Source organism: Pinus tabuliformis, chromosome 2_1, assembly GCF_031772625.1.
Source record: "Pinus tabuliformis cultivar Carrire ecotype Pingquan chromosome 2_1, CPIR1, whole genome shotgun sequence".
In the NCBI taxonomy this organism is placed as follows: Eukaryota; Viridiplantae; Streptophyta; class Pinopsida; order Pinales; family Pinaceae; genus Pinus; species Pinus tabuliformis.
Window position 1 is genome coordinate 661,011,030 of NC_142299.1, and position 65,000 is coordinate 661,076,029.

At 39.9% G+C, this 65,000-nt stretch overlaps 1 protein-coding gene across 1 annotated transcript; it reads right to left on the reverse strand.

Annotated features, from left to right (window-relative positions):
• Positions 1-4,956: 4,956 nt before the first annotated feature.
• On the reverse strand, positions 4,957-45,487 carry LOC149202322 (succinate dehydrogenase assembly factor 2, mitochondrial-like). Its single transcript, XM_089403153.1, has 5 exons — positions 45,203-45,487; positions 44,987-45,103; positions 44,714-44,840; positions 5,592-5,660; positions 4,957-5,486 (listed from the first exon to the last, which is right to left on the reverse strand). The coding sequence occupies exons 1-5, from the start codon at positions 45,316-45,318 to the stop codon at positions 5,343-5,345; spliced, it is 573 nt and encodes a 190-aa protein (XP_089259279.1). The 5' UTR covers positions 45,319-45,487; the 3' UTR covers positions 4,957-5,342.
• Between the last annotated feature and the right edge of the window lie 19,513 nt (positions 45,488-65,000).

Consider the following 65,000-nt stretch of genomic DNA (forward strand, 5'->3'; position numbering starts at 1 on the left):
AAAAAAAAATAGTTTTTTTTTTTTTTTCCCTCTAAAACTTGATGATGTAATCTAATATTATTTTATTATTTCCACCATTATTTTATAATATTCCTTAGGAGGCCCATTTTAGACCTCAAAATTTATCTAATGTAAAGAGTTTGACAGAGTTTTCCCCTTCTTAAGGGTTTTTTCCCTGGCTGAGTGCCTACATCTTGTGTTCTTTTCTTGTGTCTAAGATCTTCATTTGTTTGGCACTTATCGTGATGATGAAGAAAACATAATAATAACAAAAGGAAGTAATATAACATCACAAGAACTTGTCATTGTAAGAAAAATCAAGCTAAAAGAAGACCTAATCTAGCTGCCCTATATTTCTCAACAGAGAGGAGCAGCAGAGCTCACAGATGAGCAGATTACAAACATTCTCACAAGGCCTTTGTCCAGAGTGAAGTTTGTATACTTTTGAGACAAAGCTCACAGATGAGCAGATTACAAACATTCTCACAAGGCCTTTGTCCAGAGTGAAGTTTGTATACTTTTGAGACAAGCTTGGTGTGATGCAGAATGTCTCCCTCATTGATAGGGAGCGTTGATGTCTTTGCAGGATTAGGCCCGACCATGTCTTAAAGCCATAAAAGACTTTGGTTGGGTATAAAGGACTTTGACCAAGGGAGATGGACATAGTCACATGAGAAGCTAGAAGGATTTGGCTGGGTCATAAAAGACTTTGACCAGAGGTGAATGGCCGAGGGCAATTACATGATTGGACAAATCTTCTCTTGAGAAACCAGAAGGAACTGGCTAGATCATAAAGGACTTTAACCAAAGGAGAGATGTAATTCACTTAAAAATCCATAAAGGACTTTGGTTGGGTGGATGGTCCAAGGGCATATTCTCTCCTGAGCCAGAGGGACTTGGCTACCAGAAAGACTTGGTTAAGTCATAAAGGATTTTGACCAAAGGAGATTAATGCATTTACCTAAGGAGCCATAAAGGACATTGGCTAGAGGTAAAAAGCCCTGGATACTCACATTTCCCACTCTAGGATGGAGTTATCTATAGACACGTCAACTTAACAAGCTCACGAACTTTTCTTGTGAAGGAGAAATTTCAACTAAGGGGAAATCTATTGTGACCAAGGAGAATACCTCCCTCACTAAAAGGGAGTGTTGATTTTTGTGTAGCATCAAAAGGTATTCCTGCATGCCAAGAGGCCTCCTAAGTTGGCCTCGGAAAATTATGAAAATAAAAAATTCTAATTCTAATTTTTTGGCTTCATGTAGGCTCCAAAAATGTCAAGTCGGCCCCGCCATGAAAGGGTGTGACTCTTGGTCAAATTCACACCATTTCACTAATATATATACAAATGAGAGTTCCTCATTTCAACCACTCACAACACAACAACATATCCTCTCAAGGAGCCGTAGAAAGGAGGATGAATTGCAAATTTGATCGAATTTGAGTTTGGCCAAGTTTCACTGTTGACTGGGGTTGACTACAGTACCAATTTGACCACAGATCTTGGTCGCAAGCTGAAGTTGACCGGAGGTTCGAGCTTGACCACAAGCCAAAATTTTGATTGTTGACCAACATTGACTTCTCTGTTATTGAGTGGGTTGACCAACTGACTTATTGGTATTTGACCAAGTTTGACTGGTATCTTGGACTTAAATTTTGGCACAGATTTCTAGACAATTTAAGTAATTGTGAACCTTGTTGAACAATTTCTCCTAGAAGAAAAGTTGTTAAGTTTTCTCCCAAGTTTGGGTTTCCCAAGGAAAAATTGTTGTCTTTATTGTGCATGGTTGTCTCTTTATGATCTTATTGTTTTTGCTATATTATTGTTGAGATTTTCTATGTATAATTGTTCAATGATATCAGTAGCATAAAGATAACTTAAGTGAAGATCATTAGGAAGTAATTATATGATCAAAAATTTGGTTTCTATTGTTCATCATTGTAGAAAATTCAACAACTTGTTGCCTCATACTTTGATCCATAGATGATCTGTAAACAAGTGACTTATAGCCCACTCGCTTCGCCAACATGGATCCTTTGTGGAAGTCTCTTCTAAGCTCTATTCTTAGGTTTATATAAGAGCTTTGCCTTCTAGAGGCTTCTAAGCCTCTATTCATGTATTTTGTATAAGAATTTTTGCACTTCTAGTGGTTGCAAAGCTTGTTCTCTATGCAACTTCTGCACCAAATTGGTTGGCTAGCTCCTTTACTTAACCTACCCACAAATAGTTAGATGGTTATGCAATGGAAAATAAACCTTAGTTTTCCATATGCTAATCAATGTTAGGTCTCTAACCCCCTTTGAAGTAGAGTAATATGTTAACAAGATTTCTCTCCAAGGATTTTGAGCACACTGCATTTGTTGAGTGAAGCCATTGACCTACCACACTATTCTCCAACGAGCATCTTCAAACCTTACCAACTAAAAACTTGTAAGGTTATCACAAACCTTGCAAGTAAAATCTGCCAAGCATAGAAGCCTATAAATCTTGACTTCTTTGCTTCTCTCTACTATGATTATTCACTTCATCCTTTTTTTGTCATTAATTGCCATTGATGTAAAAACATGTAGAAATTATTTTGTATTCTACTTTGTTCTCATAACTTAAAAGGTTTTCAAGGTCCTTTCTAAATGATTTGATGAGTAAGCTTAAAGCTCAATTCTTCAACCTTATTCTCCAGCTGAAATATAACACCAGGATTATCTCATGATATCCTTATGACTAGTGAAGACTAAACAAGATGGCACACAATCATTGAAACAGTTAGTACCAAATAGACTAGGTAACATGTAAAGTGTACAGTGACCTCTACATCATAAGCTACAAGAGTTTCACCATCGAATGATGACAATTTGTGGTGGTGCACACCTTGATCAAAGTTCAAATCTTGATGATAAGATGGAGATATGTTACACCATGGAACAATCTTCACGAAGTGATAAATAAAATAAAGAGATTCTGCTCAATCTCCTCGAAATCAATTTTTGTCCTCTCTTCAACTCTATAGGAAAGCATCTACACTTCTCTCCAACGACAGAAATATAATTCAGAGATATGTCATATGTCATGACAATTGCATAAAATGAAAGACGTCAACTAGGTTATCCATTCCTTGGAGCACCATCAAGTTCGTGATCATTGCTGCCTTCACTCAGATGTCACTCACGACCTATACAAAGACTAAGTGGGTCTCCTATTACTTCTAACCAAATTCCTGGGCATTTGAAGTAATGGCAAAGCTTAAACTATATATTGTTAGCAATTGTAATGGAAGGGATATTACTATGTATGATAGTAAGAAAAATAAAATAGAACACTTAACGTTGTGTCAAGCACCCAATAACTAGCAAGAAGGGAATCAATCACTCTTGCTATCGAGATGCATATAGACTATATAGTCTCAGACTTCTCTCCAGGGCAGTGTATGTCCCTCCTATAGATGGTTTAGCAGCATGCAGCCTCGAGAAACTAGAATTTGCAAAGTGGAAGTTGGTCTGGGGATGCCAATGATTTTCTTTGAGCAACGAATGGCCATTCCAACAATCTTAAGAAGCAAAATTTCTAAATTCAAGAGCCCGAATTAGGAATTCTAACCAGGATTGGCAACCATGGCCAACATCTCTATCACTGCAGCCTTAGATATGCTCTACCTCAATAAAATTTACTGCCTGAGGTACGTGGCTATTGTGGCCATAGAACAGATTAGGGGAAATAAATTTCAGATAGTGATCACCATTCTATTATCTGGAATCAGTTAAAAATACACCACAAATGAAGCAAACACACAGCAATTAACACACTATGAGACAAAATAGTTTACCCTGGAAACTCAGTCTTCATTCAATGGGAAAACCTGAATTCAATGGTTGCTCAGTCTTCATTTCAGCCATTTTTTTATTACAATGTTGTTCTTGCTCTTATTGCTTCCTCTCCTGCCCAAGAGACCCCCAGAGAATGTAATTCTATGAGTAAATAGAGAGAGCTGAGGTGTTCAAAAGGCCAACAGGCTGACCTTTTGTTTTCCATTCCTCAACATATTCTCTCCTATATTTTTTTTCTTTTTCTTTAATTCTCATTTTTTTCTTTTGACTTACTCATTTTTTTACATCTGCATTGATTTTCATAGTTTTATAAACTTCATAAACTTGCTGAAATAACCTGAGTATTGAGTCTTACAACCATTCTTGTTTTAGATCCATTTCGCATCACACCTCCCCATTGAGAGTCTTTTTAGTCTCCAAACACTCTAGGAAACCAATTGGATCAATGTGCCTTCAGTTTGCTTCTCTACAACATGGTTGACTCTGGCTCCTGGCTCTGGCTATTGACTTTGGTCCTGGCTATAGCTCTAGCTTTAGTAACTTGACCCTATTAAAAATGCCTTCCATTAGCTACATACAATTCCAGATGCACAGCAACAGCATAAGAAACTAGTTTTTCATGACTAGGTTACTGTGTTCTTTTAGATGTACATGAGTGGATTTCTGCCATTCTACACTCTTAGTTCTCTGATTAATTAAGATACTTCTAACGAAATCCAATCTTCTCCTGCCAAAAAGAATTATTCGCAGAATACCCACCTTTTGAAAAGTCAAAAAATGGCAACTCCACATTCAATATAGTCTCCTCCATTATACATGGATGGCTTTACTTCAAACTCCTTTTCTTATACAATACAAAAGGGATCTAAGTACCAGTTATTTATAAAGCAACTAAAAACGACAGACTTGTATTGTTTATGATTCTCTTTAACCACCATTTGATAGATAGAATTTATGGACACAGTAAGGAATATTAAATTCAAAAACTTGCTCCATGTGCTATCATAGAAGTACAAATGAAATTTGAAATACATAGAGAGAGAGATATTTTAATTGTGAAAAGACATTAACCAATTTAACTACCCGTAAAGAAGCAAAAATAGCTTACAAAAAGCAAAGGGGACAATCCATAGCTTATTGTAACAGTATTTCATTAATCTTAAGAAATTTTCCGATATTCAGCAGCAAAGCCACGAAATGGCTGATCCACATTGTTCAGATTTTATTCAAATCATTTCTATTACAAAGATGGTTTAACACCATGGTAAAAGCACACATTATTTTGAACCCTTGCACACATTTCACCTAGCTCTTCCTGCTTGTGAATAATTTTTACAACCCTCTTAAGCTAAGATATTTCATTCCAGCAGTAAACAGACAGGCGGATTCAATTCCATTGAACTTTGGTCGTAGAATAATATGGGGTGTAGAATTCCATTCTACCTAACCCATGTTAAAGTACAGATAATAGAAACAAAATAGAGATCCAAAGACATTTTTACATTAAATCTTCAAATCATTCATTGATTTCCAGCTATTGGACCTCCAAGTCCTCTCTTATCATCCCATCCCCTGACCCATGGCTGTCCAGGTGCAGCTCTTGTCTCGGGAGAAGCATAAGCATTCAGTTTTTTCAAAACTTTTTCATGCAAAGCAGAGAATACCTGACCAATAATGCTGCAATTAATAATGTTTTAACAAAATAATGTGTGTGAGCCATAAAGTCTCCTAAACATGATGGTAAATCCCATTTCTAACAAAATGCATACCGGATTTTTAATCACAGCCTCAGGTGCAGGTTCCTGAGCAGTAAGCCACTTCCACAAGTCTGGATTTTCCTGCAGGTAGATAAGAAAGTAGACATCGTTAAAGAGATGCAAATCCTCCTTAGAAAACCAGAACAATTTGGTTCTCTATTAAGTTGTATTTCATAAAGCAGCAAATTGGTTGTGATATACGATACATCCTGCGACGCACCATACACAATCGTCTCAATATAATCAAAATAATATCACTATTATACTATAAAACTTTAATTATACCTTGAATAGGCAATACGGGATACATAACAGACAATAGGATTCTAGAGAGAAATTAGAAGAGGTTGTAATAGTTTTTCACTAAGAAGGAAACAAAAACACTGTTTTCATATTTTCTATTTAACAAGTGAGAACAGCAGTGCAAGCAGTACATATTCAGATATTACATGGTTAAAACTTGAATGTAAGGCCAAAGTTTTTATGAAGGTTACTGCTGAAACTAAAAACTCGATGTTGCATGCATCAACCTTATCTTTTATATGGTTTGTATTGTACATAGATGGAATGGATTATTAGTTACACAAGGTGTTGTCCATTTCATCCATAAGCATATCAGTAAGTTAACCTAACTAGGTCTAAGTTAAGGTTAGCATTCTTGACCAAGTCAGGATTAGGGTTGTAATATCAATCATACCCTTGAAATTCTAAGCACATGTCAATATTCTGAGAGAAAAATTGCTCCCATTCAAAATTTGTTTGAATTAATCTTATCTTTCACAGATGGTGGAAATTACTGTGTAAAACTGGCCTTTTGGATGGAAAAAATCCCCAGGTACACTAACTTGTAATAGCAAGAAAATTACAATCACTAACCTAATGAATGTTAAGAAATAGCTAGGGAAGGAACCTCTACACATGTTCAATGTATCCGTGCGAAAAGTGTTGAATTTTGTAGCTGTGGTCGGTCTTCATAATTATTATTTTATCCCTTGAACTATATAATGAAAATGTAAGACAGGTTCTCCAGGTCGTTTTGTTGTTAGCCCTCAAAATAATTAATGTGAGACATGTTTTTCATGTTGGCTTCAAAAGAGAAATTTTGAATTTTGAAATTTAAGTTATTTTCCTCCAAAACTTAAAGTCGGCCCTCCAAGAAGTCAGGTCGGCCTGCCCCTTCGGTCACACCCATTCGACCTCCTAGACAAGTATAAATAGAGGCTTCGACCTCCTCCAAAATGCAATTCGATGATCATCTGCACAAGGGCAATTCAGACCATCTGAACAAAGAAGAAAGGTTGAATCTGAGCAAAAGAAGGACGAATCTGTAATATCCCAAATGGGGATATTTGACTAATTTTGCAGAAATTTAACCCAACCAGAATTTCTCCATAAAATTATCATTCACTTAACAGAAGATTGCCGTGTAAAATATAACTAATAGAATGCATGCAATTCAATAATACAATGATCAGAAATAATCTCTGCTTTTATTAAATAGAAAACTGGGGTTTACACGCTGATACAACAAAATCGCTGAGATGGAAAACAGACCTTAAGAATCTGTCCATTGTTGTGTTGGCCCTCCAAAACTGAACTGAAATGTCACTGCTAAGCTCTCCTGTGAATTCTAGATGAATTCACCAAGGGGAGATGGGTAGTTGCCCAATCTCACTGAATCACCCGAGGGTTTCTGTAATGGGGCTACCAATGGAGTAGAGAATTGGGTTCTCAATCCTCTCATACAAGAAGAAATATCAAATCCAAGATGTCTCCTAATGGCCTCCTCCTCTTCTTTTTATAAATCTGATGGACCTCTCTAGAACCTCCTATTTTATTATTATTTTAATCATGGAGCACTTTTCCCTCTTTTTATTTCAATTAAAATATTCTTTTTAATGTGGGAAAAGGGTAAATTGGCCACCATGCCTCCTCAGGTCACTGAAAATCACTTCTAACCATCCCATCCTATAGATCTTCTCGTTCCGGTTCCAACGAGCTATTACACTAAGGTGTTCCGTCAAGTATTCCTCTCAAAACGCCACCTTAAGCGTAATTAATTGAGTTAGGCCCAAAAATAACCCTATTTTTCGACAATTGTCGAAATGCAACGGAACGAAAGGCAAGTTGTGCAGATGATGGAACACGCCAAGTGAATGCCATCGGATCCCATAGAAACTCCTCAAAACCCCATGAAACATCACCAAAATCCCTTGGGCTCGCTGATGACGTAAACCTGCACCTGTGACATGTCTGCCTCCAACCCTGAAAGTCCATCCTAACCATGCCATATAGAATACCAAAAAAAGGAACATCACAAATCCTCCCGCCCTAAGATTGTTTGCCCTCAAGCAATCCAAACTTGTGGACCAGTCTGGTGGCCCAATGTAACTGAGACCCAATGCCCAGATCCCATACAAACCATTGGGTGATGGTATGCCTTTGTGTCAACCCACCATGAATGGACCCCTCAATGTCTGGATCCCAGACCAATCTCTGACTGAACCTGTCATCAACCAATCCTCCTGGATCCCAATGCCACCAAGAACAAGTATCAATGCTCCATGGCTCCTGCTGTGCTATAACTCCAACCATGAGTGTTGCTCCATCCACTACATACCAACTCATCACCTCTCTCCAATCCAACCCTTGGCATAAACCAAGGTCAATCTCACCATGTTGATGTTGTGCTAAAACACTGATGAGTGGCCAGCCTTTATCCTGTTGCCAACTGGAGCATGTAATATCCCTCACATCTAAGGGCTCCTGCAGTACAATGCTCCTGACTAAAAGTGATACTCCATCAATAGGGTACCAACTCATGATCTCTCACCAATCCATCCTGTGGGAGGGATCAGATGCATAGGCACATGTATCTGGGATGAGTCTCCTATGTTGCACAGTGCCCAACTCACGCAACTCTGTCTATTCAATCAACAATATCCATCAAGAAAACCCTACCTCTCTCACTGTAATGGGTATAAGAGGCCAAACTATGCTACATGCCCTGTATATGTACTCCTAGAGAGGGTTATTGCCTGGAAATATTGTAGCTTTGCTAGCTTCCACTGCATCTACCTGCACCTCATCAATGGGTAGACCCAAAGATGGATGCACCACTATCTCCAAAAGAGCCTCCCTCATCTGAACGAAAACTCCATGCTCCACCGGTCCACTCATCACTTGCAAAATTGTCCTGTCAGGTCCCAATGCCTCCTGATGACCAATATCTGCAAATACTACCTCCCTGGTGGTTGCCTGCACATTTGCGTGCTCCCCACCAATGGTTGGCCCCAAGGGTGTTTGCTCATCGTCCCTCAGCAGCTCAACATGAGCCACTAGCTAACCCTCCAAAAATGGCCCATCCCGCACATTGTGTGTATCATCTGACTCATGCTCCTCTATGTGCTCTCAATGCTGAAACATCAATCGCTCATCTTCTCCTTGATCTCCTTCCCTCATGGGAACAATCGGTTGCTCATCATACTCCTCTACCACACATGGATGCATATCTGGGCTACTGTCATCAACTCCACATGATTGCTCGTGCTCCTCAGAGGCATCCCCATAAGAACCCATGGACTCAACTAAAAAGGAAGAATCCTCAACCGGAAAGTCAGAAGGAACCTCCTCCTAATCTACCTTTGCCATCTCCTCCGTGTCAATCTTGCATGAGTGGTCAGGTCCCCAAGGTTCCTTGCAGGTGAAGCAAAGACCCTTCCTCCTTAACTCATTCTTGCTACATGGTCCACCAATCCTGAGTAGCTCCTCCCTGGTCAACTGTCTTCGAAACAGTTTAATATTCTGCTCAACCAATCTTTCGGCTGGCTCATAAGCAGCAGGCAAGACCACCTGTTCCTTTCTCCAAATGGCCAACAACTTAGACTGTAACTTCTTGCAGATGGCATCACAGTCTCCCATAATTGAAGACAAGATGGACTGCATGTGTGCTTTGACTATGTCTGGATGATTGTCCCTTAATGCTAAAAAAGTATTGGAACATTTGAAAAATCAAGTCATCACACTCTAGATCAAACATGATGTCATAGGTTCAAAGTTTGGCCATATCTTCCAAAACCCGGAGCTTTTTCCCAAAGGTAAGACCCACAGTGTTATCCAAGTCCTAAAAGGTCTCTACTAGCAATCTGAAAACTCTCCTCGTAACATCTTTGTTGTAAGGAGGTATAGGTGCAGTCAACCTCATAATGTTACTAAGACAGGATGCAACTGGAAGTCTGACCCCTTCACAAAGTTCCTCCAAGAATTTTTGTTGGATGAGAGCAATCATAACTGGTTTTAGAGCACAAATTACTTTCTTCCCTTCTAATTGGTTCACTTCGGAAAGGAGTGCATCCAGTTCATCTAGTTTGCAAAGGACTTTCCATGTGACCCTCATGTGTTTTAAATCTGTTCCGAGTGCAAGGATTTTGCATCCAATCTCCAGCGCTTTTTGTAGATCCTCTGGTTGTTCTTTTTGAAGAATGGCATAGACGCCTCTTGATAAAGGTTTGTTGTTTTTCTTGGGTTTTCGGTCCAATGACGCAAGGTGGTTCAAGGAACTAATTTTTGTGTTTTTCAATGTTCTCAATTCATTCATGAATGTTGTGAGCCTCTCCATGGTTTAGTTTAATGAAGACAAGAACCTTTGTGATAATGAGGCCACTGTTTACTATGTTTGTTGTATTTCTCAGTGAAGTGTTTTAGCAAACAGTTTCATGACAAACTGTTGCAGGTATATACTGGATAGTTTTGTTTTTTCACACAATAGGTCTCAATAGATTAATGTCTCCAAATGTGATTCACAACCTCATACAAATTGAGCATAAAATGCACCTCTTCTATGCAACATCAATTCACAATTATGGAGCATAGATTTCTTTTACATTTAGCACATTACGAATAGAAATAGCAGTGATAAACTCATAAATAAATACACTGTAACCTGGAATGGGAGAGCGAGCTGGTTAGTCCACTATGCACGCTCAGACTTCAGATTTTGGCAGTATTAAGGCTCCAACATATACATATTTGCTTCAACAATCGTTTCAGGTGTTCTATGCTCCATGCAACTCAAAAATTAATGCCTCAGAGACTAATATCTCTAAGTTGGTGTCCACTGCTACAGTATTGAACTTTGGAAATGAAGGTGGCCTCTGATTTCTCTACTAACCTCTGAAGCTATATTGTAATGTACCCAACCAATTTGAAATTCAAAGACGGGACTTGAATTTACTGATCTTGGAGCTGCTTCAGGCACAATGGGTATGGTTCTGGATAAAACCTTAGATCTGGAACATAATAACCAACGACTCCTTTTATCTGTGATGGTCACCAACAAGCACATATTGCTCGGCCCTCTTCGTAAATTAATGTTGTAAACTTCAATTAATTTGATTTTCTAAATTGATGAGCAACAATGGTGCAGCCCAATGAGATATTTAATCTGGAACAAAATTATTAGTCCCAGCTATTTGATTCTCCTGTATGATGTAATACTTTAGACTTTGGGGTTCACTACTGATATATACCCTCATTTGACACTTCTCATCCTGCTTCAGGAATAGACTCTATAGCCCAAGATTGGAGTCCTTTGATCTGTTTGACTGAATGATGCTCAGGAATGGATCAGTTAATTGATACGCCCAGCAATGATATTGGTTTCAGACTGCCAAATATGCCCAGAATTCCCAGATGGATTTGATCAGCTCACTCGGGATCGATCTGGTAATTAACATGCTTAGATAGAACACGAAATTTTTGTGTCCGGTAAACAGAGAACCACGCCCAGGTATGAGGTGTGATTGTCTGCCACCTGAAGATTCCCAGAATAACTGGAGAATATTTTCAAATTGACTCACAATTCGAACTGAGGTTCTTTGGAAAGAATATGTCTCTTCTTGAGCTTCAGAATTATACTCTGCCTTCAAGCACTAGAATCGGCTTCCAGAGAATATGGTGCTTGATTTTTTATTTTTAAATAGTCTTGGTTCAAAAGAAACCGCCCACGGCTTGTAGGAAATGCATATCTGAATTTTGGGTCAAATAAATTTGCCCATAGCCCGATCTTCGCATGATGCTCTCAGGTTTGAATGATGCCCTCAGTCAGTTAAGGAAAACAGACTCGCCTTGGAATCCAATAATTCAGCTCCTAAAATTAAAGCAACGACCTAGCTGAATAACTCGACGGCTTAATAATTGGCTCCTTCCAGAATATATCACTCGGCCCTGGGAAATAATTTTTTGCACATATGCTTTTTACCCAAATCAATAATTCAAACAAATGACATTGCGCTCTGGTAAAATTTGCCACAGCCCACAATAATTTGCCCATGTTAATTTAATTTGGCCATTTAGAATAGTTCCACAGCCCCACTAGACATATGCTCATGGCCTTTCAAAATCGACCTTTTTAAACAAAATAATTCGGCCAAACATTACCTTGGCCAAGTATTAAATATTTGGCCCTTTTTTTATAAAAATGCAGTTTTGGCCCCCCCTTTTTTTTTCTTTGAAATAATTGGCCAAAATATCATTTGCCCTCTTTAACAAAGGATATTTCTTCTACAAAATGGTTGGCACAATGGCCTTTCTCCTAAACCCTTCATTTTCGTGAAGTTGATCTGCAATTAACCTGCAAGCTAGCAAGATGCACAACTTTGATACCACTGTAATATCCCAAATGGGATATTTGACTAATTTTGCAGAAATTTAACCCAACCAAAATTTCTCCATAAAATTATCATTCACTTAACAGAAGATTGCCATGTAAAATATAACAAATAGAATGCATGCAATTCAATAATACAATGAGTAGAAATAATCTCAGCTTTTATTAAATAGAAAACTGGGGTTTACATGCTGATACAACAAAATAGCTGAGATGGAAAACTGGCCTCAAGAATCTGCTCCAATGTTGTGTTGGCCCTCCAAAACTGAACTGAAATGCCACTACTAAGCTCTCCTATGAATTTTGGATGAATTCACCAAAGGGAGATGGGTACTCGCCCAATCTCACTGAATCACCCAGCGTTTCTATCCTAGGGCTACCAATGGAGTAGGGAACCAAGTTCTCAACCCTCTCATACAAGAAGAAATATCAAATCAAAGATGTCCCCTAATGGCCGCCTCCTCCTCCTCTTTTTATAAATCTGATGGACCCCTCTAGAACCTCTTATTTTATTATTATTTTAATCATGGAGCATTTTTCCCTCTTTTTATTTCAATTAAAATATTCTTTTTAATGTGGGAAAAGGGTAAATTAGCCACCATGCCTCCTCAGGTCATTGAAAATCACTTCTAACCATCCTATCTTGTAGATCTTCTCGTTCTAGTTCCAACGAGCTATTACACTAAGGTGTTCCATCAAGTATTCCTCTCAGAACGCCACCTTAAGCGTAATTAATTGAGTTAGGCCCAATAATAACCCTGTTTTTCGAAAGTTGTCGGAATGAAACAGAACAAAAGGTAAGTTGTGCAAAGGATGGAACACGCCAAGCGAATGCCATCAAATCCCATAGAAACTCCTCAAAACCCCATGAAACATCTGGAAAAGCCCTTGGGCCCGCTGATGACATAAACCTGCCCCTGTGACCTGTCTGCATCCAACCCTGAAAGTCCATCATAACCATGCCATAAGGAATACCAGAAAAAGAAACATCACAGAATTTGAGTAAAGAGAAATGACAAACCTAAGGTAGATCAGTGGCAAAGATTTTGCGCTTATCTAAGCAACAGAACATAAATTCAGCCCTATCAGAGCAATCTAAGCCAAGTTAATTGGGCATCATTGTGACTTGATCTAAGGGCAGTTGGCCAGGTTTGAACTAGCTATATTGTTGATCAGTTTGACCTTGTTTATGATTAGATGTATCTCTGTTGAACTTGAATAATTTCTCTAGGGAAAAGGTTGTTGGGTTTTTTCCCCAAGTGGGTTTTCCCAAGGTAAAATTCTTGTGTTCTTGTTTGACTGTCTCTTTATGATCCTACTGCCATTTTGTTTTACTGTTGACATCCTCTGTATAATTGCTTTATGATGAATATGAATGTAAGAAAATATTAACCTAAGAGAAATCATAAGAAATAATTATCAGTTTAGAGGATGCTCAAAAAATCAACAAAAAGTAGTTCAAGATATTTCTATTTTCAAAATGTTAATTTCCACAAAATTTTGCAACTGCTTGGATGAAAAATCTGAAACTAACTTTCTTTTACCAAGACATGGAATTTCTTAACACTTCTAAGCAACGGAATTAAAACATAGAGATAAAAACACAGCCACACAAATCGACATAAGAATTTTTTCTTGGGAAACCCAGCCCGGAAAACCCTCTTCTTTGTTGTAGTATTTTATTGATAGAGTTTGAGCAATTTGATCTCTTACAGGGCAATTTATCACACTGATAACAATCTAGTCCTCACGTTGTACTAGCTGGAATCACCCTGCAAACACACTTGATCCAGCTCCAACTTCCTTGCAACCTATCTAGCCCAATTTTCTTTGCATTAATCTCCACTGACTAGCCCGAATTATTTGTGCACAGACCTCCTATTCTCTAGAGCAGAGGGCCTCCTATTCTTTAGGACACAACCCCTAACTCCTAGCGCAGGTCTGCACAAGAAAGCCTCTTCAAAACTGTGTATTGGCTCCTCCAAAGTACACACTCACAACAAGGATGATCTCACACAAAATTGTGCTCTCTCTCACAATCTAGTGACCTATGTCTTGTCACAGTGTTTCATGAGCACAACAACTTGTGAAACGGTGTGCCTTCGTCCTCCTTTTATTGATTCGATCCATGCTAAATATGGCAAATACAAATTTAGAACAGCAGTTGTGATTGACTTGTTAACTGAGTTTAATTAACTCTCCAACTCGTCCTTGCCTCAATAAAAAACTGAAGCTCCCAACTAGTCGTCTTCTAAATGTGGACTGCCACTCAATCCTGTAGTTAACTGACAAAGGCTCCACGTGATTGATGTTGGAAATACTGAAAGGGGGGTGAATCAGTATTCCTTAGCAATTAGCACTTTTAAATCTTTTCAGAGCATTAATTAATCTTCAATTATTATTAATGTTTATGCAGTAATAACAGTAAATAAAAGAACACATTAGACACAAGAATTTTAGGTGGAAAACCCCCTCCAGGTCAAAAACCACTTAACACTTTTCTAATAAATTCTTTAATCTTCAGCCCCAACTGAAATGAAAGCAACAACTTCCTATAATTCTAGAAAAGCATTCTTCTCCAGCTCCCACTAGAAGGATGCCCCAACGCCCTGGTTTCTTCAGTAATCAACTAAATGGATGCCCCAACACCCTAGCGAGCCACAACTCGCCCTAGCACCACCCTACCACCCTGAAGTGTTCACAGGCCTCAACCTGTAGGCGACTTCATACACATGCCTAGCACCTTCCTGCCACCCTATAATGACTGAAATGAGACAAGAGTGTGGATTCCCGTACCAGGGACAACAATCCACGATACAATATGATTTACAATGGTTTGACCGAACACCCAATCACACTATGACCTGCAACCCAACCATGACATCATCCCAACAGAGACTCCTATACCTCCCAATAATGCCTTTTCGACTCAAGGCAGATTGACTCTTTTACAATAATGACTCTTCCAATGATGACACTTTTACAAATGGCTCTTTTACAACTTTACAATGATGACTCTTGACCTTGACACTTCTTCACACTATACGGATGATTGTCATGTCTTCAAAGGATGTCCCACTGCAATGCTTCCTTTGATTTGATACTTCTGCTCTTGAAGTTGTGCATGAAAAATTTGCCCGGCGAAACCAATCCCAAAACAAAACAAAAACCCTTCAAGTATATACTTACATTGTCTTGCAAAAACATATGTCAGAGATGATACTCATATTTTAAATGTAAACACTAATCATACATACCTTGTTGTAGGAGACTTACCCTTGATTGTTGATGTGTGGTCCTTACTGCAGTGATCCTTGAATGCATGCTTTTTCTTGCCTTCTAGGAGCTCGATATTGAATCTGTTGTATCTATGTAATTTCAAATCTCCAGGGTCTGAAATTTCGTCCTATGGTAGCCCTCTGAGTCCTCTTTCCAACCCCACAGGTCTGATCAAGATTGGATTCTTCAAGAAAGAGTTATGCCCAATCTCCCATGATGACCTGATTATAGACTGGTTCAGTAGAGCGAACTTGTACGAAGTGCCACGTGTCACTGTTGCGACCTTCGACCCTGAAAACGATACTCAACAAACTATAGTCCATCCTCTTTCTGTGACTATTTACGAAATTTGAATCCAATGCTCAGAGAGAAAGTTATGATGATTTTCCCAACGTCACCTGTTTAACATGGAATTCAGGAGCCTGCAAAAACCCTAACTTCCTCATATCATATCTCCGAAAATATAGCGCACCAAGATCTGAAATTCAGTCACAAGGTTCATCAAGATTTTGGCTCAAATGGGTTTTAATTTCAGTTTCTGAAACTTCGCAGAAAAGAAGTTATAGCGAAAATGCCATGATGACCTGTTTGAAGCCACAAAATCCCTACTAGAGGAGGATATGAGGGTCATTATTTATATGAATGTCTTGAGTTGAGAGGGTCCTCAATAAGTGAACGTTGGAGGGATTTTAGGAGCAAAAAAAAAAATTATTAATTATTGACTATTCAATGACCACAACCAATTATGAGTGCCATGCCACAACCCCATAGAGTTTTAGCCCACTAACTGGGGTTACTAACTTCAAACACGAATATCTCTCAAACCGTGAAGAATTACTTAGCGTGCCATATGTCAACGGAAACATCTCGACGAGTAGAATCCATGTAGAAGATCCTTTACTCAGAATAGAGTAAGTTGTCAAGTCAAAATGCCCATGCAAGATTGAGGTAGCCCCTGGTGCTGCTTGGGTTGACATCAATGACAACCATTAATCAACAATTGAAGCTCCATCACTACACATGAACTTTCCATCTCCATGAATTCATCCATGGTTAAAGGAAAGACAAACTCGGTCTTTTTGGCTAAGGCACGAACCAGAGAAAACCTTCTCTCGCTACACTTTTCAACACTCCCTCTTACCGAGGAAGGTGTGTCGCTGGAAGAACCTCGTCCACCTGGATCTCTCTCCAACAGTACCACGTTCTCCGTTGTTGCAGTTGCTCCCTCTAAACTAGAAGACTTCTCTGCTTTCTGCTATAGAATCTGACTTGAAGACCTGTACTCTCCAACCATGCTCTGCAAGTCTATCACTCCAGTGATAGTTATTTGTACCTCTGTAGCTGCTTCCTCTGGCTGAAGGTGATACTAGGAGATCCAACTCTCTTCCGATTCTCCCTAAACAACTCTTCTTCCCACTTGGCTCGAACTCTCACTATACTGGGAGTCACTGACTGAGTGGCTGCCTCCACTTGCCCTAGGCTCTCCTCATCATCCTATTAGTCAGCCCACTTTCCAACTAGCCTAGACTCAAATTGAGATACCGGTCGACACTCCATCTTGAGAGCTCTATCCTGCTCTCGCTCAACCATCACTTCTCTACTCTGAGAGCTTCCGGGTTTGCTGCTCAAGGTTGTGTCTATCTCTACCTGGAACTTGTAGAGATTCTTCACCCTCACACCAATCTATTTCTTACATCCAAAAGTTAAGTGTTGGAGATAAGCCTTACCTCTGTTAAAGATGAATTCATAACCCTTGTCCTCAAGGGCAGCTACCGAAACAAGATTCTACTTAAGGCCTAGAGCATAGAAGACATCTCTAAGACGAAGAGGATTACTTGACTCCCTCTGAAAACTGATAGCACCAACTCCTCTAGCTCGATCTGAAACTGCATGCCCTTCTCCTTCAAGTGGTTGAAATACTTCTTATTCCCAGTAATGTGGAAGGATGCTCCTAAATCAATATACCATACATTATTGTCTGTTGAGCTTGCCATGCAAGTTATCAATGAGAAATCTTTCTCCAACTAGGAAGAAACACATCTACCTTTGTTGTTGCAGGCTTGCAACTACATGATCCTTATTGGACTCCTCCTTTCGATTAGGACACTTAGTGGCATAGTGCTTGTTGTCGCTCATATTTTACAGGCACTGTGACAACGACTCCGGCCGAGGGCTGTCACTCTGATCCCCTACCTCTTCGTTCTAGTTGTCTCCCAGCAACAAGCTATGGGGGATAGTCCCTATGGAAATGTGAAGATGGAGGACAAGTTGGCAACCAACGAATTCGAGAGACACGATTGAATGGCCTACCTACTTGGATCATTTTAGCAAGACTTAAAGATTAGATTTAGATTCGAATGTGAGACCAGTGCCTTGTGGAGTCACCTTCTTGCTTATTACCAATTAGATGTGAAGTAACCGAATGAACAATCGTTGCTTGGATGCTTCACTAACTTATATGCTACGCAAATCCTAAGACCTAGGTGTGATGCAAGAATCTTGATTACTTTTAATTATATGCCTATTCTAAATGTAACTTTCCTCTTAACTACTTTGCAACTCATCTCTAGAGTAGGTTGTGGGATGGAAGCCGACGGGAAGCAACCAAAGGCTTGATTAATGATACCTCCCTCTGTGTTCCAACCACCAAATGTTTTTGGCGCTGCAAAGACTGTGGCTCTGATGACTACAGGTTCACCATGTTAACCACTAAAAAGGGGCTAAATTCCTCAAGCTAAATTGAGAAAGGGTGGCCCTAAATATCTATCAACCAAGCTTATGCTTGGAGGTAACTTATGTAATATTCCTAACAGAAAATTAACAGTGATAAACAAAGCATACAATGGTACATGCAATACACAAACCCACACAAAATTAAATGTCCAAAAATGCACTAGAAAATTACACCAGCTGAGCCATTTTATTATAAATCAGTAGGGGTACATATAAGCATGAAATGAGTGCACCTGAGCTTGCCCAAGGCAAGCTAACCAAGTCCCAGGTGGAGGAGATGAGTGCCCGGATGCTGAAGCTTCAATCCTCTCTAAGTTATGCTCTGGTCCTAGTAAAACTGCACTGCTAGCTATAGTAGAATTGTTGTTTGACCCACTTCTGGTGCTCAAAAAATTTCGAGAAGTTAACCCCGGACTCCTCTCAAATAACCCAAAAAACCCAGAAAGGGTTCGGTCTAGTTCAGACCCCGAAAATTACCCTCAATTCCAACATCATTCTCCAACTGCTGGGCAATTCGACCCAGCTGGAAATTCTGCTATTTCTGCCTCCCAAAAATGTTGAGTATTCCCCTCAAATTTCCCAACCAACTCAGCTCCCAAATCACGAGCCCGACCTCCACAATGAGAAGCCTCCCCCAAGGACTGCACAGGCCCTAGACAAGACACCATTGCATTGCCCAGAGGAAAGAAATTCGCCCTGAAGTGTGGCCTCTCCAAAATCCCAACAAAACCATGCAAAATGGTTGCTAATTCACCTCATTGATGACCCCTCAAAGCCCGGAAAGATAGTTGCAATGTCACTTGCTTTCCCAAGAAAGCGTAGTTCTTTTCTGCGCCCTCACCACTCTAGATAGTCATGAATCTGCCTGGAAAATCTCCTCCGGAATAGCTCCACCACACAACAATGGCTCTCCTAGGATGGCACTCGGAGTCCACCGAAGAAGAGTTGAGATTTCTCCCTGGAAACCTCTTGTGTTGAATAGCACTTGTAGACTTGGCTCAATAGCTCAAGCGTGTTAGGTGAGTGAGTTTGTCTTAGTATCAAAAAGTCCAATGTGTGCTTCCTCTATTTATCCTTGGACTGCCTCCTCCTCGTGTGGGACCCATACATTGAACTCCTCCATCCAAAAATCACAAATTTCTCGAGTGCGTATTTCCCTCTTAGGTGACCCCCACAATCCACTAAGTATGTGATTTGTCTCTTTCTCCTTATGTGAGTGCCTTAACCAAAAATTAAAAGTGGGTTCGCCAACCCACTTCTCCTAAGTTAGAAATAAAAAATTATCAAAATTTTATTCTCACCTAGCAATAGTTGCTAAGCGAGAATATCAGTCCTCACCTCCAAATGTTGCTTGTCCCCAAGCAACTGACATGTCAAATGTTGTAAGATGTGTTCCCCTCCCATGTAGCATCCTCCTCTAGCAAATTCTTCCACCAGGCCAAATACCCTCTGATAATCCTGCTCCTCAACCTTCTCTCCCTTGTCTCCAAAATGGCCTCCGGCTCAAGTACTAAATGCTCCTCATCGTCCAATGGGGGTAGCTCAGTGGTTGTTGTCACATGTTGTTTCAATACCTTCTTGAGGCATGAGACATGAAAAACATTATGAACCTTGTTCCCAGGTGGAAGCTCCATCTCATATGCCACCTCTCCAATCTGCATGAGCACCCTGTAGGGCCCATAAAAACGTGGCTGCAACTTCTCGACCCCCATTTGCTTCAATGTGGATTGTATGTATGGTTGGAGGCACAAAAACACCAAATCTCCCACCTCAAAGTGCCTCTCAACCCTGTGTCTGTCTGCGTACATTTTCTGTTGATTTTGGGCAGTTTGAAGGTTGTCTTTGAGAGACTTAAGTATGTCTTGCCTCTCCTGAATCCAATCCTTGGCCTTTGGGGCCCGACTGTCTCAAAAAACAAGGTCAATGAAAGACAAAAGCATCATAGCTATACAAAGCATGAAAAGGGGACATATCGATGGACTAATAGTAGGTCATGTTGTAGCAATACTCCCCCAAGCGCAACCATCTCATCCAAGCTCGTTGTTGCCCTGTCACGTAGTTCCTCAAATAACCCTCCAGCCACTTGTTGATTATCTCAGTTTGCCCATCCGTGTGAGGATGGTAGCTGGTACTGGGAGTGAGCTCAGTGCCCACCAACCTAAAGAGCTCTTGCCAAAATGGCGCATACAACTGTTGTCCCTATCGTTGACTATGGTCTTGGGAAGACCATGCAAATGAAAAACCTCCCTGAAAAATAGCTCTGCAACTTGCGAAGTAGAGTACCTCAAGGGGATAGCGAAGAAATGGGCATACTTCGTCAATCTGTCCACCAACACGTATATGCAGTCACGGCCCTGCACCATGGGCAGTCCAGTGATGAAGTCCATCGAGATGCTTTCCCATTTCCCCTCCGGAATGGGGAGCAACTGCAGTAGCCCGGAAGTATGGGTAAACTCCCCCTTGCTCCTCTGGCAGACCTCACATTCCTGCACATGCCTCAACACATCCCCCTTGCGTCCCTTCCATGTGAAATGCTCTCTGACTACCCTGTAAGTCTTCAAGAACCCATGATGCCCTGATAGTGGGAAATCATGTGTTGCATGGAGAATCCTCTCGCTCAACAGTGAGTCGGGTACCAAGAATATGCGGCCCTTGTAGTAAATGATATCAGCGATCACCCTGTAACGCTCATCTCCATGGGTACCCTCCAAGATCTCACACGCCCGCTGATCCTTGGAGTATTCTACCAACAATTGTGCCTTCCAATCCTGGCAGATGCTCATGAGTGAAAGTGTCGTTGGCCTCCTGGATAGGGCATCTGCCACCACATTATGCTTGCCCTTGACATACTCTATGTCAAAGTCGTAGGCTTGGACCCTACTAACCCACTTCTGTTGTCTATCATTGAGGCCCCTCTACCCCAGAAAGTGGCGAAGACTGTTGTGATCAGTCTTCACTCTGAACCTATTGCCCACGAAGTATTGTCGGAACTTGGCCAATGCATGCATGATGCCCAACATCTCCTTGTCATAAATCGAGTACAACCTCTCATGCCGACTCTCGAAAGCTATCGGGTGACCTCCCTCTGACAAAACAACGCTAATGCCTTCACCTGATGCATTACACTCCGTGGTGAAAGGTTGTGTAAAATCAAGTAGTGCCAACACTAGACAACTGCTCATCACCTCCTTGAGGTGTTCACACGTTGCGTATGCCATGTCCGTCCATGCAAACGCCCCTTTCTTGGTCAAATCTGTGAGAGGGGCCGCTAACTGTGAGAAGCCCTTAACGAACTTCTTGTAATATGTGTAGATGCCCACAAATCCCCTTAGCTCTGTCACATTCCAGGGAACTGGCCAATCAAGGATGGCTCTAATCTTCTCCTCATGCACCTGCACTCCATCCTCTCCAATAATATGCCCCAAGTAAAGCATCTCCATCAGCCCAAACTCGTACTTGGACAGCTTCGCATAGAACTGTTGCCCTCCAAAATACTAAGCACCTCCTATAGGTGTTGCAGGTGCTCCTCTCATGTGCTGTTGTAGATCAAGATATCATCGAAGAACACCAACACAAATCTACTCAACTACTTGAGGAACACATGGTTCATGCAAGACAGAAAAGTGGCAGGAGCGTTGGTCAGCCCAAAGGGCATAACCAAGAACTCGAAGTGGCCATAGTGATATATGAATGTTGTCTTGGGGATACCTGAACCATCACCCGAATTTGGTGGTACCTTGAATGTAGATCTATCTTAGAGAAGTACTTGGCTCCTCTAAGCTCGTCCATCAGCTCATCTATACAGGGAATGTGGTACCAGTTCTTCAAGGTCTTCTTATTGAGGGCCCTGTAATCAATGCACATCCTCAGCGTACCATCCTTCTTCTTCACTAGGACAACCGATGAAGCAAAGGGGCTAGAACTGGGCGTGATGTGCCCCAATGCTAATAACTCCTGAATGGCCTGCTCAATCTCATCCCGATAGGCCTTGGGATGTCTGTAAGGGGTTGTGATGACTGCCTATACCCCTAGCTCTAGCTCCATGGTATGCTCAAACCCTCTATCGAGTGGTCGTCTTGGTGGGATGTCCCCAAACACTGCAGGGTACCTGTCTAAAACAGCCTCAAATATCTCAATGGGGTGGTTGGGGCTAGCCCCCAGCCTCCAAAATCCTCAACTCCACCACCCCACTCAATGTCACCATGCCTCAAGTCGACCTCCATCATGTGTTCCGAGACTGTCTATGATGGGTATGAGTGCATGCCCCTCAAAACAACCAACTTCCCATCTGGCCCCACGAACTCCATCTCTAGCTTCTGCCAATCAGTAGTCACTCGCCCAAGAGAGTAGAGCCACTAGACACCCATCACCACGTTGGTGTCCAGCAAATCCACCACGAAAAAGTGGTCGGTCATTGAGTAATTCCCCATGGTCACCGTCAAAGAGGGGACATATCGGGTGCACAACATGTTCCTATCCCCCCGCACAAGGACAGAAAACCCCTCAAACTCCTCTATAGTAATGCCCTTCGCACCATCTCCACATCAATGAAGTTGTGGGTAGCCCCACTGTCTACCAAAACTGAGACACACTGCCCCTGCACTATGCCTCGGATCCTCAGGGTCAAAAATTTGGGAACCCCACACAATGAAGCAAGCACTCTCCCAGCAGGTGAGAAGGTGCTCCCCCAAATGGTGGTGGTGGAGATTGTCCCCTTGCCGCATGTGGCTCACTATGACCCCCATCTACCTGTTGCTCTACATCATCCTCTTGGTCACTATTAGAGAAGACCTCAATGTAATGTGCCTTGCTCGCAGTGCATCTGTGACCCGATGCTAAGGCTCTTAGCAGGTGAAGCATAGCTTCCTCCTCCAGAGATCTCTCCTAGTCTCCTCATCCAACTGTCCACGCCCCTGGTTAGCTCTCGGTGGTGGGGCCTTGGTGTCATGGCCCCTGGGAGGAAAGGGAGCTCATGGTGGAATCAGTGCCCTAGTCTTGGGAATTGTGTCCTGCAAATCCCAAGTGCAAGACACAACCTCCTACAGCGTGGTTGGTCTGTGAGATCTCACCAACCCACATAAAGGCTCAAGCAAACCCTCTACAAAAGTGTAGACCCTCCTAGCCTCGGACAAGTCTGACACCATCACAGATACCCTCAAAAACTCTGATATGTAATGCTTGAGGTTGTTGGTCTGTTTGAGCTGTGTGAGCTCTCTAAAGTGTGCCTTTGGGTCCCTCCTGTCAAAACGCTCCACAAACCTCCTTGTGAAATCCTCGTAAGAGTTACACTTGCATGTCCAAGCGTACTCATCCCATGGAACCACCAATCATGGGCTTCTCCCTCCAAGTGTAAAGTGGTCATCTTGATGGCCTCCACCTCTATTGTCCAGCTGAGATGGAAATATGTTTCCAGCTTCTCCACCCAAGCCCTGGCTGTGCACTGTGAAAAATTCTAAATCTAACAAACCAGAAATCCTACTGCAGTAAACTAATTTGCATTACCTACTTGTGTTCTTCATTTTAACAAGTTATTTTCAGAAATATTCAAAAAATATTAATGCAAATACACTACAGCCTACAACACTATACAGATCAAGTACTGAAAAATAAATGAGACAACCACACAAAGGACACACTTATTTTTGGACTAAACGTCCAAGGAAAAACCCAATGCGGGAAAACTAGTGCAGCAAATATGATGGTTTTATCATTAAGCGGATTTCTGAATACAACTAGGGTGCCAAATCTAGCTCACCCAACAGAGAATAAACCTAGCAGAAGTACCTTTATCCGGAGACAAATATTTTGGCAAATCCAACAACAAGATGAACAAACCCCACAGGTGACTGCGCTGTCCCCAGTGCTGTGCAGTGATGGTTGCTCCAAGCTCTGCATTGGAACTGCGTCACCTCCTCTAGGAGCTGCTTCACCCTCCCAGTGAGCCTTTCCGGCTCAGAAATTGATTTGTTGAACTGCTACTCTCTCTGCCTCATAGACACCCCAACATTGCCTCTAAGTGACTGCGTCAACTCCTCTAGCCTCTGCGTCACCCTTTTTGGAGTTGTGTTGTCTCCCCCTGGTGTTGCTCTGCCTCTCTGCTATGTGTGCTCGACCTTGGACTGAAGTCCCTTTGTTGAACTGCCCCTCTCTACACTAGAAACTCACTTCGAAATTCTCAGCAAACCACGCCCCAAAATTTCGAATTAGCTCAAGTGTTGCTCTCTCTGTGTGTGTTCTCCAACTGACACCAAGCCTTCCTTTATACTTTTCCTCTTGAGAAATCATCGTGATCTAATCTCTAATCAATGGCTAAGATTAAATTAGACTTGATCCTCATCTCTTAGAAGCTTCTCACCCATATTTTCATTAATACCCATTAATATTTTAATTTTCCTAAGTTTAGACTTAGGAACCCCATTAAAAATATTAATTATTTTAATAAAATACAATCCGGGTGGAATTTCAACAAACGATTTCTAGGTCTTGGAGATCTCATGTGTTTTAGCCCCTCCACAAAATTTTGAAGCTAGAGCACATCCGATGCTACCCAAAAATCAACACTCCCTCTTAGCGAGGAATGTGCTCTAGCAATACTTCCCAGCGAAAGTATCACAATGATGCACGACATCGGTCCTCTGCATTGTCGATGCTCAGTCTGCTACCCTTCATCCACTGCATTATTGTAATCTGTACTGCTTCCCATGACACTGCCATTGTCACTGTTGCATCCGTACTGCAGCTCCCTCTCATTATGCTGCATCATGCTGCCCATAGCACTGCCACTGCTAACTGCTGCAATGCAACTCAGTTGCTGAGAAGTAAGCAATTAAAAAGCCACCCAAAAGATGACATGTTGGTCAGTCTGGATGCCCCTCGACGTTGAAGCTACCTCTGCTACTAATCTGTGTTGACCCTTTGATGCTACTGCGTTGTTGTTGTATCTGCTTTGTGCCTTCCGCATTGCTACAACACTCCACTGCGCTGCTTCAGACTTTGGCACTCTAGCTCTGCCACTGTTGCTCCATCATCCCTTGCACCAACTGACTCCTGTCATTTTGCTACTGTCATTAAGGGCTCCCATAGCCGTATGTGATCCAAGAGTTTGGGCACCTCAAGGATCCTTCCCTGTATGTAGTCCTCCCGACTACAGCTCAATATCGCCCCACCTCTTCTCTAGAGGTACATGAGCACTCATGGCGCAATCATCATCATCCTCTCCATCAGCTTTCGCTGGAGCAGCCTTTGAGTCAAACTTCTCTTCTTTGCCCTTCTTCCGAGGGCACTGCGTGGCGAAATGACCTATTTCTCCAAATCTGAAGCATCTGACTTTGGATATGTCCTTATTCTTTCTCTTTTGTTGCCCTTGATGTCCCGCTGATGCGAGAACCGCATCCTGCTCTTCCTCCTTGACTCTGATCCCTTTGTTGTTGCTTCCCGCCTTGGTCAACCGTCTTATCTCTTCCTGTCGAAGAGTTGCCCACATCTCCTCCCAACTGGGAAGAGAAACCCTACCCAAGACGCTTTGGACAAAGGTTTCCCAGTCTTCAGTGACTGCATTTAGGACAGTCCTGACCATAAATTCAAGATCTGGTGTAGACCCTACGAAAGTTCGCTGGTCACGGATTCTTTGCAACCTGAGAAGGAAGGGACCAATTTCTTCTCCCTTTTGCATCTGAAACTATCTCAGCTGACTCTCAAGCAACATCTTCCGCTAAACAGAAGTTCCCTCATACAATGTGGTCAAGGCCTCCCACATTTCCCTTGCTATGTCCTTCTCAGCAATATGTGGGATCACGTGATCCTTGACCCCGTCCAAGATCAGGTACTTTGATTTTTCCTGAGCCTCCTGAGAGGATCAGCATCAACTGGAATGGCAACCGTCCTCAAGGCATAATCCTTGATGCATTTTTTATCCAAAACTGCTAAGATCCTGGCCTTCCAGATGACGAAGTTGGATGCTCCATCCAACCTATCCTAATCCCTCAGTACGTTAATGCCATCTCTGCTCAAATGAATGTCGAACTAGTTCTCTTCTCCCTCTTTCATTGTTGCCTTAACAAACCTCGGATCTGGATTTCTTTGGCGATAGAAATCCTCCAAGGAACAAGCTCCCTCTAAATTTCGATTTCCTTCACAGAAATCCTTCTGCCAATCACTGTCGAACCGCCCCTCTCTGATCTCTCTTTGTTGTAGACTTCTTAGCAAGAAATCTTCTGAGGAATTGATTCCCTCTACTTTGCTTCTGCCTTACTAGGTATTGTTCTGCACCAACAGAATCAACACCCCACCAGCAACTCTAGATGAAATCTACACTGCATCTCTAGCCACGACAACCGGAAAAACAAGACTCAATAGTCTCTACGTTGGTCCAGTAACCACTGCACTGCCCTCTGCAGCAACAATGTCACCCAATCAAGCTGACGCAAGCTCTACGTGGGCCTCCCTTGGTGATTGCGTCACCCCTCCTCTGCTCTCTCAGCCAGAAACTGTGTTGTCTCTCAGGACAGTTGTCTTCACACACCGATTTTCCTCTGTCCTTTAGCCAATGGCTTCAATCCTCCTTGATCTGCAATTCCTCTGATACCATGTGAAAATTTATGAATCTAACGAACCAAAAATCCTACCACAATAAACTGATTTGCATTACCTACTTGTGTTCTTCATTTTAACAAGTTATTTTCGTAAATATTCAGAAAATATTAATGAAAATACACTACAGCCCACACCACTATACGAATCAAGTACTGAAAAATAAATGAGACAACCACACAAATGACACATTTATTTTTGGACTAAACGTCCCTAGAAAAACCCAATGCGGGAAAACCGATGCAGCAGATATGAGGGTTTTATCATTAAGCAGATTTCTGAATACATCTAGGGTACCAAACACAACTCACCGAATAGAGAATAAACCTGGAAAAAGTACCTCTATCCAGAGAGATATTTTGGCAAATTCAACAACTGGATGAACAAACCCCACAGGTGACTGCGTTGTCCCCATTGTTGTGCAGCGATGGCTCAGAAATCGATTTTTTGAATTGTTGCTCTCTCTGCCACACAGAAACCCCAGCGCTGCCTCTAAGTTACTACGTCAAATCCTCCAGCCTCTGCGTCACCCTTTCTGGAGCTACATTGTCTCTCCTTGGTGTTGCTCTGCCTCTCTACTATGTATTCTCGGCCTTGGACTGAAGTCCCTCTGCCGAATTGCCCCTCTGCACTAGAAACTCACTCCGAAATTCTCAGCAAACCACACCCTAGAATTTCGAATTAGCTCAAGTGTTTCTCTCTTTGTGTGTGTTCTCCAACTGACCCCAAGCCTTCCTTTATACTTTTCTTGTTGAGAAATCAACGATCATGATCTAATCTCTAATCAACAGCTAAGATTAAATTAGACTTTATCCTCATCTCTTAAAAGCTTTTCACCCATATTTTTATTAATACCCATTAATATTTTAATTTTCCTTAAGTTTAGACTTAGGAACCCCATTAATATTCTTAATTATTTTAATTACAATACAATCCAAGTAGAATTTCACCAAACGATTTATGGGTCTTGGAGATCTAATGTGTTCTAGCCCCTCCACAAAATTTTCGAGCTAGAGCACATCCGATGCTACCCAAAAATCAACATTCACTTGGACAACCCATCAAATGTGGGGAGGTACATCCTCCCTATGGTGCGTTGCAACTCTGTGTTCTGCGCATTGGAACCCCCTTGTACCACTGCCCTTCTCGTTCTGCTTGAGTTGACAGAAACCTGTAAAGGAGAGTGCAACTCGAAAACCATCCCCCATAGACCACCACTCCCGGAAATAGTCTCCCATAGGCATCTCGTCCTACCCAAGTTGCTCACCCAGTCCTGAGGGAAAAAACGTAGGCAAAGTGAGCTTGGTTGGCCCACTGAAAGCATGTGGGTGAGTCACTAGTGAACGGTGGTCGTACTGGTGGGAAGCACCATAAGTTTCCCCAAACAAAAATTCTCGATATATGCCTTTGTCCCAATTTTGTTGCTTGATTTCTTCCAACATCTCCTTCTGCCCTCTGGCCAAGTCATTTAGGGCCTTTAAGAGGCTATCAAACGTTACCTCCTCTTTGCTCTTCGGCTCTCCCATATCTACCTCCTCCACTGCCTGCTTTGGGGTCTCAATGTCAAGGGTGATTTCCAACTCTCTTTCCCTACTTTGGTACCTCTGCCTCAGCTAGGTCACGTTCTGTCTATCCTCCAAGGTCATAGAAATATTCCCACGACTGAGCCAAGATCAGAGCTCTAATACCACTATAATATTCCTAACGGAAAATTAACAATGATAAACAAAGCATACAATGGTACATGCAATACACAAACCCACACAAAATTAAATGTCCAAAAATGCACTAGAAAATTACACCAACGGAGCCATTTTATTATAAATCAACAAGGGTACATATAAGCATCAAATGAGTGCACCTGGGCTTGCCCAAGGCAAGCTAAACAAGTCCCAAGTGGAAGAGATGAGTGCCCAGATGCCGAAGCTTCAATCCCCTCAGAGTTTTGCACTAGCCCTAGTAAAACTACACTCTTGGTTGTAGTAGAACTGTGATTTGACCCACTTTTGGTGCTCAGGAAATTTCAGGAAATTAACCCCAGACTTCTCTTAAATAACCCACCAAAAGCCAGAAAAGGTTTGGTCTAGTTCAAAACCCTAAAATTACCCCCAATTTTAGCGTCCTCCCACTATTGGGGAATTCAACCCACGTGGAAATTCTGCTATTTCTACCTCCCAAAAATGTCGAGTATCCCCTCAAATTTCCCAGCCAACTCAGCTCCCAAATCAACAACCCAACCTCCACAATGAGTAGCCTCCCCAAGGACTGCACAGGCCCTAGACAAGACACCACTGCGCTGCCCAAAAGAAAGAAATCCAGCCTGCAGTGTGGCCTCTCCAAAAGCCCAGCAAAACCTTGCAAAATGGCTACTAATTCACCTTAGTGATGACCCCTCAAAGCCCGAAAAGATAGTTGCAACGTCACTTGCTTTCCCCAAGAAAGCGTAGTTCTTTTCTGCGCCCTCACTACTCCAAATCAAGGTTACTTGGGAGTGGGAGCGAGGAGCGACATTTTCAAAAGCTCCCGGTTCAAGAGCGAATTTTTATATAATATATATTTTTATATATTTTGATGCATATAAGTCAACAAAGCATGTAGAATGATGAATTAGATATAAAAAGCATAAAAACATAGATTCAACCATATAACATCAATCATCTAGAAGTAATAATCTTCATCAACCACGTCCACAAGTTAGTAGCATACAACATATCGAGTCTCATGATTCATCAATCTTAAAGTTTCAAGCTTTCAAAATTCAATACATAACATTTATCATCACTGATCACCAAAATTATATAAAAATTCTAACATGAAATGAAAGGTTACGAAATGAAACAACTTTCAACTTTCACGAAGCATCGTATTCATAATTCATTAACAATGAGTTATTATTGCCAACTTCAAACTTAAATTGTCATATATTGTTTACAAAAAATATCATAATAAATATGAAAGAGTCAACAATTATAAAAACTACTAGAAACTAGAAAAGACAAGTAAATCTATTATCTATTGCTAATGCTTGGGCCTCTTGCCACGAGAAATGTCTAATTTCTGAGCAGGTCGTGGTGGTCTTCTAGGAGTCTCCTCCCACATAGTCGCACAACCAAAACCAGAAGGCACATGCCCTCCACGTGAAATTGTGTATGGAGGCGGCAGCAGCAAAATAACAGTTGTTGGAATTCGAGCATCAAATTTGTCTTTATCTTCCATTGCATGCAAATAACCAAACGAAGCAGTGCAACTGAAGTATCTACTTAATTCAAGAAGCAGATTAGCACATTCCTCCTTGTGAGGGACCAACTTGTCTAATGCTTCCATATATCCTTTAGATACCTCTGGATTTGTATGGGGTTTGATCCTAACCCCACCCCCAGGTGCAAGTTGGCCCAACCAAGATGGAGAGTAGTATTTTGGCATAAGGATATACGCCAAGGCATGTAGTGGAACATTAAGTTTATTCCACCGTGCACACACACAATTGTGAATCACTGTATACAAGTTGGGATCATTTTCATGAACAATACCTTTTATTTGCTCCAACATATTATCCATTTGCTCATACACCTCCCCAATCACTAGTTTATCTGTATCTGCAAAACAAATCATGTTATAAATGGGCTTGGTGAATTGCAAAACTTCCCTCACACATGCCCAAAACAAATTATCAAGAGCGGTCTCCTCCACTTGTTCAAAACCTTACCTGTCAATTGCAATTGGAGCCCTGTCCTTTAATACCTGCCATTGTTGACTTGATACCATGCTAGCCAATGACTCTCTTACCTTCAAAAGGCGCCTGAAGGTGAGGTAATAGCTAGCAAAACTAGTCTTTGCAATCTTCAACAGCTCAAATGTTAAGTGACTGCAGAAAATCCCATGGGTATTGCTATGATTTGTAATAAATTTTATCATTTTTTTGCCTCTTGTACAAATCACCAATCCATTTGTATTGGTGATTTTTGTTCTTAATAATATCATGCATCAAAAGGTTCATTGTATGAACCAAATACCCAGACCAAAATATGTTGAGGTATCTATCCTCGATAATTGCTCTCGTTGCCTTACAATTAGAAGCATTATCAGTGATGACTTGGATGACATTGTATGGCCCAATACGTTCAATAGTTTCAAGTAATGGTTCTGCAATGTTGATGGTGATCTTGAACTTTTCTGAATAATCATATGTTGAAAGGAAGATTGCACCATTAATAGACACAACAAGAACACTTATCAATGGCTTGCCTTTTACATTTGTCCATCCATCAGATACAATGGACACCCCATGCTCATTCCAAGAATTTGTCATTTTACTCAAAGAATGCTATTTTTTCTTTTTCATGATCAAGTCCCACGGTTCTAGCCTTGTCGTACCCAAGGCTCTTGTATCCTTCGGGGGCATCAATAATTGCAGAAACCATTTCATGCCAATAAGGCAAGCGAAGTGTTAGAAAATCATAAAGGCAAAAAGATTTTCTTATATAGATAATTACTTGTGGTTATTGTATCTTTATGTTCTTCTTTTATCTTTTAGTTCATTAAGCAATTACCAAAACAATAGCACAAGAACAACAGATGTAGACGGATAGCCAGGGCAAAACCCCTATCTAGGGGAAAACCCAGTCAACAATTCTTCCTTCAATAGTTTCTCGAGATAATCCAAGACTCTTGACCTAGACAAAGACTTCCTCCACACCAAGTCAGCCCTCAATCCTTCTTGCAGATGATAACCCTTCAATAGCAACTTCGACCTAGCAGCATCAACTTGTAGTAGCAGCTTCGACCCAGCAACTGGTAGCAGCAACAGCTTCGACTAGACAAAGAAAAACTTTGATCTCCCTAGATACTCCTCCTGAGTGAGAGATAGATGGCCCAAAATTTCGATCTTGATGTCTTCTTGCTTCCAAAATTTCGCACTCTTTTACAGCCCCTTTCCAACTCTTCTTCAACTTCGCATTTCCCAGCTTCTAGCTTCAGGATATCGAACTATGAGAGAGAGTGAATTGCTCCAAATGAATTCGAACTGCCTTGTATATATAGCCTTCTAGTGAGGTTGAATTATCCTTCTTGAAGTCGACTAATATTCCTAAGGCCGACTTGGTGTGGAGGTGACAAAATTCATTTTTGACTCAAAAAAAAATTCTTTTTACATGATTCAAAAGCCCAAGAATGGTCTCTTTTAATGGACAATGACTCTAATGACTCGGAATAAATCCTAGAAGTGCTCAACAGCGACTTTGACCTAAAAAAGATGACCCAACCATGAAACTCATGATTTAATAAGTCATAATAATAATAATAAAATCTTCATTTTTTTGATAAATACATTTCATTGTGACTCAAATATATTTATGAAGACTAAACCTAGTTACATATTTCAACACTTCCTCTTAACTAGGGATGTATTCATAAGTACAAGTACAAGGAAGATCTCAAAACACATGAACCATGAAGAATTTAAGCACCGCAATGCCATGGACTAGATTCCTAACCAGGGCAATCTATCCAAGGTTTCTCAACAGTTTAGGCACCGCAATGCCACGGACTACCAAGGTTTCTCAACAGTTTAGGCACCGCAATGCCACGGACTAGATTCCTAGCCAGGACAATCTATCCGAGTGGGACTAAGATGAACTAAAGCTTTCAGCCTCTCTAGGTACCATCAGGCTTACTTGCTAACCATCAACCCAGGGATTTAGGTGTGTATCCAAGGTCAGAGCTCCATGACCAATGCCACCCTCCCTACTTCGGGAACTAGACATCAACACAAAGTGTCGGCCAGATGTCCTCCCAAGCAATGTGTCTCACACACAAAGCCTCAACTTTCCTGATTATTCCAATTGGTAACAAATCCTCCCCGATCAAACAGATCGGTAACAAATCTCTCTCATGTAACCAGCTTGTTATCAAACCTCTGAGAGATTTACATGTACAAACACAACCCCAATCAGTAACAAACTTTCAAAATGTTGTAGCGGCTACAACCACCCTCCAAAATTTTGCCTTAGCTTCGTTTTGGAGCCTCCCTACCAACCATCCTTAGCAACATGTCTTGCACTGCCAAGTACATAGGCTTCAGCTGAGTTTCAGTGGCCTGCCAGCCTGTGCATGTCAACTTGTTTGTCTCCCACCCACAGGCTGTCATTCCGAACTTAGTCATTTTTCTGGTTGAGATGCTCCCCTTGAAAATTGCGCAATTCTGGAGGGGAACCAGCCTTCCCTCCAGAAATTGTGCAATCCTGCAAGGCTCCAGAAATGTGCAATCCAGCCAGGCAGCCTTCCCTTTGGAAACTGCGCAATCCAACCCAACACTGGGCTTCAACTCAGAAATTGCGCAATTCTAACTGACAACCAGGGCTTCAGTCCAGAAATTGCGCAATGCATGAGGGACAGCCAGTCTTGCTCAGCCCAGAAACTACGCAAATCTCATCCTCAGGCTTGCAGACTGTTGCATGTGTTGTCAGGTTGACCAATTCCCTCCAGGACTGAGCAATCTTGATTTGCATGCATGGGTTGCTTTTCCCAAAAAAGCAAAAAAGCAAAAAGCATCCCTAGATTTTAGGGATCTATTCTTAGCAGCTAGAGGTTACATGCAAAGATCGTTTTAGAAACCTCCCGCCAAGTGTCGCTTTTTCCTAGATTTGTGGCATGCGTGTCATAACCTCGATCTTATCAAAACTCATTTGTCGGACGCTGCAGAGCTCATTCCTCACATCGATCTTGCAGCTATGACATCCCACATCGCATCTAGGAGTCTTCGGCACATTCAGCTCAGCTTTTTCAGGGTAAGTCTGCTTCTCATGTCTTGTGTTGCGTTTCTGTTGCTTTTTGTATTTCGCTTTGTGTAAGTGTTGTCTGCTTGATTTCAATGAACGTTTGTTGTCGTTTTGATGCATGTTAGCTTGTAGAAGCATTGTTTCAGTTTTTCTTTGCATCTCACTGCTGTCGCATGCATGACACTATTTCTACACTGACGGTCGTCGTCGCAGCAACTCGCTTCACACGCATGTTTGCTTTCCTGTTTTCTGAATCATGCACTCACTATTTGCATGCATGATCATTCACTCTTGTTTGCACTCAGCTTCGCCATTCATTCAAACTTCTCATGTTTCCAGTCACTCATTAGCAAGTCTGGGCTGCCTTGGCTCAGAGCTTCCTTTGCCCGGCTAGCAAATGCGCATTTCTGGAAGTGAAGGCTCTGCCTTCCCTCCAGAAATTGCGCAAATCTAGCCTAGCACTGGCCTCCAGGCTTGCATTGCGCAATTCTGGGAGGCAGTGCCTTGCTGGCCTTTGAAACTACGCCATGCAGTTTGTTGGTTTGCATGTCACTGTTGACTAAAATTGCGCATTGCGCAGTTTCAGTCCTCAGGAAGCGAGGCTAGACTGTGCATTGCGCAGTTCCAACAGTCAGTCAGCCTCGTGACAGCCCGAACTGTGCCTTGCGCAATTTTGGCAATCAGTCTCCCAGCCTCTCTGAAAATTGTGCAATCTTCACAAATAGTCACACAGGTATGTTGCATGTCAGTCCTCTATTTTGTTTTGGTTTTCAACTAACAAATTGCTTGCCATGAGTGTTGCTATGTCTCTAGGTATCACAGGTGTTCGTTTGCCTCTCAGCAATACAGGTACATGGCTTCTCAGGAAACAGGGTCAAAGGACACAGTTGAAAGCGCAACTAGAGATACAGTTGAGTGAGTGTCTATGAGCTTGCCTATCTATGAAGACACCAAGTTGTTCATACACAAGGATATCAAGATGAAATGGTCGCCGCATTGCAGAGAGCAGCAGCAGAGGGTCGCAGACCTACGCACGACCAAGGCAAGAGGAAAGTTGTTGACAGAGCAGAGGCAGAGCAAAGCTACAATTTCAAAATAGATCCACTCATGATGAAAGCAGCTTTGGAGATTGAGGCTATGAGGCGACAGCGCGACAGGAGGATTGCGCAAAGGCAAAGAGAGAAACAAAAGATGGAGGAAACAGAAAAGGAGTTGCAGGAGTTGAAGCGACAACTCAAGGAAGAACAGGAGCTGCGCAAAGGAGAGAAGGAAGCGCAATAGTTACAGGTACAGCAGGAGGCGCAACATGCACAAACTAGTGAAACTGCGCCTATACAGGTTATAAACCCATCCCAGCAGCTGGCACAGAGCAGACAAGGTGAGCAGTGTTGTCAATCACATGCACGGGTGTTCAAGAGCATGGATGTCATTGTGCACACGCATGCAATCCCATCCATTGGCACACTCACCGAGGCGAAGACGAAGAACCAAGTCCGATTGGAGTTGGACATGTACTTCGACGAGTTGATGCACATAGCCACCAACACAGACTTGGAAATCAGCACAGACACTATGCATCAGTATGTTGTTGGTCCAGTTGCACTCAAGACTATGATGGGCATGTTATTAGACAAGTTGGACGGAGGAGCCAAATCAGTGTACCCAGATGCAATGGAAGCAAGAGTTCGCTTTCAACGGGATGTCACCATTGAGCACACAGACAACATCATGGACTACCAAGCTTGGCATCGGTTCACCATCGTCGATCATTGCGAGGATGTCGAAGAGTTGGTCTTCCCACAGCTATCCGAGCCTTAATAATGCCTTGCATGGCTTACTCAAGCCTATTTTGTCTCACATGGGTACATATGCAGATAGTCAAATGTAACAGTCATATAGTAGTTGAAGAGTCATGACGGTAGGTGAAGAGTCCCAAAGGGGAAGGCCAAGGGTCACCCCACCCTTTGTTATTTATAGAACCTCATAACTCATTGTAAGGGCTTTTGGGGAGCCAAGCTTCCTATAGGTGTATCTTAGAGAAAGCTTGGAGTGTATTGTAACGAGCCTTGGCTTTTCCACAGTGCAGAGCTAGTATATCTCTTTAGAGAAGCAAGCGGCAGTGACTGTAACGTTTTGTTGTCGGGACTAGTAGTTGGACATGGTTGTATGTATGATTGGAACTTTCACTTTCTTAATATAACAAAGCCAACACGTTTCATGCATATGTTGTTATTGAATTTCAGTTGTCTTGGTTATTCTAATGATATATGTAACTGTTTACTTACGCATGTATGTATGGACTCTTTCTATATGTGTTTGTATGAATCTTATTGAGATGTGTTGTTGGTTTAACCATCACTTTGGATTGTTGGTTATCTTGCCTTCCAGCTTCTGATGTATCTTTGCTCGTGTGTTCCCTTTCAAGCTACGTGTTTCCACAAGTTTCTAAGGGGCGCACTCATTCCCCATTCCATGTGTTAGAACCCTTCATGCACCTTCCTTGGCTTGTTGCGCTGGTCACACCCTTGCTACCAACAAGGACATCCTACTTACCTCTGCGCGCAACCGTGGTCAAGGCAATACCATACGACCCACTGCTAGGACTCCTACACCAAACGGTTTGAGGTCTAGTTGGGACTTCTTACCAGGGAGATCCCCTGACATGTTGGCGGGTCCAACACCGTCAATATTATGGCACTAGAAGGAGAGCCATATGACACGTTGAGCCCTCACAATCTGTTTTGAATCTCTGCATATTTATCATGACTAACTACAGAGTTTCTCTTCCGGAGTGTATGTCTTACGAAAATGACTTTGAAGTCTCGGAAGATCTCTAGAATAACTTGTCACATAAAACATACGATGGTGGAGGCTACGTAGCCTTGGTTAGGCACGCAGTCAGCGTTGTAGGCTCATGCGAAAGACATGAAATCTTTGAAGATTACATGACCTGCGCGTTGTTCGCCTACACACTTCGAGGGCACCCAATGCATTGGTGTGCCACGCTGCCCGAAAAATCTATTCATTCTCTTTCTCATCTGGTCGCAGAGATAGACCGTGCTTTCAATCACTTTGACTGTAAAGCACTCAACAAAGAAATTTTGAAATCACAAAAAGCACCTAATAAATCTGTTGAACAATTTTACATGCGTTTTTGTAATCTTGCATACCGATTTCCCAAAGATGAAATTGATTGGGAATTTCTCAATGGAAGATTTGAGTATCTTCTTTACATATCCAAAAATCTGCAATTCTTGAAATCATTCGAACCCCGCTCAGCATACTTCGGTGATGGAGTTGCGCAATCACAGGCAGGCACAGTTGCTATCACAAGTGACTATCTGCCTTCACCTCATCGAACAGCTCCACCACCACAGAGTGATGTGGGAGAACATGCACACACATATGTTGAACTATCACATCCTCCCACCCCACCTGCTCTTGATATCTGCACAGATTTGGCTTGCAAGCCTGTTGGTTGTCACGTGGATTCATTCCCTCAACCTTCGTCCCCGCGTTCCATTGATCCTCCAGATTGTATTGTCTTGTGTTCTTTCATTCCAGACTCCACACTTGTTGTGAACGAGGATCAAGTTGTTGACGGAGTTGGTGTTGTGCAGCCAACTTGCGTTATCATTCATGATGAGTGTGTGTGGGAATCTAAAGAAGAACCCACGGTGAAGGATGACTCCCTTCCATCCGTGCCTCATTCGCTTTATCCTAACATCCCTTGTGATTCTTCCACTGTTGATTCCCCCTGTGAAAACTCATTTCCAGATGTTTCTACTTCCGATCGTTCACAGGACACATCGGATGTCAGTCTATCATTACATTGCGGAGAGGACACATCTTCCTCTGAAAATCCGTCCAATCTGTCATCTATCATTTCTGAAAACACAGAGGGTGAACATCCTTGTTTCTCATCTACCCCTCTGCACGATTCATCAAATCATGAGGATGTCGACGAACATCCCAAATTTTCTAATCGTGGTTGTCGTGATCTCTATACTTCTTCATTTGATCACGATGTTGATTCACTCACTATTAATATGTCTAGGCCACTGGTCTCCAATGATATACTTGTCGACGAAGTCGAAACCCCACAGGTTGTCGAGGCACTTCAGCCCAAGTTGATGGTTATGTCAGGCCCTCACTGTCCTGAGGTTGGTTTCACTTCCGATCAAGAAATTGTTGAAACACACAAGGCTCCTCATCACTCTCTGCTTTGCATTGAAGATCAACCAAACACCCAGATTTCGCTTCCTCCACTCAAATCACATGATCCCATTGCTCTTGCATTGGAGGAATCTTACACAGCAAGCACACTTGCGCGATGTAAGTGGTCTACCTTTCTCACGTTTGCTTGCATGTCACAGTCAAGAGAATGTGTATGCTTAACATCTGCACGTAGTGTAGCACAACACCATGGCAAGTCCACAGAGTGCATGTCATGCACTTTCACTCATTTCTTTTCTGTGGATGCACTTAAACCCGGAGTGTGTTTGTCTTCATCGTTATATCTTTCATGTTTGTTGGTTTGCGTGACTGTGCTATTCGCGAACCACGCCTTCACCAACATGGGTCAACCAATGCGTCGATGGCTGCATTGGAAGTATCACTTCACGTGAGCAGACCCATGCACTGTTAGCTTAGGAGTAGGAGTAGTGTTTGCTTCTTGTTGGTTTGCTTGCATGCATGTTTGCTTTCTTGTTTGTTTGTTTGCTTGCTTGCTTGTTTGCTTACTCCCTTTGCTTTCGCATTTGCTTCTGCTCTTCGCTCTTTTGTTGTTTATTGCTTGTTTACGTTCATAGGTTAGTTTCGCATGAACCATGTGCGACTCTTGAAACAAGTTGGGTAAAGTTATCAATACTTGGTTATCTGTCGTCCTGTCTCTGTATGAAGAACTTGTTGACTTCAGTCCATGATACACCAATGGAAAATACGTTCTGTTCGAAGTGAAGCTTGATGAAAACACAACGCTTACGCGCTAACTAGTATCACCTACTCCAGTCAGTTGTTTGTGAGTTAACCCTTGTCAACTCAGTCAAGTAGAGTAAGGTGAGGGGGAAAACCTTAACAAGTATGTCAGAGGTATAAACAAAATACTTCTCTGAAGGAACAACCTCTTATGCTCTCAATAAGTCGGGATCCCTCTTCTGCCTCCGAAATGAATAAGTGTTATGCACAGTTGTTGAAAAATGAAAATATGAAAAATGTTGAAAAAATGAAAAATGAATAAGGCGAAAGAAGAGAAATGCTACCTGCGCAAAGAGGTGATGCAAGTAACTCCATCGGGGCACTGACCACGCTCGCTGGCAGCGGAGCGATGCTTATGTTCCTGCGTGACTCTGTCGGGGTACTGTCCAGGTCTGCTGGCAACGGAGCAACACTAGAGATGAAACATAAACTCTGACTGTCATATTACTTTTGTACCAATATACCCCTCATCCCCAATCGAAACAACTGTGTTGACTTGGCTTGGAATGTGTGCTGACCGACCAAGAGCATGGCAGGTGCTACATCTTTCAATCAAGCTAGTGTGGAAATCAAGATGATCTGAGAATCGAGCAATACTTCCAAAGGAGTTAGACTTGCTTTTCACGAAACAAGGTCCATTCAGAGAGCTGGAGTTCTACCAGTGTGTCGCCAAGTGTTGTAGCGGCTACAACCACCCTCCAAAATTTTGCCTTAGCTTCGTTTTGGAGCCTCCCTACCAACCATCCTTAGCAGCATGTCTTGCACTGTCAAGTACATAGGCTTCAGCTGAGTTTCAGTGGCCTGCCAGCCTGTGCATATCAACTTGTTTGTCTCCCACCCACAGGCTGTCATTCTGGACTTGGTCATTTTTCTAGTTGAGATGCTCCCCTTAAAATTGCGCAATTCTGGAGGGGAACCAGCCTTCCCTCTAGAAATTGCACAATCTTGTTGGGTTGCCAGCTGGGCTCCAGAAATGCGCAATTCAGCGAGGCAACCTTCCCTCTGGAAACTCCGCAATCCAGCCCAACACTGGGCTTCAGCTCAGAAATTGCGCAATTCTAACTGACAACCGAGGCTTCAGTCCAAAAATTGCGTAATGCATGAAGGACAGTCAGTCTTGCTTAGCCCAGAAACTGCGCAAATCTCATCCTCAGTCTTGCAGACTGTTGCATGTGCTGTCAGGTTGACCAATTCCCTCCAAGACTGAGCAATCCTAATTTGCATGCATGGGTTGCTTTTCCTGAAAAAGAAAAAAACAAAAAACATCCCTAGATTTTAGGGATCTATTCTTAGCAGCTAGAGGTTACATGCAAAGATCATTTTAGAAACCTCCCACCAAATGTCATTTTTTCCTAGATTTGTGGCATGCGTGTCATAACCTCGATCTTATCAAAGCTCATTTGTCGGACGCTGCAGAGCTCATTCCTCACATCAATCTTACAACTCTGACATCCCACATCGCATCTAGGAGTCTTCGGCACATTCAGCTCAGCTTTTTCAAGGTAAGTCTGCTTCTCATGTCTTGTGTTGTGTTTCTGTCGCTTTTTGTATTTCGCTTTGTGTAAGTGTTGTCTGTTTGATTTCAATGAACGCTTGTTGTCGTTTTGATGCATGTTAGCTTGTTGAAGCATTGTTTCAGTTTTTCTTTGCATCTAACTGTTGTCGCATGCATGAAATTGTTTCTGCATTGACAATTGTCGTCGTGGCGACTCGCTTCACGCGCATGCTGGCTTTCCCGTTTTCTGAATCCTGCACTCACTATTTGTATGCATGATCATTCACTCTTGTTTGCAATCAGCTTCACCATGCATTCAGACTTCTCATGTTTCTAGTCGCCCGTCGACTGGTTTGAGCTACCTTGGCCCAAACCTTGCCTTGCCCAGCTAGTAAATGCGCATTTCTGGAAGTGAAGGCTCTGCCTTCCCTCCAGAAATTGCGCAAATCTAGCCCATCACTGGCCTCCAGGCTTGCATTGCGCAATTCTGGGAGGCAGTGCATTGCTAGACCCAAAAACTGCGCAATGCAGTTTGTTGGCTTGCTTGTCACTGCTAACTGAAATTGCGCATTGTGCAATGTCAGTCCTCAGCAGGCTAGGTTGTATTGTGCATTGCACATTTCCAGCAAGCCAGGCTGTACTATGCATTGCGCAGTTCCAGCAATCAGTCAGCCTCTTGACAGCCTGGACTGTGCCTTGCGCAGTTTTGGCAGTCAATCTCCAAGCATCCCGGTGAAAATTGCGCAATCTTCACAGATAGTCACACAGGTATGTTGCATGTTAGTCCTCTATTTTGTTTTGGTTTTCAACTGACAGATTGCTTGCCATGAGTGTTGCTATGTCTCTAGGTATCACAGGTGTTTGTCTGCCTCTCAGTAGTACAGGTACATGGCTTCCCAGGGAGCAGGGTCAAAGGACACCATTGAGAGCGCAACTGGAGATGCAGTTGAGCGAGTGTCTATGAGCTTGCCTATCTATGAAGACACCAAGTTGTTCATAGACAAGGATATCAAGATGAAATGGTCGCGGCATTGCAGAGAGTAGCACCATCAGCAACAGCAGAGGGTAGCAGACCTGCACACAACCAAGGCAAGAGGAAGGTTGTTGACAGCGCAGAGGCGGAGCAAAGCTGCAAGTTCAAAGCAAATCCACTCGTGATGAAAGCAGCTTTGGAGATTGAGGCTATGAGGCGACAGCGCGACAGGAGGATCGCATAAAGGCAAAGAGAGAAACAGAAGATGGAGGAAACAGAAAAGGAGTTGCAAGAGTTGAAGCGACAACTCAAGGAAGAATAGAAGTTGTGCAGAGGAGAGAAGGAAGCGCAGCAGGAACAGGTACAGCAGGAGGCGCAACATGCACAGACTGATGAAACTGCGCCTATACAGGTTATAGACCCATCCCAGCAGCTGGCACAAAGCAGACAGGGTGAGCAGTGTTGTCGATCACATGCATGAGTGTTCAGGAGCATGGATGTCATTGTGCGCACGCACACATGCGATCCCATCCGTTAGCACACTCACCGAGGCAAAGATGAAGAACCAAGTCCGACTGGAGCTGGACATGTACTTCGACGAGTTGATGCGCATAGCCACCAGCACAGACTTGGAAATCAACACAGACACTATGCATCAATATGTTGTTGATCCAGCTGCACTCAAGACTATGATGCACATGTTATCAAACAAGTTGGACAGAGGAGCCAAATCAATGTACCCAGATGCAATGGAGGCAAGAGTTCGCTTTCAGCAAGATGTCACCATTGAGCACGCGGACACCATCATGGACTACCAAGCTTGGCATCGGTTCGCCACTGTCGATCATTGCAAGAATGTCGAAGAGTTGGTCTTCCCACAGCTGTTCAAGTCTTAGTGATGTCTTGCATGGCTTACTCAAGCCTGTTTTGCCTCACATGGGTACATGTGCAGATTGTAACATGTTGTAAAAGTGAAAGACCAAGTGTCGATAGTCAAATGTAACAGTCATGTAGTAGTTGAAGAGTCATGAGGGTAGGTGAAGAGTCACAAAGGGGAAGGTCGAGGGTCACCCCACCCTTTGCTATTTATAGAACCTCATAACTCATTGTAAGGGTTTTTGGGTAGCCAAGCTTCCTATAGGTGTATCTTAGAGAAAGCTTGGAGTGTATTGTAACGAGCCTTGGCTTCTCCACAGTGCAGAGCTAGGGTTTCACACATTATCATCACATACCCTTAAGGTAGGGTTTTTCACAGAGAACCTTTCTAAGGTTCCACAAGAGTAATCAAAGATATGAGGGTGGTAGATTTTTTTAATGATGAATCACCCAATCAAGAATCTTTAAGATTTAGGAGAGCTAAACACAATGATGTTAGTAATAGTTTAACAAAAATGAATATCATGAAGAGAGCAAAAGCTTATATTTTAAGACATACCTTTGTTTCTTAACAAACCTTGTAATTTCAATGCTTTGTCTTGTGAGACCTTCTTCCATAATCCTTGAGTATTTAGCAAGCTTTTCCTAAACAAGGAAAATACGAATAGAAATCTGATTAGTATTTAGTACAAGCAAAACTAGATAAGGAAAAACTAAAAATGAAAAGGTAATAGGATACTTATATTTGGAAGTTGGTGAGGGCTCCCTCCAAGCTTGAGGGGTAGCTATAACCTTATAAAAACAAATCAAAAATGTTTTTCCAAAATATGTTAAACCTACAAATACTAGAAATCAAACAACGAAAATAACTAAGGCTTGGATCAAAGGACTTAGTAGTGTAAGTCCCTTATACCCAATTCTTCAGGTTTATTCTTCTTTGGAGATCCTGGTTTAGCAACATTGGCTTGGTCTCTGTTTCTTTTCTTGTTCTTCGGATTGTCAGGACAGTCACTTCTATAATGACTCATTTTGTGGCATTAGTAACATTCTATTTTGGACATATCGACCTTCCTTCTTGGCCCTTTTGACTTCTTGAATTTTCCTTTCTTGTAAAAGCGCAATATGCATTTGAAACCTTTTCTTCTTCATTGTTGGATACTAATGAAATTCTCATTTCTTCTTGGGTGCAAGCATTCCATAATTGCTCAAAGGTAGGAGCTTCTTTCCAACTGTTGAGACCTTAAGCAAAAAGAACTCCAAGTAGGTGGCAATCCCAATAATGCAGTAATGACTAGTTCCTTTTCCAGTACAATTTCATCTATGACTTGAAGTTCATCTCTAATTCTAGATATCCTTACAAAGAAGGAAGTCAAAGTGTCATCCTTTGTCATTTTTGTAATCTTTAATTCATTCTTCAAACTTGATACTTGACCGATGTTCTTAATAGTGAATAATTTTGATAAGGCTTCATACATTTCTTGAGCATGGTCTATATTTGAAATGTATGGGACAAAATTGTCCTTTATGCTTTATACCATCAGTGTCGTAGCAAATATTTATGACTCTCCATACTTTACTTTGTCTGCATCACTGGATTCTTCGGTAGGTTTCTTCACCTTTCCTTTCAAGACATTTCTAGGATTTTGTTCTTAATACTAAATGATAATGTCCAAGTCGGGTACCAAGCTCAACTCATTACTTGTCAACTAAAAATAAAACATCCCCAAGGATTTTGGTAACCTGGGCTCTTCTAACATGACACAGTTGTCTAATGTCAATGTGGCCAAATGACCTACTACACATCTTGAAGCCTATCCTCATCAACTCCACTTGTGGCAATTGATAGTCCAGCCAGCTAGCATTTAAATCTTATGCATAGGGTCTGTAGACAATTTCCAGGCCAGCTACCATTTGGATTTCATATCTAAGCCCTCTACTATGTTTTCCAATTTGATTGCACTCATTAAACAATATCTTGATATGCTTCATTCTGCGTTTTATCCAAAGGACTTCCACTAGAAATCGAGCTCCTATAGATCACTTGCCTGCACTTTTCTATATTGCTCAAGAGAAGCACCTTTTCATCTTACTTGATAGCTACAAACAAAAGATTTCTAAGGATTTAGGGTATCAAGTTTTAGCTATATTCTATCTAATGCGTAACTCACATACTAATCATAAACAATCCAACATCAAACAAACACCAGACCAGAAGTGATGGTGGGGCAAACCACCATAATGATGGGTATTCTTGTAGTTAAATTTTTGAATCAATTCTTATATGGCTTAGAGCTTGCCTTCTCTCAAGGCACATGAACGTTGACGTTTTTTCCTCTTGATTTTGAGCTTGCAAAGTTCAGGGCTCAAACATAATACGTATTTATTATGTGGGCACTCATATATTAGGCACCCACGTTCTCAACGTGGCTTGAAAGATCCACACCCACCTTCTCACCGTGGCTTGAAAGATCCATAGCATCTACTAGAGGCTAATAAAGGGCCATCCATAGACTACTGCTAATGCTCTGAAATTATTGGAGGATTCTCGGAAAATTTTCACAGGGCCAGTGGGTATCCCCCAAGTGATGTTCAAACTTAAGCGCCTTAAGATTGCAGGGTCTGTGTTTGATAAACCCCGAAACACATTTACTGAAAGTCATATTATTCCAACCAACATGCATCGTATTTTGATTCTTAGAGGCGTAAGGGACATGAACAATAGTCAAAAAAATCAATTCAAAAACGACAACAAAAGAACTACGGCCTTACCAGGTTCAGAACCTCTACAAGTGCTTTTATGTGGGTGTCATCTAGAGACTGAATATTCTCCTCCACCCATTTCCCAAGCACCAAATCAAGTTCCAGCAAACCCCTTTGCTTGCTTCTATACAACAACCTGCATCAATCAATCATATCTCCTGAATGAATCCAGTAATGACATTGAAACAAGATAAAATCAATCACACATATAATTTCGTATCATATAAGTATTCAGTTTAACCACAAGGACAATAATCAAGCGAGGATTGATGGGAAATTTACTGATTTAGGAAACGGCGTTTGTTTTCGTCAAGGATATGACCTGTAGGATTCGAACTCCCGACCTCAGATTCAGTGGAGAACCGCAGGGATAACCCTGCAGTTGGATTGCCATATTCACTGTGAAAACAACATAAATAAATAAAAAACAGCGGTTGGACGATCAATACACTGGAAAATCAACAATGATGTACTCTGGGATGGGTTGATTGACTGTACCTGCGGAATAGAGGGGCAAATTTTCTTGCCTGGGCGAGGTTGGGTGTTCGATCCGCGTTGCGGAGCAATACTGCTGCCCGTTGGCAATGAACGAATGCCCTTTTGATCCCAGCCATGGCTTTCGGTCGATTAACTCTGCCTGCCACTCCCGAAGAAATGTTTTGAAGTTCGCGTAGGTATGGTTATATACACAGCGTAAAATACAAATATGGAGCTAAGTAAGACACGATAACACCAGAAGAAATGTTTGAAATTCGCGTATATGTAGTGATACGTGCGCAGCGTCAAATAAAAATATGGAGCTAAGGAAGACACGATAAATTAGAAAATGGTTGGCCGCTTCGCTAACCGCTAAAAGGGATTTTCAGTGTGACGACCCTTTTTCCACCACAATTTTTTTTCAATGATCTTGAAGTGTGAGAATGTTTTTCTCATCACAATTTTTTAACAATAATTCTGGAAAATTTCAAAAATGATTCCAATTTTGTCAGGTTTAAGTTTCAAATATGATCGTTTTTAAGTAAGTTTTAATGTTTAAAAGAGTATGGAAAGTTGTTTTGTGGAGTATTTTAGTGTGTCATCCAAATTTTTTCTCAATAATTTTAAAGATGATTCTAGCATATGTGTTTATTTTTATATTAATGTTTAAAAGTAAGTAAGTTTTAATGTTTAAAAGAGTATGGAAAGTTGTTTTGTGGAGTATTTTAATGTGTTACCCAAAATTTTTCCCAATAATTTTAAAGATGATTCTAGCATATGTGTTTATTTTTATATTAATGTTTAAAAGTAAGTATTAAAAGGAGTTTTAGTAAGTGATTTTAGGTAGTTGTAAATGGTCTAATTTTTTAATATTTACTTAAAATATTTTTAATTTAAATTTGGTTTTATAATATTTTTAAAAAAATTATATAAATTAAAATGATTAAATTTTATAATTTTATTTTTATTTTTTAAATTAAAAGAAGTTTGAAAAAAAATAAAATTATGTTTAATAGAATTATTTCCATGTAGTTTATATAGGGTACATTTTCGCTCGGAAATATTGATTTTTTTAGTAGATTTTTAGTTAATTCTAGTCGAAATTTTTAAAAAACCAGGTTACGGTTGTGAAGTTGTGAAATTTGGGGTGCCACAAGGTTTTTGATGATGCTAAATCTATTTCTAGTTTTAAAATCGTGATTGAAACATTAAAGAATTAAGATTTTGCAATCCAAAAATTACCAAATTACTGCCAAAAAATATTCGAGTGAAATTGTCGTCTTGGTAGACAACGTCGTTTATTTCCACACACAATTTGTGTGTGCTCTTTTTAACGAAACTTTACAGTGAATTGAACTATGTAGTAACTCTGCAACATATTGAATAGTGAATTGAACTCAACAGGGGAAAAAACCTTTGTGGTGAAATAGAACAACTTATTGAATTAAAAGCATCGAATATAGATGATGAGTTGAAGGCACTTATGATAAACCATATAATATAGGATGGTTGTGTTTCAATGGTTGGAGTAGTGTTACCATAGTAGGTTTTTCATGGTAGGGTTTACATGATCAAGCCTATATACCATTTGTGTTGTTGATAAGGTTTAACCTTATGAGGCTTTTGACGAAAAGCTTTGAAATAGGAAATCACAAAGTGGTCATGCATTTGTAAAGGCAATATACTAAGAATATGAAAGCATAATTAGGGCATCAAGGTCAGCTACTCAGTGCAATATTCTGTATGGTTTGCCATATTTGAAACATATGTCTATTTCATGCTCTAATGAATATCGAAATTAGTCTCTTATATGGGAGCTCCCAATCCCTCCATTCCATAATCAGAGATTAGCCTTTAAAAAACAATTGATTGGCAAATAATATTGTTGATATCTACGAGGCTCGTGCTTTGGAGCTAATAGTTATAGTGAAGAGATCATATTTGAAGGAGCACCAAAGAATTAACTATTAGAAAACTATAAAATCATCAAAAGGGTCATGTGTTGCTACATGGTTTAATATCACTAGACCCACCTTGACCATATATTTTATATATAATAACTTCATTTTTGGGAATACGGTTTCCACGGTAGGTTTTCGGCAATAGGGTATACATTCAAACCAATTGGATGGGGTTCTACAGGAGCAGCCAAGGTGGACACAAGGTAAACCTATCATAGATTATGTCAAACTTAGACCATGCAGAAGGTAGATTAGGGTATAATGAGGAAGTCGTTGACTTCACGAATGATCCATTAGAGGGACAAGGGATTTGGTCCAACCCTATTTTAGGTCATTTGGATGTAACCTAAGGCTTCAACAAGATACACCATCTAGGGTCCAAGCCCATGGAGGAGACCACTATGACAATGAGTTGGCACATGAACTAGATACAATAAGGTGCTAGAACCTCATGACAAATGGAGAAAAGGGTGATATGAATTATGGGCAATTAATCTAAAAACTGCAATTACTTAAGCATTTCACCCCACACTTGGAGTTATGAATCCAATACTATAGATCCTTCAACCTTGAATGCATGGTCAAAGGAGGATGATGGTTTATTGCACTCTAAGTATGAATACAAAAACACATTGAATGAGGTATGTAAAGAGTGTTTTATTTTTATTATGTTATCAATTAGCATGATTGTTTTTCCATTTTTGGTTTTCTTAGTATGATGTTACTACTAGGTGGTGCTCCACCCTTGGATTTGGAGGTGATAGGACTCCAATCTTACGAGGGCTCAAGAAAGCTAAAGAAGTGTAAATGTATCAAAGGAGAATAAGAGACCATTATCCTAAACCTGGGCGATAAAACTAAAATAGATGACATAATGGAGATGGGTGATTGGGTGTTGATAAGATGTCATCCCTAAAAGTAAATGAGTAGTGAGGAGTTGAAAATTTGGACCAAGTTCAATTTTGAGCTAATGGTAGGGACCTTGATTCTAGTAAAATGGTGGCTAGTTTAGGTTCTTATGATGCCCAATGAAGTAGAGAAAATATTGCACCAACATTGGAAGTAGGATCCCAATCCCTGTTCTTGAAGATATGGCATATAGAGTTTGATGCATGGTAAGCTAATGGGGACATTCTCTTAGTATAGGTTCATATTCCCAAACTACCAATGATTATATGGTTTGAAGAGATGTTCGAAAAAAATGGTAACACTTTAGGTACCTTTTATGAAGCAAACATACCCTTTCAAGATATTGGGTATTATGGCATGACTTGGATATTGGTAGGGCCAAAGACGAGCAAAGTTTTTTCAAAGTCAATGGAAATTAAAAGGGGAGATGATATTTTCCATCTCAATTTAGACTACGAGGTGATACCTTTTAGATGTGTATGTTGCCATTGTTATGGGCAATTTGTTGTAGAATACAATTATCTAAGTATGTAAGAGAATTGGACTCTAAGGAAGCATCTAAGAAGTCTACAGACATTGGAATTGGAAACAATTTAGTTTATGAGTAGGAAAGAAGATGTAGGGGTTCAAGTGAACTCCGATGACCTTTAAATGGGGACACTGATAAAAGTTGCATAGAACTCGAATAATAGATAGATGAAAGAATCTAACCAAGATATCATAAAAAACAACAAGGACAGTAGGGCAAACTTGAGTAATGCCCCTTTGTCTCACTCTATAAATTAAAGTATTTCCTCGAAAAAAAAATATTTTAGGGACATGGGGAAATGAAGATGGATCTAAAGAATTGGAATCCCTTAGTGACTTTCTACCTAGTTTTTTCTAGAATAAAAAATTCAAACCCACCACCTCTTAGAGATATTCTTGTAATCATAAAGGGTGTGGATGTTGGACAAGCTCCAAAAGGTTCCACTGCAGGGCCTAATATGGATTGTTGTCTGTATGGAAATGGCACACAAGAATCCAATCCCTTGGAATTGGGGACATATAATTTGAGACCTAGAAGCAAAGGCACGCTTGATTTTCCAGTAAAGGTGATGGCAGATGTAGGCTTTTTTGAAGAGAAATACCCAAACCCAATCAAAGGAGAAGAAAATATTTCATGTCCTTGGGCCAAAAATGGAAAACAACTATCCTTAATTGAGGTTGTTGGAGAAAATGCCCCTTTCGAGGATTGCAAATTATTTTTCTGCCTATCAATTATAAAGGGATGGGTAACCCCTTGAAGAAGTAGTCCTGAGGTTGTGGCCCAATGGCTACATGTAGAGGTTTGGTCCCCACAAGTCTCGTGGTCCAATCCCAGGCATGACTATGTATGCTTGAGAGCTGCTCTAGGCGTGATTTCTTCAGTTGAAAAAAATAACCCTTAAAGAAGTTAGGTGTAATTGGACTAGTTGACAATATGAATACAACTATTATTTCATTGTAAAAGACTATGACAAATGGGGAGAAAATCACACAGGAAATAACTATGAAAGGGATAAAAAGTTTAAAGATGATAGGGGTCTAAGAGAATTAGAGGAAACCTTGGAGGGGCTCTATAATAGGGAAGGTTTTGGGTTTATGGATGAGAATAAAAAAATGAAGTTGTGATGTCTCATACTATTAAATAGGTAATAATAATAAATAAACAAATGGTATCAAAATAGAAAAATAATAGCAAATAAAGTAAAAGATCATAACAAATAAATAAAAATAATTATTTTACCAATAAAATAAAAAGAGTAAATATAAGTAAATATAAATTTATGGAAAAATTAAAACAAAAAAATGTTAAGATTGGTGTTTCCTTGAATGGATGACAAGGAGTTCTATTTAATGGATGAGGAGAAGGGTGTGAGGCATCTTTTCCCTAGAGAATTCCTAGGAAGTGAAGATTAGACATTGGCATAAGTAATTGATTGAGGGCTTAAGGGTTCTTAGTTGTCTTCACTGAGAGGTTGGTTGGATGGACAATTTTCCCCCACACTTTATTGTAGTGAGATGAATCAAAGACTGGAGCACGATATTTTTGTATTTACAATGTTCTGGATGAGTTGATTTATTCCTTTCTCAAGTAATATTCCCACCACTCACTTTTCACCTGGATTAGACAACTATTAATTGAATTTCCTTCATTTTTATCAATTAATAGTTTGAATTTGTGTATGTAATACATGTAGGTTAGATTTGTTGCTTAAAGTGATTACGTATGATATCATAGCTCTAATTATAACGTTTAAGACATTTGGGCCTTCCCAAATAAAGGTTAAAATAATTACTTTCTTTAAAAGTGAAAATAATAACTCTAAGATTTGTAATCATACTTGAATATTAATGATACAAAGTAGTTAGCTCTCCAATTTATGGGTACAAAGGTTGCTCCCAAGGAACCAAGCATGTAGCTTCCACATATTCTTTTCACAAAGTGAGGGCTCACTAAAGAATATGTGTAACAACTTGAGAAATGATCCATAAATTTGGTGCTAATAGATACACACCCTGAGAGAGAGAGAGAAAGAGATCTACCCTCTTAGTGATAATTTGATAAAAATAACCTCAATCTACTATCTAGGTTTTTCAATTTTGACAATAATAAAAGTGAATATAAGTTTAGATCTATTAGATATAAACATAGTGGTAACAAGTTAATGTATTAGAGCACATAATGCGTGTAATGCCACTCGTTTAAGCAAACATATACATACCCATTTTTTTTGGTAGAATAACATTTTTTTTGTAACCCAAAGGAACCCAACTGTCTGCCTGACACAAAGCTACTAGTAAACCTCTAGGGGTATACAACATGTCCTCCTCTTCATAAACTGGGTCACAATTGGTGAGATTTAAACCTTGGATCACTTAGTTTTCACATTACATTGATCACTAATTGAGCTACCCCCCTGGGACTCTGGTTATAATAACATTGATAACAAGGTTGATACACAATTGTAAACCATACTCATGTAATAATCAAATCGACTGTAAAGATTCAGTATAAAATTAGTTTGTTTTAACCTTTAGATATTGACAAGCATATGCCATCAAAGAATCAGTTACTTCAAGCGTTTAGGAAAGGGATCTCTATCTGGGTTAGAGATATGTTTAGTTCTATCTAGGGATTAAACCTCCCCCCCCCCCACAGGAACTCAATATTAGGATTCTAAACACATTGGATTATTCTCAACATTAAGGTATTTCTTTTCCCACTTACAAAAGTATGTACTTTTTGAATAACAATCATATGTATGTGTGTATACTTAAATCTATATACATTAACCCAAGTATTATTTAGGCTCATCCTTAAGGATGCTAATCCTCTTAAACTAAATCATTGAACAAGGAGATCATCCTAGGTTCCAAGGCTATATGTAAAACAACTCCTTAGGGTTACTATCCTTAAGGTAAATGTATCATTAAGGTTTAATTAATCATTTGACCCATTATTGGTTAAAGGTTGTTATAACTTCGTATTATTATTAAATATGGCCTTATTAATTTCATGTAGTATTGATTGAGGGTATAAAATATGAGGTGAACTAGGACACACAACCATAACCTAATATTTTTCTAACAACATAACTTCTATCATACAGAGCATAACCAAACCCTTAACCTTAATTAAGGGTGTAGGTTTTAACTAGATTAACCTTTTAAGGTTCATACTACACATGGGTAGTCAAAATTCATATTTATTTCATCATCTTAAATTAAAAATCTAACATTTCGACTGTCTTTTGTTCATCGAGAGCTTTCCACCAATATAAATTTTACTTAAATTTGAGCTTTAAGCACAAATTTATTCATGTTTAAAGTTTTGCCCCTTTGAGGGCCACATCAACGATCTATACAATCCACTAGGCTTGACACATGGCAAGCATTGGTCAAGAGACACCTCCGTGTGGGTCCACATCAACTGCATGACTATTATATTGACTACCACTATGCCAAATTTTTCCAAGCCTCACACTTTCCAAAATCTCCAGGTCTCAAATATGTCGATATGTTAAAAGCATCAATTCACTAATATGGCAATATGATAATATCGAGATAAATAAACAATACAATCACACATAATCATCGATATGATGATATGTTAGTAAGCCATACTGCCAACATACCCTTTGACACTAAATCTATGAGACGTCGATATAGCATACTAGGTAACGAAAATTCAAAAAAAAGGTCTATAGCTATGAAACCCTGATTTTCCAATAGGTCAAGGCCTATGGCCAACTCAGCCTGCCACTCATACTACCTCCTTAAATCCACCCTACGATCACCGCAGGACACGCGTACAATGTTGACACCTCATTAACCACATGGCAATCTGATGTGTATATTAGGTATTTGATTATCAACAATTTCCCCAACTCTAACCTTTGGAAAACCCTGATATGCAGATATGACAATATGGTAGCTCAACATGCCACATCATTCTCCATACCCAATCACCCCTTGACACATGGAAGGTACTAACATGTTCCCATCCATATGACATTTTTTACCTGTGCCATGTGTCACTCTCCTCAGGCCTGCCTGGAATTCCAAATACCAAATTTGTGTGACGTGTCATACACGTGGCATTTTCATGTCATCCTCTAACATCATCATGACAACAACTTTCACTTGGTTCCACTGCAAGGTTCCACCTTGAGTCTCGACATTTTGTAAAGGTTTTGCTTGTGTATTTGGAATGGTCAAAGTTTTGATATCCCAAGTTTTCCATCGTCAACTAAGGAGAAGCTAGGATGGAGACTAAAATGTTAGTTAACATTTCATTTTTTAGAACGATAGCCATATCAAAGTTTTAATTAATTGGATACCCAATGTCATTGATCTTGGATATTCCAAGGGGTGGACCCTCTGGTGATGTCAAGTGATGGGGAAACTTGTCATCGAGTGATGTCCATCACACTAGACCGATATAAAAGACTTAAGAGCTAAACCCTATGGGTAGTCAATATGTTGGTATAGAAGCACTCAAACACAATGCTTGGTTCTATGAGCTTGATGGTGTAGCACTAGGATGCTCAAGGGTCAAACCCTTGGTAAAATTTCACATAGATCATAGTTAGATCTAAAATGGAGAGGTGATGAGATTGAAGCACTGAATAATTGTTTTTTGCATGAAAAGGGGAAGAAAGTGTAGGAAGCGTAGAACTACCATAATTTAGTTGCAAAACGATTGCCAAGTTAACAATAGGGTTCCTACATGGAACCTATATAGCATTACAAACTTCCAACATTGTAACTTGCATGTGACTTCAAATATATGCCCAAGGTAGGATTACTTGGTACCCCTATGACTATGTCAGAGTACTCAGGCTTCGAAGTAAGAGGTGGACTCTGTAGAGGCAACGTGGAGGAGATAATAATATTACAAGCTTTCGATGGATAGGAGAGGGGATACCATCTGTGTATGTATTAATCATACTTGATAGTCTTATGTTGCACAAACCCAAGTAATGGGTATTTATTATTTAAGTTACAGAGATGGGTAGAGGCACTAACTTTGATTAACTCAATTGGATGTATTACAAGGGTTCGATGAACCAAATTCAACTCTGAAAATGGATTCATCTTATTCATGCAATTATCATAACAGGGATTAGAATGAAATGTATACAGATAACTGATTTTATTTTTAAACTAATTATTGAAATAAATAGATATGTACATCCCCAAGAGTTAGCTCAATCGGTCAAATCAAGTGCCTCGCCAATGGGAGGTCATAGGGTCGAATCCCGAAAGCTCTTGGGGTTAGGTCAGTAAATAGGCTGAGGGGTGTTGATGCCCTTCGGGTGGCGTCCACTCAGTGTTTAAAACCCTGGACGTAGTGGCTACCCACTGACCCGGGTATCCGTGAACCAGTAAGTGAAAAAAATAGATATGTACATAAATAAATAACTCTATTTCTCCATTGTGTTCTTAAAATAGTTATTGAATTCAATGAAATGTATGCAAAAATAAATAAGTCTATTCTTCATATTGTTACAGGAATCAAAGAGCACAACCTAACTAACAGTGTAATTTATCAATACCAATAGAATGCATACATAAGCAATTAACCATGTTCTACAATTGTTACAAAATTCAACAAAGCACAAAACAATTAATAGATTAGTATTTGGTAAGCGATCACAATTATATGCAAGATTCACATTACCAAAAAATTACCATTAGTAATTCACAATCACACGTACAATTGATATTCCTCGGTAATTATAATTATTTTTGGAATGTCATAATGATCAAGATTGGATAATTATATTGTTTGTCATCCATCTTAATGCTCTCATAGTGGAAAAAAATGAGGAATCAACTCATAGGACCATTTTTACCGGTGGGACCTAATTAGGCAAATTGCGGCCTCAAACCTTATGGGAGCAATTTGAGTAATAAACGATGTTTCTTGGGGGGGATAAAACTTTTACCTAGCATAAATATAAAAATAAGCATCCAAAGAAGCAACACCTTGCAACAACAAACAAAACAAGGGTCCAAATCCTCTTAGACAACTTCTACTCCCAATGGTGACAAAGGACCAAAAATCAAAGAGTAAGAAGATCGACAAACATTGAAATTATGGGAAAGATGTCATATGGAGTCTAAATATTCTAAAATGATGGGGGCCTTGAATGCAACAATGAAGAAGCACAACATCAATCTTGGTTCTTCTTCTAGCACTTCTTCTCATGGACATGCAGTTTATGCTTCTAATTGTTCCTTTAATGCAACCTCTACTTCTTCTTTTGATGAGTGGCTTATTGATTATGGAGCATCTTATCATATGGTTAAGGATAAAACCAATTTTTTTTATTCTTAATGGTTGTAATACCAAATACATATTTGTTTGTGAAAATAGATCTCTTACTATTATAAGGTCAGGAATAGTTCCATTGGATAATGGTTATTCCAATGATGTATTATATGTTCAAAGTATTTCCCGCAACGTTCTATTAATATATTAGATTACTCATTCAGGTGAAGGTAAAATAATAGAGTTTTCACCTCACCAAGTTGTAATTAAGGCTTTTAAAAATCTTAAGAATGTCCTTGCCAATAGAATACTTGATGATATGACTAGGTTGTACAAATTTGACAACTTCGGATCAGTGTATTTTCCCTTGGTTTTTATTGCAATAACTTGATCAAACTTTGGCATGAGTGATTTGGCCATCTAAATTATCGTTCATTACAACAACTATGTAACCAAAATATGGTGATTGGTCTTCCTCTCGTTTCTTGTAAAGATGGTGTTTGTGGTAGTTGTGTTCTCAACAAACATCATCAGGACAATTTTGATGAGTGTGCATTTTGGCATGCCTTAGTCCCTTTGCAACCTATTCATGGTAATTTTTGGGGTCCACTTTCTTCTCCTTCTTTCTCTAGATTCAAGTAATTCTTAACTTTAATTGATGACTTCTTTGAACGCACTAGGGACATTTACTTCTTAAAACTTAACAGTGAAGTTTTTGACTAGTTCTTGGCCTACAAAACCCCTGTAGAAAAATAATAAGAATATTAGCCATAAAGGTTAAGAACAAATAATGTATATGAATACATCAACAACAAATTCACAACTTATTGCACTGCATGGGGCATTCAAATGCAACATATTGTTCCATATACACCATAACAAAATAGTGTTGTTGAAAGAAATAATCATACATTAAATGAAACGGCTAATTGTATGATTCAATATAAGGGATTAAGTCTTCATTAATATGTGGAAGCAATCAATTGTGAAAATTACATAGTAAATCACACTCCCATAAAGGATTTAAACAATATAACACTAGAAGAAGCATGAAATAACATTAAGCTAGATGTAAGCCACTTTTGTGTCTTTGGTAATATAGCATGGGTTCATATTCCTCAATAAAAATGGAAAGATTTACAACCTAAAAGTGTATTTTTGTTGGATATTATGAAGATGTAAAACGTTATAGACTTCTTCAACCTTACTCCAATGAAATAATCATTAGAATGGAGGTTAAATTTGACGAAAATATCTTGGCTTGTGAGCCTAACTTGATGGTCGTTCCCTCTTCGGCCTATGAGCCATCTTCGACATTTTTGCGACCTTTTGTTCCTATTCTAGTTTCTTCTTCAAATGATGACAATGAGGATGAAAATCCACCACAACTTGCTCACCTTCCTCAAGATGAGTCCATCGACTATAAATTTGTATTGGCACCACAACTTTCATGATGGGTCCATTCAACACAAGAAGTAGTTGGTCACCTTTATGGTGATCCTACAAATCAATGTTGTACCCATTCATAGTTCCAACGAGCCTCCGCTCTTTTGGATCAAGTTTTAGAGACTTGTGATCCAAAAATATTTGCAGAAGCTTCAAGCCATCTAGATTGGGAAACAATAATGAATGAATAATATCATTCCTGGATGGCGAACGATACTTGGAAACTTGTATCACTTTCAAAAGGAAGAAAAAATGTCAATTTTAAATGTTTATATAGAACTAAGTATGCATCAAATGGAAGTGTTGAAATACATAGGTTCCAATTAATTTCTAAAGAATCCTCTCAAGTTGAAGGAATTGACTAAAATGAAACATTTTCCCATGTCACCAAAACAAATTCCATTCACCTTATTTAAGACCTTGCTAGCTGACATGGATGGGAGGTCCATTAGATGGATGTTAAATCCACCTTATTTCATGGGGATCTCTAAGAAATCTACATGGAACAACCTCTTGTCTATGTTTAGAGTGACTCTAGCCTTGTTTGTCACCTTAAGAAATCTCTCTATGGTCTTAAACAATCTCCTTGATCTTGGTATGCAAAAACAGATAGCTTTGTTCTTGACATTGACTTCTTTAGATGTCATTTTGACCCCAACCTCTACACCAAGAATGTAGGAAGCCATCTCATAATCCTTGTTCTTTATGTTGATGACCTTATTCTCACTAGTAATGACCCTAAATTTTTAACCCATGTGAAGTCAAGCCTTAATAAGAAGTTTGAAATGATGAACTTAAGCTATTTCCATTGTTTCCTTAGCCTCCACATATTGCAAACCAAGGATGTAATTTCTCTTTCCCAATCTAAGTATGCATGTGAATTTCTCTGATAGCTAGATCAAAGACTAAAGTGCAACAATTATGCATTCACAATGTTGTAAGTTGATTTCTTCCTCTCTTAGGTAATATTCATGCCACCGTTTTTTTTTCTTCTTCAAAAAACTGTACTTCCATTCATATTTGAAAGAAAATACATTTTTTATATACACACTAGACATTTTCATTCACCAGGATCTACCTAGACCCTTTTGTGGTGAACATAGAAATATAAACAAAATAACGAAAGCAAAGTTACATTTACATACACTTATAAGCATTCAGAAAGAGTGACCAAAAGGCCTTGAAGAAGAGTAAAAACTAAAAAAGACAAGAAAATAGAAGTACAATACAAAGGGGAAGATCAAGTAATGTAGAAATAACTTATCTTCCCCTTCTCTCCTTTCTTTTTCTAGACTTATTTCAATTCCCCAACATTGGGGTCCATTGGAACCAACGTCGTATCACTCAATTCATGCCACTGACTTATCATGTGGATCATGCAATTACTACTTAAGTTTCCTTTACTTTTATCAAGTAATAGTTATGAATTTCTATGTTTATATATGTCAGTTAGATTTGCTAGTTAGAACCATTATATAAGTAAAGTATTAGAAAATAAAAGGAAGCACGTTCTTTTGGAAAAAGAAAAAGAATTGAGACTCAAGAGTAGGGCATTATGGTTACAACATGTGGATGATAATGCATAATTCTTTCATAGGTATGTCAATTGTAGATAGAATATAAACTTTCTTTGGAGAAATGAAGGGAGATGGTACCTAGGCTACAAATTTTAGGGACACAACTTTTAAAGGAGTAAGGCATTTTTCTTCCTTTTTCAAGGAAGAGTCATGGACTACAATAGTAGAAGTGATTAAGCTACTAAAATCCTTCCATAGTTTTGTCAACAAGGAAGATAATTAGGCCTTGATAAAGGAGGCTAGAAAGAAGAATTGTCTCAAATTTTGATGAAGCTTTCAAAATGACAAAAGTCCTAAGCCTAAAGGACTACCTTTGGAATTCTTCTTGCGCTATTGTGATTTTATAGAGGAAGATTTACAAAGAGTGGTGGAGATAACAAGAACTCAAAGAAAAAAGTTGGGAGCCTTTAATACAACATTCCTAGCTTTGATTCTTAAAGAATAAAATATTACAACCTTCAAGAAATTTAGACCCATTTCATTGTGCAACTGCATACACAAAATTATCTCAAAGGTTATTGCTAGGGGATTAAAACATGTTCTCTCAAATCAAATCTTTAGAGAACAATATGGGTTCTTTGAGAGAAGGAAAATTCATAAGGTGGTTGGGGTTGCCAAAGAATGCATCCATTTTGTAAAGGTTAGAAACCAAAGATCGATGGTGGTGAAAGTGGACCCATGAAAAAATTATGATAGGGTAAGTTTTCTTTACATCAGATTGATTCTAATTCATTTGGGATTTTTCCATTGCAACATCCCTTTTCCTAATCCCCAAGTTTTTTAATGTAATTAAATGATGATAATGCTAGAGAGCCAACACAAAAATATTCTAAAACTATTTTGGGATTTTTCCATTGTAACATCCCTTTTTCTAGTCCCCAAGTTTCTTAATGTAATTAAATGATGATAATGCTAGAGAGCCAGAACAAAATAATGTAATTAAATAATGATAATGCTAAGGCTAATTTTCTAATTTAATTATAAAATACTAAGGCTAAAGATGTGGACATGAGAGAGAGAGATAATATAATTATAAAATACTAAGGCTAAAGATGTGGACATGAGAGAGAGAGAGAGATAGAGAATTTAATTATAAAATACTAAGGCTAAATATGTGTACATGCCTAAGAGAGAGAGAGAGGAACTCAACTATTTTTCTAATTTAATCATAAATTACTAAGGCTAAAGATGTGGACATGCCTAGGGGAGAGAGAGAGAGAGAGAGAATTGGACTGCAAAGTCCAAGATTGAATTGAGAGAGAGAGAGAGAGAGAGAGAGAGAGAGAATTGGACTGCAAAGTCCTAGCTTGAATTGAGAGAGAGAGAGAATTGGACTGCAAAGTCCAAGCTTGAATTGAGAGAGAGAGAGAGAGAGAGCCAAATTGTGTGTGTACCCAAAACCATTGTGAACTTGTAGCCCTATAAACCTAAGTTGAGAATTGGATTGCAAAGTCCCAGCTTGAATTGAGAGAGAGAGAGAATTGGACTGCAAAGTCCAAGCTTAAATTGAGAGAGAGGGAGGGAGAGAGCCAAATTGTGTGTGTACCCAAAACTATTGTGAACCTGTAGCCCTATGAACCTATGTTGAGAATTGGACTGCAAAGTCCAAGCTTGAGTTGTGATCATTAAGGAAAATAGTGAGACAACCCTTTGATTGAGTCAAGAATTCGGCTATTTGATTGTGGTTGTGCACATGAAGCATTGGAAAGAGGTAGGGTCATTGAGGGAACCATATGAAGTGGTGATGGGGTCTCCCTTTTTGTTGTGCAATCCCTTAGTGGCCATACTTACAAACTATGTGTACCCAAAACCATTGTGAACTTGCAGCCCTATAAACCTATTTTTAGAATTGGACTGCAAAGTCCAATATTGAATTGTGATCATTGAGGAAACTAGTGAGACAACCCTTTGATTGAGTCGGGAACTCGGCTATTTGATTGTGATTAGGCACATGAAGCGTTGGAAAGAGGTAGGGTCATTGAGGGAACCATATGAAGTGGTGATGGGGTCTCCCTTTTTGTTGTGCAGTCCCTTAGTGGCCATACTTTATTGTGTATTTAACCTAGACTCAGTGCTTGATAAGTTGCATCCATATTTCCCAATAAATTAAGGGGATTGGCCTTCATTCTCTATACCCTGAATTGACCCTTTGGTGTAGTACCTTGAATGAAACATCCTTCAGACATCAGATCTGGATCGAGGGTGGCCGACTACAACAAATTTGCAGTGTAGTTGTGCTTACAGTTGAGTGGAGAGTGGCAATCCCTTTTTCAATTTCCAACAACTTTAAGAGGAACATATAAGTGTATTCCTTTCTTGTAAATGAATTGTAAATGATATTCAAGACATATTTAATTATTATGTTGGATTTTTTGTGTATGTGTGCAATGACAGATTGAAAGATGTTGTATTAACACATTGCATATGCATGACCATAGTGTTGAGTAGCTAAAGTGGTTTACTTGACTATTGAAATGCATTCCTTTATGCATATGAGTGATATGTGACATGGGAATCTTTCATATATGTAAAATGAGAATACTATGTGTTGTATTTCCACAAATAGAGAGATTGGCCTTGGTTAAGATGACCACATTTATTTACTACTTCTTGAATGCTAATATTTTAAATTATTGTGCAGTATAATGACATGGTAAAATTGACATGTTGGGAGAAACATAAAACTTTGTATGTCCTTGGAGGCAAGCCTATAGGTGGCCCTTCTATGTGGTATATGCACTAGAGATAAGGAGGTTTGAAGCTGCCTAGTCAAAGGTGATGGGTTGTTTTATTGAATATGGTTGAAGGTTATTGTATTAACAAAGATGAAACTAGGCAGAGTCCTCAAATTTCCTTAGAAATTTGGAGTTTTGGAGGCCTCATCCCTAGCCCTGATCAGATGGCCAACACAAGGGTTGTGACCAAGAGCTAGTTGGAAAGGGGGCTTATCGGAATATCACCCCTTGGAAGAATAAAAGGAACTACTTTATATGGAAAACCCTTATTTACCATGGCCCTAGGTGACAAATAATGAGATGATGATCTCATCTCTTTTTAGTAGGCCTATCAACTAACGGCCTCAAAATATTGGAGTATTGATGCCCTAGAGGGTGACACCATGATGACGTAGGCAGGTTGAAGACATGGATGTTGTATAGAAATCACCTATAAGCTAGGTAGGTTGAAGACGTGGACCAACGGGAGGGTAACATGTGGAAAATGACTCCTATATGTTAACCACGTGGGTGTAAGAACGATGATGTGGCCTTGTAAGGGGTAAATCTTCAAGTGGGCATAATTTTGTGCTTGTATCTTGGAATGAGATGCAATTTATATTGTTGGAAAGCTCTCAATGAGAAAAAGGCAATGGTGGTATCAGAATTGTGAACTGAGGAGATGGGAGTAAGAGGAATTTTGATAACCCCATCTTCATAATAAACCTCAAAGGTTGGGTCTAGATTACACCCCATAGCCCTCATAAGGTATTAGGGGGTCGGGTGTGTTACAACCATCAATTCATTATTTAGATAATGAGTTATTCCTCAATATCATGTTTTTGTATTATTAAATGGAGCAGGAAACCCTTTCTTTAGATCAAGGAGGGACCCCAAAAAAGGATGTCCCTTATGACCCCTTATCTTTATTTTAACAATCAAAGGCTTAAGTAGGCAACTTAAAGAAGTAGAAGGAAATGGTAGTATAAAAAGGTACCTATTGGAGTGTCATGCAATATCACACATTTACTATTTGTAGAAGATACACGATTTTTTAGAAAGAACCATAATGGTTATTAAGAAATTCAAGGGGCCCATGTGTTTATTTTGTAAAGCAACTAGAATCGTCATTAATATGTAAAAATCCATGATGTTCTTATTGGTGATATTTTAGTAAGAAAAAAAATTATTACTCAAATATTTTAGTATAGGATGATTGTTCTAAAATGGGAGCTAGAGAATTTAGGTTTCTTTTTGAAGCAAAATCAACATAAAAAAATGTTATTGATAATGGCTAATAGATAAAGTGGATAAGAAAATAAACACATGGTGAAATAAATGGTTATCTAGGGGAGGTCATTTGGTTTTGGTAAATTTAATTATGGAAGCAATTCTAGTCTGTTGGATATCACTTATCTAGGTCCCAAAAGTTGTTTTGGAAATCATTCAAAAGCTTTGCTAAATTTTTATCTAGTATTGAGACCAAAAAAAAGAAAGGATTGGTGCTAGTCTCTTGGAAAAATCTTGAACTACCAAAAGTTATTGGAGCACGAGGCCTCAAAAATGCCTTTCTCTTTTCAAAGGCTCTTGCTACAAAATATGTTTGGAGGCTATTTCAAGGAACATGGTTGTGGGTTTAGGTTAACCCTTACTATAGTGGAGAATTAGATTAGGAATCCCATCAAGCAACAAAATAATGCCACAATAATTTGGAAGGTTGTTATCCATGTTTCCATCTAGTTGGAAAACGGTTGATATAATGTTATGAAACCAGCTCACAAAAAGATAGAAAAGAGAGATCCACGCCTTAGAATTCAGCCTCTTCGAGGGGGAAACCTCCTTTACATTACATAAATGAACAATTCTTCGATGATACAAATGAAAAGACCTCATTTCTATATATAGGAGTCTAAGGGGTTATAACATAATCAGAGCCGACATAACAATAATAATGTAAGGGCACAATAATAACAATAGTGGGCTTCTATGGGGCACAATAGTAACAATATGGGCACTACATGGGTACATCAATATAATAAGTGGGTTATACTAATAACAATAAGGGGTTACACTAGTAGTATAGGGGCCTAACAAGCCCCTCTCCTTCAAAAAGCGTTGTCCTCAACGCTTGAGTAGTTATTGATGCTTCCGTATAAAATTCTTGTCCTCCCATGTGGAATATTCAGTGGTTAAGTTCTTCCACTTGATGAGATACTCTGAAATTGATCGATTTCGTAGCTGTCGGGTTCTTGTTTCTGTGACTGCTCCAGGTTCCAATATGATTTTTCCTTCCTCTTCAATTTCTGGCAATATTGCTTGAATTGGGATATTTTGCAACTTTTGAATAAGTGGCCATACTTCTTCGTCCTTCTTCCATTCATCCCTTGCTTCGTTTATCCAATCTGGTTGGATAATATAAATAGCACAAAACAATGCTTCCACATCCTCATTCTTGAAGAGTCTTCCCATTCGATAAGGTCACCATTTTTTAAGTGCATGTAGTATTGCCAACATTTCCTTCTCATAAATAGCTTGCTTGAGATGTAGCAGTAACAATACCCAATCACCTACATCAAAAAATATTTCACTACGATGTTGATCTACCTGTTGTTTCGTTTGATTTTTCACTGAAGTGGCGTTATCCTTTAAAAGTTGGAGAACTTGTTGTTGATGCTCGATGTGATCTTTCTCTGCTTGAACCTTTTTCTTCTTGATATGTCCTTCTATCTTTTGAGGAGTGGTAATTTCTTCCAGTCCTTTACAAGATATGGTCGGATTCATTTCTTGATGCTCAATGTGATCTTTCATTTCTTGAACATTTTTCTTCTTGATGTGTCCTTCTATCTTGATAGTTTGAGGAGTGGTAATTCTTGCCAATGCTTTACAAGATATGGTCTGATTCATTTCTTCTTTCTCTGGGGTGGTGTCTTGGCGTATATCCTCTTCTTTTGATGTTTCTTGATCATTTTCTTCCTCCTCTTCATATTCTATGTAAAATAATTTCTTTTCAGCACACCTATGACCTTTAGTGCATTTGCTATCACAATTGTAACAAAGCCCTTTTTCTCTTTTTTCTTCCAATTGTTGTGGTGTAACCCTTGTAGGTTGTGGAAGGCTGAGAGAAACAACACTTTCATATTTATAGTTGTGAGGGGTATGCTTCCTGGTTTCCATAATTTTGCTTTCCATTATGTCCCAAAGCCCTTTTACTCTTTCCAATTGTTGTGGTGTTGCTCTAAAGAAGGTGTTGCTCTTTGTATCCTTGTAATGTGCTATCATTTCCTCCGTGAAAATTGACCACGTAACAAGTTTTTTACGAGAGCAAAGCCCTTCACACCATAAAAATTGATCTGGTTCTAAATATGAAGATGCAATACATACCTTTTGTAATAGTTGTACACCATGTAGATCAAAATATTGCTCCATCTGAAGTATCCAATTTACCAGATCCTTGCCATCAAACTTCCTCATCTTGCTTTTTCTTGATTTTAGGAGCTTGACCTTGAAACGACTGTAACTCTGTACTTTCAGAGCTTTAAGTTCTGAAATTGTGAACTATAGTAGCCCTCAATGTCCTCTTTCCAATGCCACCAGTCTGATCCAAATTGGATTCTCCAAGAAAGAGTTATGCACAATTTCCCGCAGTGACCTGATTATAGACTAGTTCAGTAGAGCGAACTTGTATGAAGTGCCACGTGTCACTGTTTCAACCTTTGACTTTGAAAAATATATAAAAGAAAACTACAGTCCGTCCTCTTTCTGCACCTTCTTACGAAATTTCAATCCGATGCTCAGAAAGAAAGTTATGATGATTTTCCCCAGGTCACATGTTTTGAGTGTAATTCAGGAGTCTGCAAAAAGACCAACTTCCTCAGATCATATCTCCGAAAATATCACGCGAAAAGCTCTGAAATTCGGACCCAAGGTTCAGCGCGATTTCTTCTCAAATGGGGTTTTTTTTTTTATTTCTGAAACATCACAGAAAAAAAAGTTATAGCGAAAATGCCACGATGACCTGTTTGGAGCAGCGAAACCCTAGAATCCAAAGCTCTGATACCAAATGTTATGAAACCAGCTCACAAAAAGATAGAAAAGAGAGATCCATGCCTTAGAATTCAGCCTCTTCGAGGGGGAAACCTCCTTTACATTACATAAATGAACAATTCTTCGATGATACAAATGAAAAGACCTCCTTTCTATATATAGAAGTCTAAGGGGTTATAACATAATCAGAGCCGACATAACAATAATAATGTAAGGGCACAATAATAACAATAGTGGGCTTCTATGGGGCACAATAGTAACAATATGGGCACTACATGGGTACATCAATATAATAAGTGGGTTATACTAATAACAATAAGGGGTTACACTAGTAGTATAGGGGCCTAACATATAACAAACTGGAAA

Excerpts from the sequence above, each read along its gene's own strand:
- LOC149202322 (XM_089403153.1), bottom strand. The coding sequence starts at position 45,318 with ATGGCTGGGATCAAAAGGGCATTCGTTCATTGCCAACGGGCAGCAGTA. Across the intron at positions 44,841-44,986 it reads AAACGCCGTTTCCTAAATCA|GTTGTTGTATAGAAGCAAGC; the intron begins GTAAATTTCCCA and ends TGATTGATGCAG. Across the intron at positions 5,661-44,713 it reads TTGTAGAGGTTCTGAACCTG|GAAAATCCAGACTTGTGGAA; the intron begins GTAAGGCCGTAG and ends ATCTACCTGCAG.